A 69,675-nucleotide genomic window follows, 5' to 3' on the forward strand; every position below is an offset into this window, starting at 1 on the left:
GATTTATTTCCTGTGAGTTCACTTGGCATTCCTATCCTACCTCTCACGCTTAGATTTTTAATTTTAACTTAATTCTTTTCTGATATAAGAATCTAAGCATATAAATCCTTTCCTAAATACTGCTTCAGTGGTTCCCAGTGAGTTTGGATACGTAGCTTGTCCGGCATTCTCTCATCTCCATGATGACACCTTGTTTGACTCAAGAGCTAATTACAGGTACATTTTAAAGTCTCCACGTGCTGATAGCGCTATTAACTTAATTGCACTGTGGTCAGAGAATTGGTCTCCTTGGCACCTCTTCTCTGAAATGTGTTGAGGCCTGCTTTGTTTATGGCTGTTTTTAACGTTTTTCATAGTTGTTCCACGGGTGTTTGAAACGCGTGTGTCCTCCAGGGGTGGGGCACAGTTTCCTGTACGTGGTTATTAGATTCAGCTTATCAGCCGTGTTGTTAAGAACACCCTGCATGACATCCTTTCTTATCCGTGACTACAAGGCGTGTTGCGAGCGTCCCTCTGTGATGGGATCTGTCTTTGTATTCCTCCTCGCGTCCGACAAAGTTTGCTTTATATATCGGACCTTGGTCACTAGGCATCAACGGGTTTAGGCTTACAGTCAAACTGAACATCGTGGCTAGATTTGGCGATTCTCCCTACCGCTGGCGGTGTTTTCACAGTGAGTCAGTTTGACTGATATTATTACAGGGAGACCAGCTTTTGTGATGAAGAGTTTCTGGGGGCGTCTTCCAACACTCCCGTCAGCCCGTGTCCGTCCTTCTGCAGTGTGTCTGTCGAGGACAGCACAGAGCGTTCTTGTCCCACCTTGCGGTCACCGTGTATCCGCATCTGTACCTGGCCTACGTGCGCCAATGTCTGCCCGCCCAGTCCCCCTCCTCTCGCCTGGAGCTCCAGCGCCCGCCGGAGCCTCTCACCTTCTCCTCTCCTACTTCCTGATTTCTTCCTCCCATTTCCTCTGTCACCGTCTCCGTGAACTGTGCGCCGCGTGACGTCTCTGCATCCTTTTGTCTTTCACCAATTCCCTCCTTAGCTGTTGACACTGCCCGCTCAGTTTTCCCAACTCCAGGTCTCCCTTCTCCCATTTTCAGAATTCCATTCTGGTTCTTGCAAATCAGATTCATCAGCATGGATCATTTTCCCCTGGTCACACTTTCTACACCATTTTTCAGTTCTTTATGTAAAACAAATTTGTTCTCTGCCTGATGCCCCTGCAGTTACAGTCTTTGTGGATGATTCTGCAGATTTTTAAACGTGGCAGCTCGCCCTCGGGTGGTGTTAACATTTCCACTGTAATCTTATATTAATTGTAATTTACTATGCAGCACATTTCTGAGGCCTGGGTGTGCAGACTTGCTGTCCCCTCTGCCAGGTGGCGACTGTCCCCTTGTCCCACTTCACAAGTGCTGGCTCATGTAGGAGTGTCTGTCCCAACCCGTCACCCTGCATGGGCCCTGAGTTTGTTTCTTGTCCCCCAGTTACATGGGGCCCCTCAAAGCTCCTTTCCAGGATGCCCGAGATGGGCAGAGGTCTCCTGGGTGAAGCCCGCCTTCCGTGCTGACTCACCATTTCTCACCATTTCTGGCCATGCAGCCTTTCACTTTTTTCCTACTAGCTCAGAGAAGCATCTTAAAAGATGAAACATGTCAAAAATGTCTACAATACATATTTCCTTCATCCAGCATCTTTATTGTTCTGCACCGGAACGCTTTCTCCAGACATCCAGCTTGTTCCATTGCCAGAAGGGAGTCCTTTATTTTTAAACAAAGAAACATTCACTGATGCATTGAACAGAAAACATTCACTGAGCACATACTGTCTACTGGGCGCTGGGACTGATGCTGCACCTGGTCCTGTGAAGGGACCGGCAGAACCAGGACAAACTCCCATGAGCATCCGTGAGTCCCTGGGCCCCAGGTTTCTCTTCCATCCAGGGCTGTGGCAGCAGTGACAGGTGGGTTGTGGGCAAGCCCTCGTGAAGAAGACTCAGCCAGCTGGCTGCAGAAGGAGGAGGCCTCAGCCCAGAGGACTCTGGGACATGCCAACGGCATTTGCTGGTGCATCCTGGAAGGTATGGCCATTTCTCACCTGGAAGTCTCCCTGCAGGAAAGCCCCGTTCTGCTGTAGGAGCCAACGGGGGGGGGGGGGGGAAGGGGGGTAGGTCCACGGACATCTGAGCAGTTTCTTCTTCTAATCCACCCTCTGAGAACTGCAGGTGATTTGCAGACCCTGACTGAGCATGCCAATAACTGGGAGGGCCTGAAGTTCATGACCAACAGTTAAGAGGCTGCCATTGATCCCACGAAACAGCAAGTGGACCCTTACAGGGCTCTTGAGATGGGTCGTAGGGGGTCATCGCCCTCTGTCTCTGGGGACCCTGGGCCCCCCACCGACCAGCCGGCAACACCAGGCTCCTGGGGGCATGGCAGCCGGGTGGGCGGGTGGTGCCCAGGCTCCCAGGGGTGGGACTCGGGTGCAGACCCCCAGTGGCCCTGAGCCAGGCCCGGGGCCTCCAGGGTGGCCGGAAGACCCCAGGAGCGATGCAGGTGCCTGGAAAGGTGGAGGGCACTCGACAGGTCGTAGCTCCGGTTACAGTTCAACAGATAAGGGATGGGGGCGCCGGGTGCCTGTAGAACATGGCCTCAGGGCCAGCTCAGGCCACCGGCGTCCTGTCCCGGCACATCACCTCCCATTATTATTATTAACACGAACACAGCCTGCGGCCTGGATGAGGCGGAAATGAGCCGGAGGAAAGAGGGGCTGCCTCTCCTCGGCCTCGATAGCTGCGCTCGGCAGCCTGACGGGGGAGATAAAGCCCCGATGGCCTCGTGCTGGGCTCTGGGGCGGCTCCAGGCTTAGTTAACCTGTTTTTCTCTCCCATAAATCCTCGTAAGCTACTTTAAGGCTCGTCAGGCCTTCAATTGCCATTTAAGTGTTTTTTCTGCACTGACTGCTTCTTGTTAAATAGTTTGACATTTATGCGTCTAGACTTCAGTTTGGATATTGATTTGGTCCAGAATGATAATGGAGGAGAAGGGCAGCCTTTGGCAGCCGCCGTATATCTCCGTGAAACAGATTGCTTCTTTATTTCCCCGTGCTGGAACCCAAGCTGGAGCCCCTGCAGGGTTCAGAAGGGGTACAACCCCCCAAAGGGCCCCCCACCTCCAGGATGGGAGAGTCGGCTAAGCACCAGGGCTGCAGGGACAGCTCTTGGGGGGGGGATGCTTCCTGGCAGCGACTAAGCTGTTCTCTCTGGCGGCTGCAGGTGCCAGAGTCACAGGTGGGCTGGTGACGGGCACCTCAAGGGAGGGTGAAACAGCTTAGCTTGTTTGCAACCTCCTGAGCTTTCCAGGCCCCTTTCACACCCCTGCACCTGTGCCCATGCTGTACTCCCCGGCTAGAGTGCCTTTCTTTCTTCCGTCTTGTAAACTCCTACTCATCCCTCAAGACCCCAAGCAGACACTCCCTTCTCTGCTGGGCTTCCCAATGATGCTGGTGGGGCTGCCCTGGTATAGACACCCAGGGGCCTCAGAATTGTCCTTAGAGGTCAGCCAGACCCTGCTTGTCAGCATGTGGGTGAGAAGGGCCACTCGGTAATCCTGGGGTGCTGTTGGACCCGAGAGGAGGGTCTCCAGTTCCTAACCCAACCTCTCCTCCACCGTGTTCTCTGTACACCCCGCCGGGTCTCCCCAGGTGTGGCAGTCCTCAAGACCCAAGCTCCTGCTGCAGACACCCCCGGGGAGCTTGTGGCCAGAGAGTGAGTCTCTGATCAATACCCAGGAACCGCGCGGAGCCACCAGCCGGGCGGCCTGGGTGAGTCATGGCTCCAGGAGGATGAGGGAAGCCCCAGCGCTCTTCCCCTCTTCCCCACCTCTGCCCGTGTCCCTGATGTCCTCACTTCTGCTGTAACTCTTTGGAAAAAGTTTTTAAAACGCAAAAGGCACAGAGAGAAAAAAAAATTCCAGCCGTGTTCCCAACTCCCAGAATCCACAAATGTTCCTGTTTCATCATTTTTATTTAGATTGATTGAAATCGAGGGGATAAGAGCCACAAACAGAGCTTGCGTGTCTCCTTCCCGTTGTGCGTCCTACACCCCCAAGGGCACGTCTGTTCTCCAGGGCCCCTCTCCCCCAAGTTCACCTTCCTCTTCCACGTTACAGGCACTTGTAAGCAGTTTATCATGTTGCTTTGTGTGTTTAAAAACGCATGTAAAATGTTGAACATGTTTTTACCATTATAGCGCATTTCATCATATGAACGTGCCTCCATACGGTTGTTCCAAGCGAGGCCGGCACAAGGGGTGTGGATCCGAGCCTGTAGCCCCGGTGCGTGGGTCCCAGTCTCTCGGGGCGAGCCCCAAAAGTGAGGCTGGGTCCCCGCTCCTCCTCGCGTCCCCGGCGGAGATGATCTGACAGACGCCTGGACATCTGTCTGTCACGGAATACGTGGATTTCCTCTTGGCTGTCTATCTTCTGCCTATTTTCTTCTGGTCGTCGCCCTTCTCCTCCCTGAGTTAGGCAGTAATTTATCTGTCCTGCATGTTCGTCTTCCGTCTGATGGCTGCGCTACAGATGTCTTCTGTCTGCTGCCGATTTTTATCTTTGTTTCTGTGTCTTCGTCCGACAGTTAATTTAAATCTTGATGGAAGCCAACCGACCGCGTTGCCCTTACCAGTGATCCTACTCGCCTCTGACTCAGGATTTTCCTGCCCTGGGGTCCCGAGCCTCGTCCGCCTCCCTCGGTCACTGCGTTTCCCACGCTAAGACTTCTGATCCAGCTGGAAGTTCTGTGTCAGGCACGGCTCTGACTTTTGCAGAAACCACTTTGCATTTCAAGGACGAATCTCGCTGGGTTCCCTGTGCTAAGTCTCCATGTGCGGTTCTGGGCATGGATGTATAATTCTGGCCCGTTGTTATCTGTTTTTGTACAAACTGTTGGGGGGGTTGGCATCAGGGAGCATCAGCCTGCAAACGAGGCTGCGTTCCTCTCAACGTCTGCCCGAGGTAGACTTTCTGTTCCTTGAAGGTGTGTGAAAGGGAAGGGGGCTACTCAGCTTTTTCCCCACTGAAGGTTTTCTGTTTCCCCTAAAATAAAATTTGGCAGCGTGTTTTTCTGGAAAAAGCTATTCCTACATATTTTTCAAATATATTCGTATAAAGTTGTTTCTAAGATTTTTCTTAGGATTTCACAGTAGCTCTGGCACACGTGGTCATGTTTTCTCCTTTCCGCACGTTTATTTGTGCCCTCTCTACTTTTTCTTGTAAGCAGTCTAGGTAAAGATTGGTTTAAATTTTTGAAGAATCGTATTTTAGATTTTGCCGCTATTTGCATGACCTTTAACTTTTCATTGTTTTATTCTTGCTGTTGGCAGAGCAGTGTCATGGTCAGGGACCCGGGTTCTGGACTGGGGGTGGCTCTGCTGTGTGACCTGCGTCAGATTACTGTGCCTCTCTGTGCTTCATCCATAGAGTGAGGAAAACAGCGCCCACTTGACGGGTTGTTGTGAAAAAATAAATGAAGTGATATGCATAAAGAGCTGGAAGTATTCTTTCAACATTTAAAAACGTTCGCAAATTAAGACTAAGGGGTTTCCTTAACCAGCGTTGATTATCTGCCAAATCCATGCAAATAGCACACTTGAGGGTGAGCTGTTGTAAATGTCCTCATTAACATCAGGACCGAGGCAAGTGTGTTTACCCCAAGTCAGCACAACTGGGACATCCCTGTAGCTCAGGAAAGCAAGACAAAATATAGAGGATAACAACATTTTTGGGGGGGGGGATCCACGTTGTCACTATGGTCATCGGACATGACTCTTCTCCACAGAAAGCCCCAAATAATCTATGGATTCATTATTAGAATGAATAAGAGATTAACAAGGTTTCTGAATACCAGATTAATCTATTTTTAAATGCATTAATTAAAGGCAGGAGCTAATTTTTACAATAACAACAGCAAATACAGAACACCTAGCAATAATTCCTATAAAAGACAGGAAAGACCCCTGCAGAGAAAGTCATTAAGCATTATTGACAGAACTTGGGAAGACCTAGGTAAATGGAGAGGTGCACCATATTCATGGAGACAAAGACTCGTGATGTCAGTTCTCGAGATGTCAAAAACCTCAAGATGTTGGTTCTCCCTAAACTGATGGACAGATTGTGATTCCAACTACACTTCTTTGTGTCTGTGTGACTTAATAAACTGATTCCAAAGTGTTCGTGGAAAAGCAGCATCCGAGAACAGCGGGAAGAGAGACTTGCCCTGCCAGATATCAGAAAATGTTATAAAGCTACAGTAATTCAAACCCTGTCCCAGCAATTCCGCTCTGAGGCATGTGCCCTAAAGAACTGAAAACATACGTTGTGTGCAGGAAGTTGCATGTGAACAGTCATTGCAAGGTTCTGAATGTTGGCCACACATGCGTTGACAGGGGTGGGTGAACAGGACATGTCCACGTGATGAGTTTGTGGGATACAGGTGAGGTTCAGTGGGGTGGAGTCTGGAGCCGACGACCAAAAAGAGTTCTTGAGGCACCTTTGGTGCAAAATGATGGTTTATTAAAGCACGGGGATGGGACCCGTGGGTAGAAAGAGCTGCTGCCCCAGGGTTGTGAGGAATGGACTATTATATACCCTCAAGTTGGGAGGGGCTTAGGGATAGCGTAAGTCTCTAAGGAATTTTGGAAGCAAGTTTCCAGGACCTTGAGGGGGCTAGCTACTGTTGGGAAAAGGTCATTACCGTCTAATAAAACCTTAGTCATGAGACCCTTCAGATGTATATCACTAGGCCATATGCTTGGGGGATGATTGCCAACACGTATTTTGGGGGTGGTTAGAGATAAAGGAAGTTTCCAAAGGAATTTTTATATGTTAAAGTAGACTTACAGGATCTTGGTGGAGGGGAGGGTGTCAGGCTAGGACTGCCTCTGGCCCTCAGCAAAGTATTAACATCCAGGCCGCTGAGTTCCTAGAGGAATGTCACTGTGCCTGTTTCAAGGACTTGTCAATGGGCTGCAGGTAGTAAGGAAATTTCATTGTGTCTACATACATTCCCTTCTGGAAGCCAGGTTACTGATAGCTTTGTTCTTGTAAACTGCTAAGCATTTGTAAACTGAAGGAGACTCAAGTCTTGCAAGATGGTGGTATCTATAGGTTAACTGTTTCTTTGTGCTTTAGGGCAGCCAGGAGTGCCTGAGGAATGCTGCATACATCCCGGGGGAGGGGGTTGCAGGGTGTCAGCTTCTGCTTTGTCTTCAGCTTGCCCTCTGTTCCCTCATCACATGCACACGTGTCCACACTCACGACGGAATCTTACTCAGCCATAAAAAGGAAGGGAGCTCTGACACCTGCTACTGATATAGGAAAGATGACGTTAGCGTTTGAAGCCAACGGCCAAGAAGGAATTCTTGAGATGTCTTTGGTGCAAAAAGGTGATTTTATTAAAGCACAGGGACAGGACCCACAGGCAGGAAGAGCTGCACCAGGGTCGTGAGGAGTGGCCCATTATATACTTTCAAGTTGGGGGAGGTTAGAGAGAGCCTAAGCCTCTAAGGAATTTGGAAGCAAGGTTTCCAGGACCTTGAGCGGGCTAGCTGTTGCTGGGTCATTTACTACCGTCCAATAAAACCTTAGACCCTTCAGATGTGTATCAGTGGGTCATACACTTGGGGGATGATTCCCAACATGTATCTTGGGGAGATGGAGATAAAGGAAGTTTCCAAAGGAATTTTTATATGTTGAAGTGGACTCACAGGGTCCTGGCGGTCGGGCTAAGATTGCCTTTTGCCCTTAGCAGAGTGTTAACATCGAGGCAGCTGAGCAACTAGAGGGGGGTCACTCTGCCCGTTTCAAGGACTTGTCAGTGGGCTGCAGGTAGTGAGGACATTTAATAACTTTTCTTCTGCCTGTGTTTCCCACATCACTACCACTTGGATGAACCCTGCAAACGGGATGCTGAGTGAGGCAAGCCAGTCACGGAGGCCACCTGCTGCACAACCTTGTTGTGGGAAATGTCCACAAGAGACCACTGCACGGACGCAGAAAGTAGGTTCAGGCTGCCAGGGGTTGGGGTGGGGCAGGAATGGGGAGTGAGTGCTAATGGGTTTGGGGTTTCTTTTGGGGACGATGAAGATGTTCTACAATCGATCACAGTGATGGTCAGGTTACTCTGTCAGTGTACTAAAAGCCATTGAACTGCACATCTTAAATGGGTGAATTTTATGGTATGTGAGTTATATCTGCATTTTTTGGAAAAAGGCCCTCTTGGTACAGAATTAGGCAAACGGACCAGAGCAGGCTTCGGAGGGCAGGTCCTTGGAGGACTCACGCACCAGGCCTAGGTGTGAGCACACTTTCTGGCACAGGCAGACGTGCAACTGATGTTTGTTGAATGAATGCATGCACGTACGCCTGTGTGAATGAATGAATGAGCAAGGCCGGAGTTGTTTAGTGTCTGCCCTGGGGCAGCCAGCTGGTAGGTACATGGAGAAGCTGGAGTTTGAGTTCTGGTCGCTCTAGCCTCTCAGGCCCACCCCCTCCAGACACACTGAGGAGGGAGGAGAGCATAAGAGCTGGAGGAGGTGAGGGAGGGGGTGAGGGAGGAGGTGAAGGAGGAGGTGAGGGAGGCTGGTCCGGGAAGACGGGATAGTGGAAGCTCATGCACGATGATGTCGGAGGGGCTGGCCTCAAGACAGGAGGGCGAGGGGACCCAGAGTGGGAGGGTCGAGCCAACGCCAGTGGCCGTGCAGGTGACCCTTGGGAAGCAGCTGAGACATGATGGGAACAGTGGGACTACCTCCTGTCTGTGTGGTGACGGCCAAGGCTGGGACTTCTGGGGTTTACTGAACCTCCCCTCCACTTCCCCCCAAGCCACCCCCAGACAAAGAGGCCCCCAGAACACATGACGGCAGAGCTCAGGAAGCAGTAATTCTGACCTGATATGCAGTAAGGTGAGAGCCATGAGGCCCTTTTTATTGTAAACCTGTAATGAAACCCTTCTTCCCTCACCCCTCCCCGCCGGGGACCCTCTGGGCCAGGTCTCCTTCTTTATCAAACCACAAGGTAAAGATCGGTGGTGGCATCTGGCTTCCTCACGGCAGAGGGAGGGAGCAGCGCTCAGGAAGGCCCGGGGACGCGGTTGCATGAGTTAGGAGGGTGGAGCATTTATTCTTCTGCTGCAGTGAGAGCCCTCCCCACATGGCCTGAAAACAAGTTATTTTTGGCAGGTGCCAGGAAAAGCACGGGGGAGGCCCTACAGTGCAGCGGGCCTCAAGATCCCTCCGGGGCAGATGGACCCAGGCGCTACCTCTCACCCTCCAGAGACCTTGGCTGGGTCTCTTGACACCCATGCCTCAGTTTCCCTATCCTGGGCTCATGCAGCCCCAACTCCCGCCCAGGTCTCCCTCCGGTTGGCCAAGCCACCTCTGTGGTGTAAGCATGGGCCCCGTGGGATTTTTTCAGTGGATTTTTGCCTGGCAGCCCCATTTGCTGAGATCCTGCTGTGGGGTGTGTGGGGGGCCGTGGATGGATTTGACTCTGAGACATCTCCACTTGGAAGCTGGAGAGAGGCGGAATTACGTGGATGGCTGCACGCGCAGCGCCCGCCCTCTCCCCCACGCCCACACGGAGGCTCCCTGGTGGAGGAGGACCCACCGCCAGGGCAGGTGTCCCTTTGGGAAGGGACTTGTCACATAAGAATCTCAGCATCCTGGGACCTCTGGGACCCTCTGTATCAACATCGTCACGTAGAGAGAGGACCCTGCTCTGGTGTGCTTCACACCTGGGCCCTGCTGTTTGAACCAGCCTCTCCGGGCTGCCCCTCCCACTTCCCCACATGGGAGCCTTTGCCTCCCTGGCTCCTGCCCCAGCACCAGCACCCGCTGTGTCTCCCAGGACTGCGTCTCCAGGGTGGACTCGAGTCTGACCCAATCACGGCATCATCAATAAATCTTCTCGGACCCCCATGGATCCCTCCTCTGTGAACACCCCTTACCAAGAGCAGGCCCACTCGGGAGTCTGCCTGGAGGGGTGCATTCCTCTGAACGCTCACATCAGTAGGTTCATTCAACACCAACTAAGCAGGGGTCTGCCCGGGAAGAGAGAACACAGAGAGCACAGCGCCCCCTCCCTCCTACCGCTGTGCGTGAGTGTGCATGCGGAGGGCGCTACCCGCAGCGCCACAAGCACGCTGCACACGAGCCCGTGTGACGAGGAGCTAGCCTGCAAAGCCACAGAGAGCCTGGCTGGAGGTGGTCGTGTTTAGGTGGGGCCTTGACGGTTATGTAGGAGTTCGTTAGAAGCAAATTACCCAAAATCAAGAAACCACATGAGGAATGGCAGGAAAATACCCTGCATCCCGTATGAGCTCCTGGCAGCCACCGTAACAAATGCCAACAAACTTAGTGTCTTCAAACAACACAGGTTTATCTCACACTTCTGGAGGTTAGAAGCCTGAAACGGGTCTCACGGGGCTACAATCAAAGTTTCGGCGGGGCTGGTTCCTTCTAGAGGCTCCCGGGGGGAAATCCCTCCTCTCTTCACCTTCCCGAGGCCGCGTGCGTTCTCCAGCTCACAGTTGCATCCTCTCCCATTTCCGTGTCCAAGCTCCTTCTGCTTCCTCTTATAAGGACCCTGTGTTACATTTAGGGTTCACCTGGATAACACAGGACCATCTCCAAATCTCCAGGTCCTTAACCACGGCTGCACGGTCCCCTTTTCCATAGAAGGTAACCCAGGCTTTGGCCGAAAGCATGAGTGGACCCTGCACAGCCACATCTGGCCGTTACCTGCCATGCTGGTCCCTGGGAAGGGTGGGGGAGGTGTGGCGGGACACAGGGCTGGGGGTCGGTAGGTAGAGTCTGGTCGCCAGTTTGGAAAGTGTTCTTAATATGACGAGTGCCCACAGTTTCAGCATAAAGTGTCAAGGTCAGAGCACCTGTAGAAAGTGGCTCTGGAGGCACGCCAAGCTGCAAACTGCAGGTGAGCGGCACCCAAAGCAGAAGTCTGGAGCCCCAGAGAGCAGTCCCAGGTCACGATGCCAGTGCTGGTCCTGAGGGGTGACAGAGGCACCACAGAGAAGCACACAGGCTCAAGCACCACTCACCAGCTCTAAGCACTGGGCCTTTGCACATGCCGTTCTAGCAGGAACACCCTTTCCTAGCTCTGCCCGGCGTGGCTGACGGCCACCACCTGTTGCTACGGACAGGCACATCCCCTGCGAAGCAGTTCAGAGCTGGTTCGGCTTGCCTGGCGTCTGTCTTCCAAGGACAGGACCTGTGTCTGTCTCCAATCTGCAGCCTCAACACCAAAGCCCATCGTCATCAGTGCTCTGTGAGATGAAGAATGTCGGGGTTCCCATGTCAGCTGGCCAGCAACGGGGACCCCCCACCCTGGGTTGCTCTCTCTTTCCTGGGCACTCCAGCTACCTGCAAATGCTCACCCAGCCCCTGGCTCAGCCCACCCCAGTCTGGTGGCCATGTTTCCTTTCTACCCCACCAACCCCCCAGGCTCAGCCTCTTCACCCCAAACTCCACCAGCAGCAGGCAAGCACAGAGCTGTCAGATTTGGCCCAGCCCGGACCTGCCTCTTCCCAGCTGGGCGGGCGTCTCTGCCCCCCGGCCTCAGTCTCCCTTTCCTGCCAAGCCCTGCAGTCCAATCAAACCCCGCACACAATCTTATCCGGGAGCCCTGGCAGGACTGGGCACGAGCTCCTGCTCATGGGACGCTCCTCGTGCAGCCTGTCCCTCTCGGGGCGTAGGATTCCCGCTGGCCTTCTCTGAACCCGCACACGTGGGTGCCGGCCTCCAGAACCTGTGCGAGGGAAGGAAGGGGAGGGGAGAAGCGGGGAGGGGAGAAGCTGGGAGGGCACTGGGGCTGGCGCCCTGGGCATTGCGGAGGAGTACGTGCTGCCCCGTCCTTCCGTCTAGGACCAAGGCCCCCACTGAGCACGCCGCCCGGGAGTTCAGAGGTGAAGGAGGCCCGTCCCATGTCCCTGTTGCCTGCGGACCTTTGTGCTCCCTCACCCCAGACGCAGCAGCGGTGAGGGGCACCTCAAGGCCCCAGCACCCCAAAGTGCATGGGGGCCCTGCCCTCTGACGAACACTGTGGATAGGCCCTCCGTGGCTGTCTGCTGTGGCATTCTCAAGCTGATGCTCTCTGCAGGCCGGCGTGTGCTGCACTGGGGTCCTCTCTCCTGGAGCCTCAGGACGGCTCCCCCTGCCCAAGAGGGAGGTGGGGTGGGCATGTGGGGTGTGAGGGCACCAGAGGGTGGCGAGGGAGGCTCACGTCTGGTGTGGTCAGGCTGCTGGGCATGGCGCACCCACATTATGGGGTCACAGTGTCCTCCTTCCGTGCAGGTGAGGAACCCTTGCTTGCCATCCCCCCTCCCAGAGCTGACAGGAACATGCCCCCAGAACCCTCGTGGCTGTCCCCATTTGGAGGCTGGTCAGGGTCAGGGTCAGAGACTCTTGTTCGACCCTCTCGGTTGGCCATGGGTGAGGACGAAGCTGAGAGCCTTCACCACGGTTCCCTCCTGACACACTGGGTTCCCACCTTCTGCTCCCAAGGGGCTCATCCTGCAGAGGGGAGGGCTCGTCCCGCGGGGGGGGGGCTTGTCCCACAGAGAGGGAGGCTTGTCCCTCAGAGGAGGGCTCGTCCAGCAGAGAGGGGGCTCATCCTGCAGAGAGGGGGCTCGTCCCTCAGAGAAGGGGCTCGTCCCACAGAGAGGGGGCTCGTTCCACAGAGAGGGGGCTCGTCCCGCAGGGTGGGGCTCATCCCACAGAGAGGGCGCTCGTCCCGCAGAGGCCTCCTGCTCCACCACGGCCCAAAACCCAGCTCTGAGGGTAAAGTGTTAGCACCTCACTGCCACACGCCCTCAGTAACACTCTCCTCTGTCATTTGCCCCAAAGGGGGTCGACCTCTGACCGCTGGGCTGTTGGCTGTCAGGTGGGTGAGAACAAGGCCACCTTCCTAGTCCCAGCAGGAGCGAGCACCCCGATGCAGCTCGGCCTTATTACGTACGTACGTGTACTTTCCCTCGTTAACCCTCTCCGTGCAGGTAAGGAGCTGGAGGCACAGAGAGGTCAGCCGCGCTCCTAAGGTCACACAGAGCTAGGAAGTGGGCAGCTAAGGAGCCCACTCGTGGGTTGAAGGGTGGACCGGAGGACAATCCAGGCGCTGACTGATGCAATCAGAAGGGAGAAAGGGTGGCAGACCTAAGAAGCCACATGTGGGGTGAGACGTCCCCTCCCCTCCAGGGCCAGACCCTGCGGACTCTGCAGCCCACCCAGAGCCTCCGTCCCTGGCCGTCCAGGTGAGCTCTCTGCATGAGAGACCTGCCGAGGTCCTCGTGCTCTTCTCCGCCCAGACCTCGTGATCGGCATCACCCAATGTCCCACTGTACCCACCTTGCCCACCCTCCAGACGGTGGCTCGGCGTGTGCTCAGGGATGTGTGGGAGGGGTGGGCGACGGCCCTGGGCCGGCGCAGGCTGGGTCCCAGAGAAAGGCTGCATTCAGCCAGCGGCCAAGACACGGCACCTTCTGTCATCTTGATGAGAAAACAGCCTTTCCATGTTTACCGTCCCGGGCTGCTCCAGCTCGGCGGGTCCACGAGGCAGAGCCTCAGGCCCCAGGGGAGGGGCCCCAGCAGCGTGCACGCTGGGGAGGGGCACTGGCCGCTCTCGCCCCATAGAGCTCCCTGCCGCCCATGCTCTGTGCCCTGCAGACAGCCTGCGGCAGGGAAAGGGATTCTGGACCCCCAGGAGCGGCCGTTCTCGGGCGGGCCTGGGCGGGTGCCGTCCAGCAGCGGGGAGGGTGCCCCACCCCACAGTCTCCCCTGGGGTGGTCTACGGAGCGGCGGTCTGCCGGGATGGGAGATGTAGTTTGTGTATTTAGTTTCCCAAAACATCACCGCAGCATCCTCTCTGGAGCTCCGGGGCCGCCCGAGGGGCTGCCCAGGGACCCCAACTCCGGCCTCGATTTCCTTTCTCCAGCAGCAAGGACAAGCGCCCCAACGGAGGCTACTAGAGCCCTCCCACGACAGCAGCACCAGCGGCTCATTGTTCCAGCCCAGAAGTTTGGCTACTTAATGTACTGAAACAGCCGTGGACAAATTCTGCAGGTGCTCCACGTAGAGCTAGTTTGCTTTCCGGGGAGCCGGCGTCACTCCCACTTGCCCCTGGGGTCTTGCAAACACGTGGCCACACAGGCCAGCCACGCCACCACCACCAGGCGCCCTCCTGGGGTTCCCAGGCTTACGTCAGCTACATCAGCCTCTCTGACAGGTATGGGCGCCACCCAGCCCACTTTACAGGACAGGACACTGAGGTGCAGAGAGGCCCGGTGACCATGCAGCTGGCGGACGTGTGGAACGGGGGCCAAGAAAAGTGAGCAGAAAGTAAGCTGGCCTCCCTGACCTCGATTTCCCCATCTGTAAGGTGGGAGCGATATCGCCCACCACAGGTTAATGAGTGCCTGGCTCCCAGGAAAGGCTGCACTGCTCTGCAGGGCCCAGACCCCCAGCACCCAGCTCCGGGGAGGTCTTGGGGCCACACCCCTGCTTGCAGCGTCCCTCCCACGGGCCTCGGCCCCAGACCCGCATGCAGCCTGCTGGGGCCCTGGAAAGAATTAGGCACCCCTCCTGCCTCTATATTCTCAAGGAGACTGGGTTTTATTTAAGTCTTTGTTCCCGAGAGTTGCCCTTCCGGGTTTTAATCCAGTAGATCTGGGCGTGCAGAGGAAGTCTGCTTCGTAGTGTGGCAGCCGTGGTGCAGCCTGGAGGCCGGGGAGCGTTCTGGTCAGTGGTCAGGAGGCATTCCTGTTCGGCCGCTCGTGGCCGGCAGGCAGCCGGCTTTGAAGTGTGTGGGGAGGGCCAGGCCCTGCTGGGGTAAGCGCCAGGCATGATTTCCAGCCACCTCTCGCCCCAGGCTGCACCCTGTGCCTCTCCGAGACTGACGACACGTGCCGGCAACACACTCAGGTCTCAGCAAGTCCGGGTGCCCGCTCAGGCTCCTCACAGGGCTCCCAGTCCTCTCTCCAGCCCCCGGAGAGTCAGAGGAGCTCAGCCGGGTTGGCACAGCCGGTGAGCGTCCAAGCCGGTATGCAAACGCTCCACAAGTCCCTTGCGTTCTTGCAGCCCTGCTTCTGGGGGCAGTGATCTGCCGAATGCCCGTCTCCCAGGGTTCCCTCTGCGGTGTGCAAGAAGGCGTTCCATGGTCAGTGGGTGGAGATCACTGGGTTAGAGGGAGCTGGTTTCCTTACTGCAGGACTTCTCAGAGCCTTTAACAGAATAACATGCACCAGGAATCTCTGAGATAATCACCCAAACTTCCTTGACCAATGGCCCCTTTGTTCCACGGGGCGCCTCAGAGGCCAGCTCCTCCACAGCATGTGGCACATGCTTCAGGAATGAAAGGAGAAAGCCCAGCCCCGAAGGCTGAGCCAGGCAAGTCCATTTTCTTCTGGAAGATGCTGCCCCTTCGTCCCAGCCTGGGCCCCACAGAATGTATTTCATACCTCAGCAACTTCTCCCTAGTGCCCTGCCCCACTCGTCCCTGGGGAGCTCTGTGATCCCATCAATAACCACACTCTGTCTCCTCCTCTGGGAAGCCCTCCTTGAACCCTCCTACCCCAGTCCAGGCCGAGGGGCTCACTGCCTCTTTCGTACAGTGACTGCATCTCATACTGACATCTGTCACAGTGCCTTTCCCCCGTCCTTCCTGGTGGCCACGTTGTCCCCCATCTTCATGGTCACCTCAGCCTCCAGCATGACACCAGGAACCACAGGCTTGCAACGAGCTAGGAGAGGACAGCTAGAGGGATGTTTAGAGATGGCCTGAATAGGCTGAAGTCACCCAGGTGGGACACCCACCGCCAGGGTCCGGGAAGGAGCCCAGGGGACCATTCTCCAGCTCATGGGTTTTTCCCTGGCACCAGCCCTGGGGGTACGTTCCTCCGCAAAACACTGAAATGAATTCATCACTTGAAATATTTCCCCTGCTTTGTTCTCTTCCAGACGTGTGTCCACACGTCACACTGAGTGCACAGGCCGGCAGCTGGCTTCTGTGTCCCAAGTGTTTAAGGAGCCCGTGAGCAGAAGCAGCGTCAGCCACGAGTCCTGTAAACAGCAGTTACGATATGAACTGGCCCAAGGCTGAGGCGAAGACCACGTTTCTACACACGTTGAGAGTCAAGAGGAGAGGTCCCATGGGGCCCCTTCCCGCCCCCCACCAGGGAAGCCGGGCTACAGGCTCCTCATCGTGAACCAGGGAGCAGGACCCCCACGCAGGTGGCTTGACCAAGGCCCTCCGCTGTAAACCGGGATAGACACCACCAGCCCGGCCCTGTCCAGTCACAACAGAGGTCTGGGGCTCTGGCCACATGGGAGAAAGGGGCTTTCTCAAAGGGTAAAGTCCTGAAAGCCCAGGGGGCCATGGAGGGTCGGCATTCTCCAAACTGCCCTGTGAAGTAGTGAGCTGCCCGTCACAGGCTGTGGGCCACCTGTCAAGGACGGGGCACCACCCTGCCCCTCTACCCACTGGTGATCGGGCCTCCTTCTCCCCTGGAATCACGGAGGCGTTGGAGCCGGTGGGTCGGAAGCAGCGGGGCCCCAGGGCCCTGGGGGCCCAGGCTCGGGCTGATGCTGATGTGCTCGGGCAGCCGAGAGCAGCTGCAGACAACTTTCTCGGGCTTTCTGAGTAATGAGTCCACTCTGACCGCTCCACCTCCCCCAAACGCAGCCCCCGAGCCGCCCGCCTGGGGGTGGGGGGGCAGTGGCCGGCCCGTGGTCAGCCTGTCTGGCTGCACATATTTGACCCCGGTCCTCCCTAAACCTTTTCTCACACCTCCAGAGCAGACCTCTGACCTGGGCCTGGAGAATGTGATCAGTGCCTCCACGGGCTGTTTATCTTAGGTATTAATTCTGGCGACGTGGGCTTGGCCGGGAGACCGCCTGACCCCTGATTCTGGGGCGACAGAATTGAACAGATTCTCTGGGCAGACTTCTCTGCCTTCACTCACTGGGGACAGCTTGTCCACCAAGCCAGTCGGGCCGTAACCAGCAGTGCGTGCTTCCTGCCTGCCTTCTGTCCAGGGTGCCTGCTCGGGGCCGGGCTGTGGGCCAGGAGCCCAGCTGTAAGAAATTCTGTCCCTACGGGCTGGTGGACCAGAGGCTCTGAAACCCACCTGCTCCTCCTGCTACGTTGGGCCGGACCAAGGCGGAGTCTGACTCTGGGTCAGATCTGAGTGCCGTCCATCCCAAATGCCTCTTCCAAACTCTGGGCATTGTCAGATGCAGCTGGATCCGACGGGGCCGAGAGACAGGAAAAGCTTCACCGGGAGCCTCTCCCCTGAGTTATGGGGGCTGAGACGGAGCCTCGGTAGCGGGACGAAGCTGCTCCCAGCCCGCGCTCACTGCATGGCTTAGGGCAGGTCACACGTCACCTGTAAGGGGTGGTGTCTCTATGGTAGGACTGTTGTTAGGGTGGGAGCAGCCTCTGACGTGAGCCACGCCTGGATCACAAAGCCCTCCCCACCCACAGATCGAGCTCATCACCTTATCCCCAACACCTGGCACGTAGTAGGTCCTCAGTAAATGCTTGCTGAATGCTGGGCACCGTGAATCACACAACAGCCCTATTTTCATCTTTGGTTTGAAGTCCAGGCTGGAATTTCCAACATGCATCACACGCGTGTCCAGGGGCCCCGGGGGGCATTCTGTGCCTTATCCTTACCTCTGACTTCACGTCGTGTTTCTCTTCCATTTTCCCTTTGCCCAGATTCCCTCACTTCTAATTCTAGCCTGCTTTATGGCGGTGTCTCTCTAAGCTAATCTCGGACGTGCTGGGATATGGGATAGGATATTTTTTTCAATACCCCGTGAACAAATTCTCAAGGGCAACTGCATCTTAATTATAACCTCGTAATAAAGGAGAAATAAATGTAAGCAGGGGCTGTTGAGGTGTGCACGCCGTCCTCCCTCGGCCACGGAGGGCTGCGGCAGAACCTGCCCCACGAGGGACCTCACACCCCTGGGGCCCAGCACATTCCTAGCTCACGGCAGCTGCCGGCTTTGGAAGCCCTACTGTGTGCCAGAACCTCAGTGACCATTTGATTGGGTGGATACGATGCCGACTGGATGAAGGAAGAAGCCGATTCAGAGGCTCGAGCTGCTCCAGGTGACCCCACGGGGTGGAGGGGTTGGGAGGCAGCCCGGAATCTCTCCCAGGCCCGCGCCCTCGCTCCTGTACCACAGTCCCCGAGAACGCCGGGCATGCGTGTCCAGAGCCCAGAGTGGATCTTCTAAATCTCCGTCTGGGCTTCTCCTGGGACACGTCCCTGCTCTGCCACCTGCAGACAGGACCGGTGAAAGGGTGTCCCGCTGCACCATACCGCAGGGACAGACCCACTGTGTGGAGAGGAGGTGGCTCCGAGCCCTGCCAGCCCCAACAGCAGGCGGCTCCACACAGCCCCGCGTGTCTGAGGCTACAACAGCCCCCGGCCGCCTCGGGGCCTACCTGGGCACGCCCTGCCCCCACTCCCGCCCCCACCACCACCACCGGGCTGTGCCCCAGCAGCCCTGCCTGCACCCAGCAAATCCTGTCCCCTAACGAGACAGCTGCCCCCCAGTGACAGACCATTTCCATGTACAAATCAATTTGTCTCCACTGAGGGGAGAGAATTGCAAAGCAAACAAATTATGCACGCCCACCGCGCTCCGGGCATGCGGCTGGGGGCGGAGGTCGGAGGGATTTTCCTTCCTCCATTTCCCCCACAAAGTGCCCCCCATCCCCTGGCAGCAATGCTCCTTAGCTGCTGAGGGATAACCCCCGAATTCTGCGGCCGCGGCAGCGGGACTGAAGACCGGCCGACCGGCACTTGCTGAGGGTCTGGGCTGGTGTCCTGTGGTGACTGCAATTTACCACCATTGACTGAAATTCCCAGTCCTGGAGGCCAGGGGCCCAAAATCAAGGTGCAGACAGGGCCTCCTCACTCCCTCAACAGCTCCAGGGAGAAACCTTCCATGCATCCTGCACTTCTGGCCGGGCTGGCGATTGTCTCCTTCCTAACGGCCACATCCCTGGGCCCCTGCCTCCAGCGTCACGTGGCCTCCCTCCCCACCACGTATGCATGTCTTGTCCTCTTCCTAGAAGGACACCAGTCATTGGATTGGGGCCCACCCTACTCCAATGTGACCTCATCCTAACTTGACTACATCTGCAGACTAAGGCCACACGTGCAGGTCTCGGGGACTTCGGGGAGGGCACAATTCAGCCCACAATAGGGTCCAACTGCAGTCACCATCACCACAGACCCCCTGCATGGGGACTCAGTGGGCCCTGGCACCTGCCAGGGCTCCCAGGCACTGTCCCATCTGGGTCCCCAAGGAGGGAGAGCTGGCACACATAGGTGAGGGGAACATCCCCGGAGTGAGCCCAACCCCCCCTCTGTCCAGAATCGGATGTCTGTTGGCATGCCACAATGAGAACTCAGGCTGCACGGTGCTGTTCAGGCCCCAGGTCCTGGGGGAGAGGATGCCCTCCACACGCCCGTGCACGCAGAGGGCAGCCAGCCCCCAGCACACCCAGCTCACTGTCAAAGGCCACAGGGGCTGTCCATGCTTTCCCTCATATAACCCAGAGAAGGAGTATTTTCTCATCATCCCATTTTCCAGAAGAGTAACTGGAGGCTGGAGAGAGTTTAAGTAACTTGCCCCAGATGCTTGAGAAGGAGATGAGGAAGCTGGATTCCCACTCAGGCATCTGGGTCAGACGGGGGCACGTCCTGCATCCATCCCAGGGCCTCTCATTCGGCGGGACCCCGGGAGCGCACCAGCTCCCCCACCCTGACATTGCACAGCAGCTTTCGGCTACTTCGTTGGGTGTTTTTCTCCATGCAGTGTGCCGGCATCCTTGGAAACTGCGCAGGGAAGCCTCTGTCTCGGGGTTACAGCAGGCTGACAATGAGGCGCGGAAGTCCCGCACAGAGTAGGGGGAGAAGCCATGTCTGCTGTCATTCCAAGTTGGGATTGTTCCAGGAAGAACAAGGAGGAAAACCCAGGTGACACCCAGGGACCGAAGCAGAAGTGAGAGGTACCAATGAGGGGCCCGTTTCTAGTGGGGGCCACGCAGAGCAACCGCTCTGGGAGGGCAGCCAGATGATGGTGTGGGTTGAATTGTGTCCCCCTCAAAGTGCTGTAGTCCTAACCCCCAGGACTTATGCATGTGACCTTACTTGGGAGTAGGGTTGCTGCGGATGTAGTTAGGATGAGGTCGTACTGGAGCAGAGTGGGCCCAGAGTCCAATAGGACCAGCACCCTTCTAAGAAGAGACACACAGAGACAATACCGCGAGGGGCCACCAGGAACTGGAAGAGGCAGGGAGGATCCTTCCCTAGAGCCTCAGGGGGAATGTAGCCCTTCCCACCTTTGTCCCAGGCTTCCAGCCTCCAGACTGCGAGAGAAGAAGTCTGTGTTAAGCCCCCGGTTGGTGGAGCTTTGTTGCGACAGCCATGGGAAACTAATACAGACCCCACGACCTGGCAGGTCTCTTTGGCATTGTGTGATGCTTAACTTCCTGTTTTTCAGCATTCCAAATTTCCTGATTCTGAGATTGTCAGTGTTGAGGCTGGGTTGAAGCCTCACTTACCGACCCCCTGAACACCCCTGTTCACACCCTGTTCCCAGCCCTGCTGGGAGCCACAGAAACCCCAGCCTGAGGAAGGGGCCAAGCAGATCAGATTAGAGGAAGCTCCAGTGAATCAATGGGGGGCTATGCTCCCCTTCACAAGCTGGTCACAGGCCACATGGCATGGCGAGGGCCCAAGGTCAAGGGTCAGTGGCTACTTGGTCAGGCTGGGACTTCCCACGGCCGTCGCTCAAGGTCCTCTGGCACCTGCAAATGCACAACAAATGCCCGCACACCTGCCTGTCACTTAGGGGGCAAGTTGAACGCAGAGAACTGCAGCACCCAATAACCATGAGTCACAGCTTCGGCTTCACCTCCCCTTGCCACCACAAGAACCCTGGAAAGGCAAAGGTGGGGGTGTGATGTGGGGTCTGCTGCAGCCCACCACCAAGGACCCCACAGGGCAGGTCTTCCTCTGTCTCCAAGACGCCCCCAGATCTCCAGTCCCTATGGGGTCAGTGACCCAGTGGGATCCCTCATTTTTTCATCTGTAGACAGGTGTTTACCATCCCTCCTTTCTCTCCATAAGGTTAGGGGCGTGGGGAGGGAAATGTTTAGAAATGGTCTGTCCTGGAGGAGCTGCAAAGTTGGCTTCCTAGAGGTGAGTCTCCCAGGGCCTTGATGGAGAAGGACAGCCTGAGCCTCTGGACCCAGAACAAGGCCTAAAAACAGTGTCCACTGTTTCTCGAATGGTCTCCACTGACAATCAGATGCCCCCTCAGACTTTCTCGTATGTTCTCGTAGCGGCTTCTCATGACAACCAGTTGGGGTCAGAGCCCCAGAGATGATTCAATAATTCAACCTTCTACTAACCGGTAGACCTACCAAGTGCCCCACACGGAGCACTGAGGGTGCAAGGGTGCCACTGAGGCAGAGCTCCGAGCGTGTACATGCCCAGGTGCACACACTGGCGTGCAGTGTTCCCCTTGTTATTCCTGCAAGGATTTAAGACAGCGCCTGCCACAGGGGTTACCAGAGCAGGAAAGGAAAGCCCACAGCAAGGCAAGGTCAGCCCATGTGGGTCGGTAATACCCACAGCCCAGGAGGGAGGGGAAGAAGCCTTCAGGGCTGGGGGGGGCTCCTCCACGAGACACTTGTAGCCCTGGTGGTGAAGCTCCCTCCAGGGAGAGAGGAGGGAAGTGTGCTGGGTGAGAAGAAGCAAAGTCACAAGGGAGACAGAGAAGCAGCAGAGAGGTTGTTGGGAAGATGGTGCCCAGAGGCCCCTGGGGAGGCCGACCCAAGCAGGCCCTGCCATGCAAGACCAGGCAGGACCAGACTGGCCCATTTCCACCTGGCTGGCAACAAGCGGCTCTGTGACTCGATGAGCAGGAAAGCCCAGGTGGGGATGCCAGGTGCCAGGGGTGGGGGATGGGCAGCCCCGAGCAGCCCTGCCCTTCTGGCTGAGTCCTTGAGGACTGCAGCACGTGGGCCCCCGTACCCAGGCCACGTCTCAGCGTGTCTTTGCAGCCAGCAGCCTTGGAGGATGCGGTGACATGTCCCCCAGGGCATAGAGCGGTAGGTTCCCAGCCTGGCATTCCTGGTGGTGTCCACCTCCCAGTCACCCCAAGGACTCAGGGACAAGAGGACCACCGCCAGCGTCATGCTTAGTGCTTGCTGGGCCTGGAGTAGGAAACTTCCTTGTCTCTGGCCCAGGAGTCTCATGTCTTGTGCCAGCATCCATGAAACAGTAGTGAGCTAAGGTGTTACTTTGTAATAAGGCAAACTCCCAGAGCCTGACCCCTGGGAGGTAAGAAGGTGGCGCCGTGCCTGAGGACGCCTCCTGCCATGGGCACCATGCCTCCCAGCTCCCCTGTGACAGGAGCAGAGCACAGGAGCCAGGAGGCTGGTACGACCTCCCAAGCCACTCAAGACAATGGCTGTAGGTTTATTTTCCTCTTCTTCCTGCTCCTTTCTTTCTTGTCTCTTTTGTTGGTTAAAGGACAATCGGCTACATTCTATGGATCCGTGGGGAAGAAAGACTAGTTCTGACTGGGCTGCCAGTGAAGCCACGGGACAGGACAGAATGTGCACGGGGTCCTGAAGGACAGATCGAGGCTTCAAAGGACTCCTCTTCCTGCCAAATATTGTCCAGGAGCTCTGCCCTGGGGGCGCACACGGCCAGCCTGCAGACCGATCCCCTGCTCCCGTACCCTGGGTCTACCCTCCATCCTGCACCCCAGGACACAAGAGGCCCTTGTAAGCCCCAGAGCACCATGCGGCCGAGCGTGATCGGGTTCTCAGGGACCCGCTCTGCCGGTCGTGGAGAGAGGCACAGCCCGGGGGCACCCATGGCCCGGACTCCCCGCGCACAGCGAGGCCGTTGGTCCTCCCTGCCCTGCTGGGAGGCATCGGACACCCTGCAATCTTGGTTAAACGGTGCGGTTAGTCTCGGCTGAGAGAGACGCAGACCGGCTGAAACAGGCCCCAGTTCTCTTTATTGAATTGGGCAGGTAATATTGGATTTATGGGACTCAACCTTCTGATGACAAAAATGATCTGTGTGGCCAAATAAAGATGAACGAAGCTCAGGGCCAACTCAGAAGGCCATTTCGGCCGCTAATCCACCTCCCGGGCTGCTTATCGCGCCCTGGGATGGTGTCATCTTGGAGGGTTGGGATATAAAGTACCCTTTTGGAGTTTTCTTAAGCCAACATTAGAAAATTGTGTATAAATTTAATCTCAGCTAAAAGGTAAAGATAGTCCACAGCCAAGGGGCAAGGCCGCCATCATCCAGCAACCGCTGTGCTTTATGTCCAATCAGACGCAAAACACGGGGAGAAAATATGGTCCTCTCAACTAATCAATTACATTTGAGTAATTGATCGTATATTATTATTGATGAAAGCCCACAAGATGTGGATTAGCAGGGAGTAGGTTCTCAAAAGATTAGATTTGTATACGAAAATGGAAGGAAAAACATGACTCTCATAAAATCATTTGAGAGTGGTTTATGGTTTAATGCGTGATGGGACATGGAGGCCAGGCCCGAACGGCTTCTGTCGTCTGCCTGTGCGTGCGGCCCACGGGGGGAGGAAAGGCCGCAGACGCTCAGGGGAGAGGACAGTCGTGAGCCCACGGGAGCTGTCGGGGGTGGGGGAAGGGAGAGGTGTGGCGGCGTGGCCCCATAGGGCCACAGCCGCGGGACAGTTGAAGGAAGGAAAGTGTCCCGTTTAAGGAAGCGCTCTCTCACAAAGGGAAATATCCAGACAGTCGTGGCTTCTCGGCGGGTGGCCAGGGACACGCTCATCCCCTGCCACACCCGCCACTCCCCACGTCCGTCCTTGCCAAGCTTGTCATTTGCACACCACCCAAATCAGAGGCCCGCTTCACTCACCCCTACTCATCATTCACTCTGACTCGTTCACAGAGCATCAAGGATTTGCGAGGACCTGCATGCCGTGTGGCGGCCAGCTGGGTGGAAGCCGGCCCCGCGGGGCTCACGTGTCCACAGGGGCCACAGATGATGGGAGGTTGAGCCCAGCGTGGCAGCATCCCACCGCTGCGGATGGATGAGGGGCTCCGGGAGCTCACAACCCCACGCCTGTAGCCTATAAGTCCTCTCAGCGCCGAGGTCCCCTCAGACCCGCACCTGGGGTCACTCACACCTCAGCCGTGGACACTCCTGCCACCGAGCCTTCTCGGTAAAATTCACATAACATTAAATGCACCACTTTAAGCATCTTGAAGTACACAAATCATTGGGTTCTAGTAGACTCACAGAGCCGTGCGGCCACCACCACCATCTGATTCCAGAATATTCCCATCCCCCGGAAGGACCCCACCCGTCAGCAGTCACCCCTCGCCCTCCCTCTACTGGGCGACAGCGGCACATCGGTCATGGGGCACAAGATCTGTCCAAGTAAGCTGCTTCCTCCGCGTTTAACTTTCATCATTTACATTTACGTCTCTCTGTCTTATATATTGAATTTCTGTTTTTCTGGGAAACAACCTCTTTTCCTCTACGCTTTTAATTTTATGGCCACAGAATTCATCTAAAATTCTTTTTAAAATATTTTTAAATCTCTTCCAGTTTTTTAGTTGGGTCTCTTTTCTCATTTTTAGAGTATTTTGTGTGCTTTGTTTACTAATCGGGTTTATGAGAGATTTGTCTCTTGGTGACCCTTTAAAAGAACCAGTGCTGGGGGAGCGCATGGGGCTCAGTCAGTTACGCGTCTGCCTTCAGCTCAGGTCCTGATCCCAGTCCTGCTCATCGGGGAGTCTGCTTGTCCCTCTACCCGCCCCCTGCTCGTGCTCTCTCTCTTCATCTCTCACTCAAATAAATAAATAAAATCTGTTAAAAATAAAGAACCAGATTTAAGGCTTATTAATACTTTCACTGTTTTGGTTTGTTTGCTTTCTATTTATGGAATTTCATGTTTTGTCTCTAACATTCTCCTCTTCTTATCTTGTGGAATTCTTAAAAGGTGATGGGTCAGGGACGCCTGAGTGGCTCAGTCGGTTAAGCATCTACCTTCAGCTCAGGTCATGATCCCAGGGTCCTGGGATCGAGTCCTGCATCAGGTTCCTTGCTCAGCAGGGAGCCTGCTTCTCCCTCTGCCGTTCCCCCTGCTTGTGCACTTGCTCTCTCTCTCTCTCTCTCTCTCTCCCTGACAAATAAATAAGTAAAACATCTTTAGAAGATGATGAGTCAGGTCCCCGATTCTCTGCTCCCCCATCAGTGGCGGTGCACCTGCTCCTGGGCACCAGCCACCATGTGCCACGAAGGAGCTGTCCTCGTCTCCTCTCCCCGAGTAGATTCTCCCCGCAGTCCCTGTCCTTTCCACTCCAGCAATGTCACGCAGTCTCACTGTCTTCCAAAATCCATCCTCCCCTTGTGCTATGGTAACTTACGGACCCCCCATTTTATGGAGCACCCTCCCATCCAAGAAAAAACTACAACTCCCAGCATTCTTTGAGGCAGGCTTGCCCATGTGACTGAGTTCTGGCCAATGAGATGTGAGCAGAAGTGATGGGGGCATCGAGGGGGAGCCTCACCCCAGGATGGTGGAGCAGCAAGTGGATGGAGCCTGGGGTCTCATAAAACGCCCTGCTGTCTGGCCACCCCTAGCCCAGACTCCCGTCCTGGAAACTAACTTCCATCATGTCAATCCACCCTGTGTTGGTTCTCTGCCATGCAGCAAATCCAGATGGTAAAGGGGGTTTTTAGGGGAGGCAGGTGGGAGCTGTCCAATTTTCCTTATTTCTAATTTGTCTAGGCTGTGGCCAGAGACTATCCCCACCTTTTAAATTTTCCTTAAGGTGTTCTTTGAGGGGAAGCACATTATCAGTTTTTATCAATGCTCAGCGGGTCCTGGGAAGAAGGTGCACTGCCCATTGGAGTAAGCCATGCCTCGTACACGTTCCCGAAACGGAGTTTGCTGGTTCCGTGACTCTGTTTCTCTAAAGCCCGGCTGGCTGACGGAGCCCCTGGGCTGGTCTGATTCCGAAAGCGACACATCGCAGCTCCTACTGGAACTTGGCTTGTATTTTTAAATGACTTGGCTTTCCATCGTTAGCTGCTAAGCTGCTTAGCGCATAATGCAGATTTATATTTTACCTTAGTCATCAGTTGTTTGATCCTCCAACGTCTCTCTCTCCCATTTACTGTGTTTGATCCCCAGTCCCACCTCCTGTACTGCGATGAAGCCCCGTCGTCCCGGTGTCTGCATCTCTTGGCTTCTCTGCACGTCCCGTATCACGTGCTTTCAAGCATCATCCTTGAAGTTCACACCGTTTTTTTGTTTTTGTTTTTGTTTTTGTTTTTGTTTTTGTTTTTGTTTTGTTTTGTTTTGTAATTCAGATCAGTGATCTCTGCTTCCTTAGCGGAGGGTTCAGCTCATGCACCTCTCTGGTGGTCTGCATTTTATTTCTTCCGTGTTTTTTTGCATTCATTCTGTTTTCTTTACTGTGAGATTTTTTTTGCCTTTGCCTCACTTCTGCTGCGGCTTGCGTTGCTCTTCACCCTCCTGTTCCCCTTGGCGGCGTCTGAGAGCGATGCTGGGCCACCTTCCCTTTCCCTACCTCCAGATTCAACTGCCAGCTCTTTTGCAACGATGCCGGCCAGCAGCAACGCCCCGGAGCACACACGCTCCCGTTGGAAACCCCTCTCACCACCATGCAGAGAGCCGGCCCCTGGAGGAGAGCTAAACCGGCTCCCGAAGCCAGGGCTTCAGGCTGGCCCTGGGGGGCTCCTGCCCCTCACTGAATCCCGAGGTCCCCACTGCTCTGATATCCGCTTCCGTCTCACAGTGAGCACAGCGGGTGGACCCCTGCTTTTAGCCTCCTCCATGTGGGGGCTTTGTCTTAAGTTCTAGCAAAAGAAAAGATCATAGGAGCCACCAAAAGGGTCTACTGCCGGCCAGAAATAGGGAGCCCATCCTGTCCCCACCTGACCCTCCCACTGCCATGGTCCACCACCCACAGCCACGCCCATGCCTCTCATGCCATCTCTCCCCACGTCCTGGCATCCGCACCCCCACCCCCTCCCCGGGACCCAGGCTCAGCTCCTGGAATGTCCAGGAAGCCCCGCTGAGCTCTTGGCCCTCACGCCCCCTCCGACAGGCTCTTCTCCAGACAGCTGTGGATAGCAGGAGCCTCACACCAGTGTCCTGCTGGAGGGCCTGAGCTGCCGGCAACACGCTCCGAGGTCCCGGGGAAGCTCTCTGGGCCGCACCCACAGCAGTAAAGTGGGAAGAAGAGGCTGCTCCACACAGATGTCTGCACAGCGCCTGGTACATAGTGGAGCCAAATAAATGATGACCTTCAGAACCACTGGACAATGGTGAGGGTAGGGCAGAGAACCCGGAAGGATGTCTGACAAACACTCCAGATGGGGATGCTATGCACGTGCTGGTTCTGTGAGCCCCCGCATCCCGGACAGACTGAGGGCGTGAGGACACCCGCGCCCCGCTCCGGGGGAACCCCACCCCTGGTGCTGGGGCGCACCTGCTTCTCTTGGCTTGCCCCTGAAGCCCTCTGAGATGGCACGGGCCAGGGGCAGCCATCAAACCGTGCTGATGTGCCAGTGGGGGTCACGGGGCTGTTCAGCTGGGGTCAAGGCGGCACTGCTCACAGGGATCCCCCTCCAGGTGGGGGGCCCCATGGCACAGCCAGGAGCAGCCAGGAAGCTGCCACATTGCAGACGATCCTTCTATGGTTGGATTGCGTTCCCCCAGAAGGTATAGGTTGAATTCCTCGCCTCCGGTATCTGTGAACCTGACTGGATGTGGAAATAGGGGTCTTCCTAGAAGTGATCAAACTAAGATGAGGCGTTGGGGTAGCTCCAATCCAATATGCCTCATGCCCTTATAAGTGGGAAATCGGGATAGAAAGGCAGACAGGCATAAACAGAAGACGGCAGAGGACGCAGGGAGAAGCTGACTGTCTATGAGCCAAGGACACAGGCCTGGCACATATCCTTCCCTCGCGGCTCAGAGGGCACCACCCCGTCCACACCTTGACCTTGGGCATCCAGCCTCCAGGACTGTGAGACAACAAATTCCCGTGGCTCGAGCCCCCAGCCTGTGGCACTTTGTTACGCAGCCCTAGCTGACTAGCACACCCTCTTTGCCAGAGTTCTTAGGCCGCTTGCCTCCCTGCCGGAGAGATGCTGGGACCTACAGACCTGCCTGACTAGAGACAGGTGCAGCAGGAGGGGTGCTGTGGGGAGTTAGGGGCCTGGGGGTGGGTCTCTGGACCTGCTTTTGTGGCATCATAAGGATGAGAAAAGAGCCAAGGGAGATGCTTCCTGCTGGAGTCAGGGCCCCATCAAAGCCCGGGAGCCTGGAGGTGTGACCTGCGGGTGATGCTACGGTCTTGCAGCTCTCGCCAGCTCTCCTGCCCTTGAGGTCACCTGCTGCACCCCCCCATCCCCCCAGCCAGGCTCTCCTGACCTTTTTCCTTTGCATCCCAGAGTCTTTGCCCCTGGTAGGCCCTGCACCACCGTCCTCATGTGTCACCTCCCCATGGGCCTCAGTGTCCCCATCTATAAGGTAGCAGGCCCCTCGTGCTTCGAGGCCTCAGGGCCCAGCCCCACTCCTGGCCGCCCGTGGGACAGCAGGGGCACCTGCCCCCGGGGCCATCCGGGTGGGTGAGACCAGCGTGCCTCAGGCCCAGAAACTCTCACCACGGCCGACAGTGAATAAAATGACTTTAATAAAACAGAAACAGCTTTACAGGGGTCTTCAGAGACAAAACCAAGCGCCTGGAGCCTCGGGGCGGGGGGGGGCTAATACCTGAGCAGCCAGCGTGGCTTGTGATGGCTCAGGGACGTGAAGTAGGACCACCACCACGGCTTGCTCCCGCCCGCAGACGGCTGCCTCCGCCCCTCGAGGGGCTCCTGGCCCAGCTCCTCAGGCTCCCCATATGGGCTGGCGCCTCCTGGTGGGTCTTGGAGCCCAGACCCTCTTCTCCGGGGCCCAAGGAGGAACTTCTTGGGTCCGGCGCCCAGAGGCTGGAGAATGAAGTCCACTCGGCCGGCCCTCCTCATCCGAGCGGGGATGGTGACCTTCTTGATGACCTTGGAGTAGCCGGGGGCCTGAGCTATGACAATGTGGGACCCCGGAGGCAGCAGTCTCCAGTAGTCGCCATCCGGGGCTGCGAACAACCAGAGCACAAGCAATTCTCAGACCTGGGCTCACACCGCGCTCGCAGTGCGGAGACTTGGGGGTCCGAGGGGCATCATCCTGCAGGGCAAGCAGACCCCGGATATTCACCTGCTTCCGCACTGGCCTGGAGCACCCTTCCCACCCGCTTCCCCGGCCAAACTCCTATTCATCCCTCAAAGCCCATGCAGGATGAATGGAGTGGCCTCTCCAGGCGCCAGGCCGTGTGACCGCTTGCGGGACCAGCCACCGCGATGCAGGAACCAGGAAGGCGCTCACCTGTGGTGATGTCATGTCGGATGCCCTTGACCAAAATCCGGGCGTTCTTGACCGGCTTGCCAAATTTGTCCATCACCACACCTTTGATGCCGCGGTGCACCTGAGGAGACGGACAGTGAGGGCGAGGGTGTGGCGTCTCTAGAGGACCCGGTGCCCAGCCCAGCCAGCTCGCGCCCCTCTGTCCTCGGAGCCCCCCTCTGGGCTTGCGCATGACCCTGCAGTTCTACTCGAGGGTCCACCTGACCACCTCTCCTGGGCCGGGGGTGCTGAGCAGAAAGCCTGGAGCTCATCTCAGCTCCCCTTCATATGTAGAGCGGGTCGGTGCGGCCGCTTCTCCCTGCACGTGGGCCCCAGGAGGACACGGGCCCAGGGTCTGGACCCTCGTGTCAGTCCCAGCCGAGGCGCCAGCCACTCTCTGGTCTTGAACAAGCTATACTGCTTCTCGGCACCGTCTCCCATCTGTAAAATGGGCGCAGGTGTTGCTGGAGAGTGGGCATCAACACACACGAAGGCCCGTGGCAGAGCCGGGACACGGGACCTGCCCACCCTCAGTATGGACAGGTCTAGACGCGGCACGCTCCGAGCGGATGCCTTCAGACGAGGAAGCTGCACGTGCCGAGCAGAGCCCGGCGCAGAACTGCCTGGCCTTGTTCACACTCCTTCTCCTAAAAATGTCGGCAATAAACAAGCCAACCTGCCCTTGTCTATTGGACTGCAAACAACTTGGGGCCCGCAGGTCATGTCAAATGAGGCCAACGTGACTGGGTGGGAGGGGAGACAGTGCAGAGAGACTGTTCTCTCCCACGGGGCTGCCTCCCACACCTGCAGTGCCGCCCCAGGCCTCCGACCACCCCTCCTGCCCCTCCTCTGCTCAGAACCAGCCAATTCCTCTGCCCCACACTCCTCTTCCTCCAGGAAGCCCTCCTTGATGACCAGCCACATCGGGGGCCTCCTCCAGGGTCCCCAGTGCTGGGCTTCCACACTCCCAGCCCTGATCTCGCTGTAATGTCACCATCTGCCCTCTTCTCCCCAACCTAGGGGAGAGACCAGACACGTAGTAGGGTCTCATTTCATGTCAGCTTGCGCGGGCTAAACTTTGTTCTGCCCTTGCTTTTGGGCTGAGGAGTCACCTTCCTGCAGACCCAGGGACGTACGCTCTCTGGCAGGGAAGGAGACATGGTGCGCACGCCCCTCCCCTCCCAACCAGGGAGAGGCAGACACCCACCCAAGGCCTGGTCAGCATCACCGTGAAGAAGGCCTCCATGGGCCGTGACAGACTCGATCCTTATCAGAAGCCCCAGCGCGGCCTTCCCAGGGCATCATCCTCAGGGGCCAGCCACGCCTGGCTGCGCAACCCGCCTGCCACCCTTCCTCACTCACTATTAAATCTTTATACCCCAAGACCTCACATACAATATTCACAGAGCAATCCCAGCCCCATTTAAGGCTCCTTAAAACTAATTTTCACCAGACGGCCGTAAAATGAAATGAGCGAGGGGTCTGGCCCAGACCCATTACTGCATGATGACGGGCCCTGTGCAGCGAGAGGTCGCAGGTGCACCCAACAACTAGAAGCCCCAACAACACTGATAACGTCCAGCTTTTCTCCGGGCAGACGGCAGTGGCTGCTGATCCAGGAGGCCCTGCTTGGTTCTTGCCTGGAGAAAGGTTCCTGATCTTTCTGGAAAGGATTCATTGACAGAACTGCGGTTTGGGGCAGGCAGATCGGAGTGTGAGCTCCGGGCAGTCGCTGGGCAATGCTGGATAGGCCCTGTTGCTGTGTGACCCTCTGTCTCCTCCTCTGGTTTTCTCATGGTGGCCGAGAGCCAGGCCCGGGAGCCCACGCGTGACCCAGCAGCCCCAGGCCAGCACGGTCCTTCCCTGGTACCTGTCCCTCCACCCACAAAGTGGGGCAGCCCCTCCTAACGCCCAGGACTGGTGTCGGGATTCACCCCGTAGGTGGGGGTGCCGGCCGTAACGTGCTACGCACGTACAACCCCTCGTTGTCCCCTCCGGGCAATCCCGTGTCTCCCGCAGGCCCTGCTTCTCACGGGGACATGGAGCCAACGTGTGAGTCACCGGAGTCTTGAAAACACTCAGGAGGCATCTGCGAGCCATGCGAGGTTCCGCCTCACCGCCTGCGTGCCCGCCCCTTGGGGTTACCACCCTCAGACCCCCACCACGCCCCTCAGCTGTGAGTCACACTAGCAGGAACGACTGGCACGCGGTCACCACGCTGCTGGGGTCCACCCCCGGGGACCACGAGGACTGTTCTAGACCGTTCTCAGTGGCTTCTGCTCAGCAGCACCACCTATTTCTGGGTGACCGTGGCCCCAGGAACGCAGTTACCCTGTCTGGCTGCCCCACCCCTCCCCTGGCAGCCAGTGCCCTGACCTCTGAGCCCGAGGGGCAGACATGCTCCAGGCCCTGCCGCCCAGAGCATCATGCTGAGGCCTCCCCCCAGCCCAGTGCCCAGTCGATTGCCGTGTCCACACTCCTCACTGTGGCATGGGGAGCCTCCCATGCCCTCTGCCTGAGCTCTTCCATTGCCCGGTTTCCCTACTTCTTCCGATGTAGCCCTTGTGTCACCTCCCCCAGGAATCCCCCATGGCCTCCGAGGCGGGTCAGGTGCCATCCCTGGGCCGCCTTGGTCCCTGCATCCTCCTTGTTCGGTGGTACCCTTTAGGCCGTGAGAGCCTGGCTGTCCTGGGGACCCCAACGCATGCCCCCTGAGGTCCCAAGCGCCCCCAGGGCTGGCCGACAGCAGGTGGCCAGTGAACGGATGGACGGCTGGCGAATAAACAAGTGAGGGGCAGCTGCGCACCGGGTCCCCCCAGCGCCGGCCCGGCTGGCGGAGCAAAGCCGCGGGGGCTCACCATCTCCACGAAGTTCAGGAGCGGCTCCTTGTTGTGCTGCCAGAGCGTGTAGAGGGCCTCCTCCGGTGGGAACTTGACGCAGCCCAGCTCCACCGTGATCTCGAAGCAGTTGCTGTGCAGGTAGTTGAAGTCGGACATGCCTGCGGCACGGTGGGGGCGGCCTGAGCGCGCGCGCTCGACATCCGCGCGCTCGACATCCACGCCCCCCCCCCCCCCCCGCCGCGCTCGACATCCGCACGCTCGACATCCACGCCCCCCCACGCTAGACATCCGCGCGCTCGACATCCACGCCCCGCCCCGCCCGCGCTCGACATCCGCCTGGTCGACCGACATCCACGCGCTCCACACCCACGTGCCTGCGCTCGACATCCGCCCCCCAGCGGGGCAGCCGCGAGTGGCTGCTGCCCTTATCCCCACTTTACGGGTGAGCAGACCGAGGCGCGGGGCGCTGGCGGTTCTGACCCAGGTCCCACAGGGAAGGGGCGGAGCTGCACTTTGAACACAGGCGTCTGGCACCCAAGTGCTTCTGCTTACACTCTGTCCTGTGTGCCCCTCGGTGGGTAAGGAGTGAGCCAATTTCCATCAGAGACACATGCGCCCCTGGCGGCCAAGCCTCTGGCCGCCTCCTGGCCTGGACTCCAGTGACCACAGTGTCCATGTACCTAGCCAGTCCCAAGAACAGCCGGGGAGGAAGGTCCTCCAGCCCCTGCTTCCAGGGAAAACAGAGGCTTCGCAAGACCGGACAACCAGCCAATCAAGTGGCAGAGCGGGGCCTCCAGAAAATCGGGCTGATGGCCACCCATCCACTCCTGCCCTCTGCCCCATCTGCTTCCAGAGTTTCTTGTCCAGTAGAAGCTACACCCGGTCTCCAGGGCAGGCCTCCTGCCCAGACAGGGCAGCCCCTGCCCTTCGGAAGTCAGCAGCCACTGCTACCAACTTGACCTTCACAGCCCACAGGGCAGCCATGCTCCAATCCACACGGCCCCTCTGTCCTTGGACACTGGCCCCGTGCTTTCCCTGGCTCTGTGTCCCTGGGGCGACAAGCCCGGCTGCCTCTCCCGGGCTCAGACCCCCCCCAAGGGTCCCTTGCAGACCCTGGACATGGGTCATGCTCAAGACTTGAAATCAGGGAACCATGCACCCGGGCCCTGGGAGGGAGAGAAGCTGCCCTGTGCCCCCGGGAAAGGCCCCCCGTGGCCGTCTTGGGGCAGTAGGGGCGAGGTTGCAGAGCAGGGGTGTGAACTGGCTTCAGCACAGGAGCGGATCATCCTCCCGCCCACAGCTCTGCCACCTGCGGCATGGACGCCGATGGGCCTTTCTCTTGCCCGAGCCCAATTTCCTCATCTGCCAAATGTCCCCAATATGCAGTGTCGTGCCGGGGTGGAGGGGAGGCAGGCGGAGCGCAGGAGCACATGGGCCCTGCCCAGCCGGTGCCCTTCAGGGCGCACAGTGTCCCACGCACCCCACTTTGCTCTGTGTCATGTCCAACTGGACACAGGCTAACGTGGAACTTCAGAAAAACTATGAAGAAAGTTTAAGTGTAAGTATATCTCATGCAGTATTTGGGACACACTTATACATACTAAAAATGCTTCATTATTTTTCTGAAATTCAAGTTTCACTGGAGTCCTTTATTCCCTCCGGCACCCCTCCTGCCCCCAAGAGGCAAAGAGAATTGGTCACAGGTGGGGTCACGCACTATCAGCGCTCACGAAGTCCCCAGCAGAAGCAGCAGGGGGGCTGGAGTATAACTCTGCCACACCTGTGCCCTGGAACGTCCTCAAGACAGCAGCAGAACCGAAGCCAGACCACACCCACACGGCCTGGTGCACCTGTGCTGCTCCCCCACACTCCAGAAGTTCCAGAATCCAGGTCCCAGAAAGAGCTGCTGAGAGGAGATGCCAGCCGCCCCCCTTCCAGCCCCTCCCAACCTCCCCCTCCCCCCCACACCCTCCCTCCCTCAGCTCACCCCTCCCTCATCCTGCCCAACCCCTCCCCCCCACCTCCCCGCCCCCCCCCTCCACCCGCACCTCCGGTGAAGCTGTACCAGTCTGCCCCGTTGATGATGCTGCCCCTCTTCAGGAAGTTGCCGCCACACCTGTTCTCTGACCTGTCCATCATCATGGGGTGGACATCAGCGTAGGCCCTGGCCAGCAGCTTGAACATCTTTAAAGGAGACCAAGGGACAGGTTTCTCGTGAGGCCAAGGCCAGAAAGTGGGGCACCCTGCAGGACACTCTCAGCGCTGGGGGCAATGGGGTGAAGAGGGGTCTGCAGCACAGGTAGGAGGGGGGCTGGCGTCCACACAGATGGTACAGCACGTGCAAAGGCCCGGAGGTGGGAGAGCCGGAGCTCGGGGCACCTGCGGTGGGTACCTGGCGCGTTGTGGAGCCCCTGCACACCTCGCTAGGGAGGGTGGGCTTTCTCCCAAGAAGGGGGTGCACCACAGGGATGCTGGCAGGGCTCCCCGAGGTCAGCTTTGCAGTTTCCCAGGCACCTCCTACAGAGGGCAGGCCTCGGGAGGCGGGAGGCTGGGGTGGGCCTCATTTTCACTGACTTCACCGCTGACTTCACCACCGACTCCTCTGTGATAACCATTGCCCCACGTTCCCCGGGAACGACCTGTGCCTGAGGGTGCCCCCACCTGCCACCACACACGTGCAGTGTCCACTGTGCTGCGTGGAGGACACGGGACGCGGGGCCTGCCCTCCTGGGGGGAGCCTTAGGGGCGAGCTCGTCTGAGTGTGTCCACAGCCCCTGCCCCGGCACAGCACTCCCCCCCCCCATGCTGCCCCCACAGCAGGCAGGGCGCGTAGGTCCTCCCATGCCTGCATCCCAGCACAGGGACAACTTGGGGTGGCAACTCCCAAGCTGGGGTCACGTGGATAACGGGGCCCAGCGCACTATGCTTGTGACAGCCCCACGGCCCTGGGAGAAGTCTGTCCCGGCAAGGGGACCCTGCTGCAAGAAGGGGGAGGCTGGGCAGGTGGGGTCAGGCCAGAGCGAGGTCTCTCCGGTGGGGCACGGCGACTCCAGGACCCGGGGTTTGGGGAAGGATGGGTCCAGTGTCTCCAGGGTGGGGCCGTGCGGTTTCAGCTCCATCCCTCAGACACAAACCAAGAACCCAAAATACAAGGCCACGCACGTCCTGTAGTCACCGAGGTTGGCAGACGGGGTTGTCTTGAGAAACCTGCCTGGGTCCCCACCTCTCTGGCCCTCCCCTGGCTCCCTACCCACCCCGCCTGGCTCTCCTTCCTGTCACCCATCAGTCAGCCCCACACCGCCTGCCCTCGGGAGAGCAGGTAAAGTCATCAGTCCCCAGAGCCCAGGGACGCACAAGCGGCAGGCCCCGCTGGGAACAGGCCCGACCTGGGGGGCAGGTGCAGGGCAAGGCCGTCAGGAGGCCAGCCGGCTGTGAGTGAGCGAGGTGGTGGGTGCCACAGGGTGCTAGGAGGGGCAGGTGTGCACTGGCATGGGGGGGGTGCTGTGCAGGAGCTCAGGCGGGGGCCGCGGGGAGGAACAGCCTGCCTGGGACCCTGCAGACACTGTCGCTCCCTCTTGCGGTCTGCGGGCTGGGTTGGGGAGGGTTTGAGGGGCAGGACAGAGCTTGAGCCGGGCTTGGGAGTAAGATTCTGGCAGAAGGGACAGGTGTAGGGGGACAGACGGCCTGGAATGGCACCAAGAGGTGCTGTCTCTCATCCACGGGGCACCACGGCAGTTCGGGGGAGGCGACTTGGGACACCCTGGCCAGCCCCTCCTTGTGCTCCCCCCCAGCCCCCTCCTGGGACCCTGGTTTCCACAGAGACCACTGCTGGCTGTGGCCCTGAGCACGATCGATCCGTGATTGATGGCTGGTGGGGAAGACTCTTATTTTTCTGACTCTGGCGGGACTCGTTGAGGTGAACTTCCGCCCCAGGGACATCTTCATGTATCTGCCTCTGGATTCAGACGCTGGGCCTGGCACCAAGGGCTCCTGCCACCGAGGGTTCACGGGCCTTGCCCCACTGTCAGCCCCGCCCTATGATAGCACGGGGTCAGGGGCACACCCTAAGGGGACATCACCCATCCCAGGACACTTGCTGGGCTCCGAGCACGGAACCTGGCACCCCTGCACATCCTAGGCCTGTGCCAGCTGCAGGGGCGTGTGGGGGGGAGGGAGTGAACGGACGAAGCAGGGCAAGGAGGAAGGGGCGCAGGGACAAGCCGCCCAGGGGATGCAGGAGTTGGCTTCCCTAAGGTCCTAGAGGCCGGGCCCTCCATCTGCTGGCCCCGCTGGGTGCCTGTGGGAAACTGCCTCCTCCTTCAGGCTCTGCTGAGACAGCCGCCCCCTCAGGGAAGCCCTCCTGAAGGCCCAGGACAGGCCGGGGTCCACCCTCCAGAGCGGCATGCACACACAGACGTGCGCACTCCCCGCAGGCCCCCGGCCCCCGGCAGCCCTCCATCCTGGTCCTGCCCGCTTCTGGCTCCCCCTTCCAGATCAGATGCGGACCCTCAGTGCAAGGGCTGGTCCTGCCTGACGCAGACCCACAGACCCACAGCGCGTGGGGTCGGGAAGCTGGGGGAGGCTGAACTGACCTGCGTGGCTGACAGAGGGGAACGAGCAGGGACCCGGGCTCCAGGCACTTGTCCAAGCAGCCCCAGCTCCCGGTCCCTGCCCTGCCCTGAAGCACAGGGCAGGTCTGGCTCCCCACTGCGTCCAGTCCACCAGGAGGCCTGATGGGGGACTGAGCAGACAGCGCTGACCTTTCCAAGACCCCAGGCCAGCCAAGGCCAGAGCGTCCAGCTTTGTCGTGCCCAGAGGACATGGGAAGGAGCCCAGGGGCTGGCCTTGGCAGGAGAGGGTCACTGGGGCAGTGTGGGCAGCTCCCCCAGGACATCTGTCTGTGGGCCCTGAAGTACCACCCCCTTCACCTCCAAAAAATAGAAAGTGATCAACTGCCACCTCCCAGAAGACCAGCCTGCATGAGCTCCAGGAGCGGGCCAGGGAGGAGCCCCATCGGGCAGAGGGGGGTGGAGAGGGTCCTGGCCATCATTACATTGTCTCCTCCCCTGCTGGCCTGACCAGTGAGGGAAACTGAGGCCTGAACAGGGGAAAGGCCTCTTCGGACCCAAGGGAATCCAGGGCCAGAATTCCTCCTCTGATCCCGCTGTAGCCCTGCTCCTGGAGCCGACCCAGGGGACCCTCAGCAAAAGGGCAAGGCCCACCAGTGCGGGGGGGGGGGGGGGGGAGGGGGTGCGTGGCAGCCAAGAGACAGACCGGTGCCATGCACGCTGCAGCACTGCCCTCTGCCGGCACTGCCTGGAACCCCACCCTCTCCCTGCGGCCAGGTCGGGAGAGCGCTGGGCTACAGTTCGCACCCGAAGGGCTCTCCGCTGGAGACACTGACGGAAGGTGGGGTGTGACCAGAGGAAGGACAGGCAGCTTCCAGCTGGCTGGAAGGCTTCCTGGAGGAAGGGCCTTTAGAGCTAAGCCTGCAAAACTCCTACTGTTCCTGCGACTGTGTGGGTCTCAGTGAGCTCAGAACAGGGAAAAGGCCAGGCCAGCCCCGAGGGCACCTCACCGCAGCCTCCCCTGCACACACAGCAGACCCGGCCCCTCTCACCTTCTCATCAGGTGTGGGAGAAAACATCTTCTCTTCCTGGGGGTGCTTGGAGAAGTCAAAGGGGTAGGAGACCACCAGGTCTCCCCCATGGAGGCTGGCCGAGAGCACGAACGGGGCGGTCCGCATCCATTTCATTATCGCCTTGGTCTCCGGGGCCACCTGCCCAGCAAAGATGCAGCGGTCGTCAGAACCAGGCATGCCCCTACTGGCTACCCCAGCCATGCCCACAGGCTCCTCCAGCCTCTCCGAGGCCCCGCCGTCCCTGCCTGCCCCACCCCGCCCTGCCCAAAGGCCCTTGCCGGGCCCTCAGGATTCCCTTCAGGTGCCACCAGGCTCTCCCACCTGCCCACACCCATGCCTGAAACTCATTTTCCCACCTCCTGGGGCCGTCACTTCCTCCAGGCAGCCTGCCCAGAGAGCTGAGCACCTGCAGCCCCAGGGTGTTTTCCGCACGTGTTCCCTGAATGCCAGCAGCCCACTGAAGAATTACCCCCATGTCCCAGGCTGGAAGCAGAGACTCAAAGGCTCAGGCTACTAACCGCCAGGCTCTCCCGTGACCCCGTAATAACCAGAGACCCTTCGAACGCGTGCCCGTGTGCAGGGTGGGCGGGGGCAGCTCCTACCTTACCCCACCAGTAGTGCTGTGGGATGGGGATGTGGTCACTGCGCACACCGCGGGACTCGGCCAGGCGGTAGTACTCAGACGTCAGGTCAGGGAAGTTGCGGTTCAGATCCAAGTTCTGTGCGTTCTGCCTCCCGCTTGTCCACCCGTTGTAGCCGGCGCCCTGAAAACACAGGCCACCCCCGTCCAGGGGTCAGCACACCGCACCCTGACTCCTTCCACAAGGGAGGCCACGGGGCTGGGCTGGGCTGAGTCAGAGGCCAGGGCTGCCGTTTCTCTCCGGCTTTGATGAACTTGGGAGCACGTCCAGCCAAGCTGTCCTTGACCTCTCTCCCATCTGTCTGGCTCCTCCCGTCTGGCCTCCTTGCTGAGCCTCCAACCTCAGGGCCTTGCACTGGCTGTTCCCCTGCCTGAGTCCCCCCAGTAGTTATGTGCACTGATTGTTCCCCACCTCCACTGGGGCTCTGCTCAAAGTCACATCAGAGAGCTTCCAGCCCTCCAGCCACCATGAGATGTCCCCCTGCCCCGTCTTCCCATTGGAAGATTTCTCTATAGAGCACATCCTCGTTTTCACACACCACGGAATGATCAGTCTGCCCCCACCCCCAGTAGGACCTTGCTGACGGTGATGCCTGCTGAATGCCCATCACCCAGAACGGTGGGTGCACACAGACCCCCAGTCACTGCTAGTGAATGAACAGATGGGAGGGCGTCGAAGTTAGCAGCCCACGGGATCCGGGGTAGGGGGCACTCACCTCGGCAGCCGCCACCTCGTACCCGTCGGGGTTCATGGAGGGCAGCAGGTGAATGCGGGTAGTGTTGAGCAGACGCTGGATGCGGGGACTGCCCAACAGGTACTCGGAGCACAGGTACTGGGCCAGGTAGATGAGCATCTCCCGCCCTGCCACCTCATTGCCATGGATGTTGCCGATGAGCTTCACCTCAGGCTCCACTTGGGGGAGATACAGTGACCTGAGGGGTCGTCTCAAACCCTAGGGTCCCCAGAGACTTGAGGGCCCACATGGCAAGGCAGGCTGGATGCTTTGGGACCTGTTCATACTTGTTTTGGCCCAAGCATCTCTGTGACTAATGAGGTCTCATCAAAGTCATGACTTACTGAGCTGATTTCTTAAGTTTAGCCACAATTATTAGCAAAACACATCAAGGATATTAATTAATAACAATAAATGTCATCATTGCTCTGTGTGAATTTTATTCATGGCCACTTTCTACATTTGTGTAGTAAATTAAGGTGCACATTGGTGCTTAGGTGGGAAGGCCCTCAAATGGATGGATGGATGGTTGGAAGGAAGGCAGATGGAAGAATGGATGAATGCATGAAAGGATGGAAAGATGAATAGGTGGATAAGTAAATAAACATTTAGATATTTCAATAGAAGAATGGAAGGAAGGATGGATGGATGGATACATGGATGTTTGGATATTTGAATAGAAGGATGGATGGGTGAAAGATGGAAGGATGGATGGAGGGATAGAAGGATGGATAGAAAGATGGAAGGAAGGATAGATGGATGGATGGATGGATGGATGGATGGATGTTTGGATATTTGGATAGAAGGAGGATAGGTGAAAAGATGGAAGGATGGATGGAAGGATGGCTAGAAAGATGGAAGGAAGGAAGGAAGGAAGGAAGGAAGGAAGGAAGGAAGGAAGGAAGGAAGGATGTTTGGATATTTGGATAGAAGGATGGATAGAAAGATAGAAGTCTGGAAGGAAGCCTGGATGGATGGATGGATGGATGGATGGATGGATGCATGGATGGATGCATGGATGGATGGATGGATGGATAGATGGATGTTTGGATATTTGGATAGAAGGATGGATGGGTGAAAAGATGGAAGGATGGGTGAAAGCATAGAAGGATGGATGGAAGGATGGATAGAAAGATGGAAGGATGGATGGATGGATGTTTGGATATTTGGATAGGAAGATGGATGGGTGAAAAGATGGAAGGATGGATGGAAGCATAGAAGGATGGATAGAAAGATGGAAGGATGGATGGAGGGATAGAAGAATGGATGGATGGATAGGTAGGTGGATGCCCGGATATTTGGATAGAAGGATGGATGAGTGTAAAGATGAAAGAATGAATGGAGGGATAGAAGGATGAATAGATGGAGGGACAGAGATAAAGATGGATAGGTGATGGATGGATGGATGGATGGATGGATGGATGGATGAGTGGATTGCGGTTAAAAAATAAGAGTCGACCAGGAGCCTGGCAGCCTTACTAACTGTGTGACCTTGGGAAGTCAACTCTCTTCTTTGAGACTCACGTTGCTCATCTGGAAAATGGCATCTCTTTCCCTAGCTGTGCACAGCCCAAGGACTGCAGCTGTGAAAGCAAACACCCATGTCCCTCCTGTATTCTGAGGGTATAAATGACCCTGAAGCTTCCCACAATGGTCACTTTCCTTGGCCTTCTCCCAGGGGACACCCCTCACCACATTCCAAAGCTGCACATCAATCTGAAATAGGAAGAACCCTATCTTCATCCCAGAGTACCGCACAGGCTGGAGTGGTAGGAGGCAGGGTGGGCCAAGGAGGCTGGGGTGGGGCCAGGTGACCTCTGACCCTTAACAGGAGACAGGGCTTTGGGCTCATGACATCCCTGACACCTAAACCACTAGGATGAAAGTCGGGCTGAGTGTGGCCAACCCAACAAAGGTGCCAGAGCCCCTTAACCTCAGATGGTATATTTTTCAGTAATTAAACAACCAAGGGTCGAATGAGAATGACTTCTGGATTGACCCCGTGTGCCTCGCATGGTCACGGGGATAGACCAGCAGAGGGATGGGGCCAAGGAAGGGCTCCTGGCAGAGGCGAGAACTGGGGCCCGTGCCTGGATGCCCTCAGTGCCCTGGAGGGGTTCATGGTGGTCTTCAGCTCACTACACAGGACACAGGCCACCCAGCCAGGGGCTGAGTCTTCTCTAGAATCTCTTGCATTCTTAGCCAGCCCCCTGAGCTCCTGGCCACCCCCCAGCCCCTGAGATGCAGGTTCACGCTGAGTTCTGTTCAGCACCCTCACCGTGCAGGGCAGTGAACCGGGGCCTGCAGCGAAATCTGACCTCCGGCACCAGCACAGCTCTGGAGAGACAAGAAAGCCTGGCATTTTCCATGCAGCTCTGCCCCGTCTCACACCAGGCTTAATGGGCTTGGTTTTCGTAATGGAGGAAGTGCTTCCTTCAGATTGTCCTGTGAGATTACGTTCACCAAGCCGCTCGAGGAGCCAGCGTGAAGTGGCCAAGACCAAGCGAGCACATGCCTGCCCGGGTCTGAGCGTGCCAGGGAGAGGTTGCAGAAACGACAGAATGCGCAGAGCACGGTTGTGCTTCTCCATGGACGGACAGGGGCCCACATGCCTGCAGCCACGGGAGAGCCCCCGCTTCTCTTCCCCAGACTTGTGCGGTGACGCTCCCCAGGACGGGCCCCCAGCTCCCATCTCCCCGTTGAGCCCCAGCAGGCCCTGTGGGATGTGGCCACGTGCCCCAGGGCACCAAGCAGGACACAAACCCTGCCCGCTCCCTGTCTGCCCCCATGATGGGGACCCCGGCCCCGGGCTTGCACACCCAAGCCCAGCAGGCCCGGAGCCCATTCCTGGGAGCTGGCCCACACCCAGACCTCTCTCTGGGGCCCTGTCCGCGGCATCAGCTTACTCAGCTCGTGCTGCCCAGGGCGGGCCGAGAACTCGATGACCAGCAGCTCCTTGCCGTTGAAGCTCCGGCCGATGCTGTAGGTCTTGGCGACGTGGGGGCAGCGGGCCGCCGTCCGCTTCAGCACGCGCACCATCTGGGCGTAGGAGTGGTGCGCGAAGCGAATGAAGGTCGGCGGCAGGCCTGAGGGCGGCGCCTCCTCCACGTCCAGGCCTTCTGGGGAAGAATGGGGGTGTTGGGGGGGCCTCCAGCTGCCCCCGGTCGCACTCACCCACCAGCGTCGCTGCTCAATGGCCAGCCCCCGATGGCGGCTCGGTCTGCCCCCACCTGGTTCCCTTACAACCCCTGGGACCCTGGCCACCCCCAGCACCCTCACACCCCCTCCCCTGCCACCCTCGGAAACTTGGGGTCCCCCTGGAGTGGCTCCCCAGTCAACCTGCTTCTGTTTTTATTAAAACCCCCTTTACGCTACTTAATGCCCTCAGCTAGTAATGCACCCAGCAGGTGCACGCGGCTTCACGGTTGCCGAAGCCGCGACAACGAAGAGCGTTACACAGTGACGGGAAAACAGACAGCATGAAGGCGCAGACGTACCCACAGAACCCGCGACCCAGAGAAAACCGCTATTTGGGGGACAGCCTCCCGACTGTTTTCCACAGCCGCCTCGCTGTAATCATGGTGCTGACGCAGGTTCCTAACCTGCTCTGTCTACACTGCTTCGCAGTGGAGACGGCTTCAATGCCTCGTCAGTCCGGCACCCACTGCTCTGAAGGGCTCCTTGGAGTCCACCCTACCATGGCCACGATGATGACACACAGCGAGGGTACCGTGAAGGGGGAGGGAGAGTGGAGGGATAAGGAGGGCAAGGGAGGGGAGGGAGAGTAGAGGGAGGGGAGAGCAAGAGGGAGAGGAAAGAAGGAAGGAGGGGGAGAAGGAAAGAGAGGAAGGGAGAGGAGGTTAGTGGAAGAAGGGGAAAGGAGGAGGGAGGGGAGGAGAAGGGAGAGGAAGAAGGGGAGAGAGAGTGGGAGGTGGGGAAGAGAAGGGAAGGACAGCAGGAAGGGAGAGGAAGAGGGAGGGAGAGGAGGGGAGAGTAGAGGGAGGGGAAGGAGGAGGGAGGGGAGAGAGTGGAAGGTTGGGGAGGAGAAGGAAGGGGGAAAGGAAGGGAAGGGAGGGAAGGTGGAGGGAGAGGAGAGAAGAGGAGGAGGGAGGGGAAAGGAGGAGAGGGAGGGGAAGGAGGGGAGAGAGAGTGGAAGGTGGGGGGGGAGAAGGAAAGGGGTAGGGAAGGGAGGGGAGGGGAGGGAGGGGAGGGAGGGTAGAGGGAGAGGAGGGGAGAAGAAGGAGGGAAGCTTCCCCACGCCTACTCTAAAAGGTCTCCTTGGGAGAAGCCCCTGGTCTTCCAGGCCGGGCTCCATCCCTCCGACAGGACACAGGTGCCTGCCCCCCTCCCTGTCCGTCTCTGGACCGAAGACCAGCTCCTGCAGGCTGGTTAACAGTTAATTCTTTTCCCTCAGCCTCTCACTTGCCCTGTGGTTTTCTTTCTGCTCAAAACGGTTTTGAGGGAGGAAGAAAGCAGACAGAACCAGCAATTTGGTGGCAGAATTGCCCAAAATAATCTCTCTCCGGCCACCTCCATGGGCTTTCCCAGGGCAGGCGGGCTGGGCCCAAGGGACGTCTGGTTCTCTTCCTCTGCACCCCTGCCCTTTCCCGGTGCTGCCGCGGCCGGGTCTCCTGTGTCTGCACAGGCTCACAGCTCCTATCTGCTGGCAGAGCGCTGCCTGCGGCACAGAAGCCTGTGGGTGGCACAGTCCCCCGCCCAGAGCCAGCTTGGGGATCAGTCCGGCAGGCAGCCAAACAAGAAGCCTGAGCTCCGGGAGGCCGGCACAGACAGGGTCCCAGATCTCCATCTGTGTCCTCCCTGCCATCTCAGGGTCCCAGCATGGAGCCATGTACACGGCAGGCACCCAATGGCTGTATGCTGAATGCACAGACCCATCCGTGGTCTGACTCCGCCAGGCAGACGCTGCCCCCCCCCCCCCCGCTGCTGTTTGCCTTCCTAGAGCTCCCACTTTGTCCTCTATGAAGCTGGGGGGGTTGTCGTGGGTTGTGGTGAGTGGCAGTGTGGGTGGCACCCAGCGCCACATCACGTGAGCCTGGCCACGAGTGTCCTGACGCGAGTGCGGGCCACACTGGGGACGATGAGGTCCTGCCTGTCCAGGGCGGCCCACGCTGGCCACACGTGGTCCTTTACACTGAAGCTTCCAGCCATTAAAATCAAATAAAATCAAAATTGAGACCCTGGGTAGCAGGGAACACATCCCAAGCACTCAGCAGCCACATGTGACCGGTGGCTGCTGTCTGGGACAGCATGGGAGAGAATATTGCGCCACCACAGAAAATTCTTTCAGCCAGGGCTGCTCGGGACTGTGCTGTGTCCTGAAGGGCCGGCGCTCAGGACACCCGTCCTTCCTACCTGCTCTGGAACGCCCTGCCAGGCGGCCCCCAGGACCTCCTTGCACACCTGCTGAGACGAGTGGCTCAGCACCGCCCAGGGCTGCCCATTCCACCCCCAAGACACCAAAGCGGAGCCCCTCCCGCTGCCCGCTGCTTCCTTGAGCCCACGCTGGGGAGTCCGGCTTCTGCCAATACCCTACACGCCATCTCTCTGGCCGACCACAGGCAACCCTACAGGCCTCGTGGGGGAAGCAGCCTCCCCACAGACCCTGGGGCCCAGCCGGAGCACTGAGGTCCTCAGGAGGGGCCACAGCGAGGACTCAGGCCCCCCGGGGCCGGCCGTGCTCTTCCACATGCCCGGCTGGCCCAGGCACCAGCCCCGGAGGCCTCCTTGTGGGGGGATGTTTGCCCACGGTGACTCGGTGGTCCTCCCCCAACACCCGGGCACCAGTGCGGCCCCGGGCCCCACGCACCTCGCAGCTTCTCCAGCGGGTCATAGCAGCCCTGCTCCACGCTCGCAAAGTAGCGTCCGCAGTCGAGGAAGTAGGGCCAGGCCATGTCGATGGCGTCGAAGGCGGGCTGGCAGGCCTCCCGCAGCCCGTCGCACACGTGCCGGCAGGGCCTGCACACCCGGCCGCCCTCGCAGCGGGGGGCCAGCACGGCGCAGCCCAGCAGCCGCAGGTCGGGGTTGCACTGGCCTTCCAGGAGGTGGTGCAGGACACTCAGCAGGATGTACTCGGAGCTGGACTCCACCGCCTCCCGGGACCGGTGCTCCAGCAGGGTGGGGAAGGTGGTCTGGTTGTAGGCCACATCACTGCAGGTCTGGAGCTGCATGTCCACACACGTGGCTGGGGGCAGGGGGACCACCGGGTCACTCCTTGCCTCCGTGACCCCCATAGTCACCCGTCAGGCACTCTCTAAGGGCCCGCCCTGCCGCCCCAGAGCCCCCCGGGGCCAGAGCCTACAGGGATGGGCCGCCACCGTCTGGCAGGGGAGGACCAGACAAGGCCCCTGAGACTAACGAGCTCCACTCCTCCCTGGTGAGGGAGCCAGGGCGGCCACTCTGGGCCTCGACTGCCACTGCTGCAGAATGGGTGTGGGAAAGCCAGCCTCGCCGAGGGGCTGCCCCGTTAGGGGACAGGAAGGAAGCCAGCAGACTCTGGGTTTTGCAGAAGCAGGTGCAGACCCTCCCAGACTCACAGCCCCAAAGCAAACGAGTCCCCAAAGATGCACCAACTTGGACTGCCTCGGATCTCCAGGAAAGTGGAGATCACAGAGTGGTTAGCTCGGGCTCAGGGCGTTGAAGACAGGGCCAGTGAAGACGGCCACGGCTCAGCCCAGCCTGACCCAGCTCTGCCTCTCACGCCGGTGGGTGTCCCAGGTACAGGGACTTTGCTGTCACTGGGCGTTTTCTGATGTGATCATAACCCCTTTCTCTCCAGCCCAGTGTGGCTGGAGACCCTTGCCAGCCCCGCAGCCCTCTCCAGCACGGAGTTGAGTGTGCGGTCATCCCCACGCTGCCCCTCCCTGTGACCTCAGGTGCACCTGCCACATGTGGCAGCTCATGGGACAAGTCACAAGATTTTGCCACTTTTCAAAGTTTAAAAGGATGGGGTGATTTCTGCTCAGCGTTTCTCTGCTGTAAACATTTTAGATATGTCATTGACTTTTGCATTGAGAATATTCCCTATTTTTCAAAAAAGTCCAGTCCCTTCCCTTGGAACACACCAGACGCCCAAATCTGGCAGGAGCGGACTTGAGAAGCAGTAGCTGCCTGCCTGATCTTCAAGCCCGCACCCCGAGGTCAGCTTTCCCTTCCTCATGTTCCCCGGGGGAAGGTCGGGGTCCACACAGGGAAAGGGGTTTGCCTGGCAGCTGCCCCACGGACCCGACACTCAGGGAGCTCACAAGATAAAAAGCGGACACGCTGTGTACGGCCACGTCGGACCCCAACCAGCCGGGGGGGCGAGGGGAGCAGGGGTGATTGCAAGGAGCACTTCTGGGACAGAGCCAGGGGTGGGAAGCCTGGCTGCACGGAGAGAGGGTCCTTCCTCTTTTGTTTTGTCTAATTTCCAGCTGTTTAAGAAGGGGCTTGGATTTGAGTATTGGCCCTTGTTACTAGTCAGCCCCTGGGGAACTGTGGGTTTAGCTCTCTAAAGGCCTCGACAGCGTGGAGGGGCTGCACCGCTCCTACAAAGCGAAAATGAGAGAAGTCCATGCATCGTACCACTGTCTGCAGCCCACGGCCCATGGCATTCACCTAGAAGAGAAAGGACAGCGCTGTTAGGGGTGTGGGCCCCGGTGATCCTGTCATCGCAAGAACACACATGGACGACACTGCTTCTGAGGGCAGCCGGCCACGCGCCCGGCCCTGTGCTAACACCCCGCGAGCTCCATCTCATGGGGCTGCACCCCAGCCCTCCGGTGATGATGGAGCCCTTCTCCCCACTCCGCAGGGGAGGAGCCGCTGTCCCAGAGAGGAGCCGTGGTCCCGGAGAGGTGCCGTGACTTGCCTAAGGAAAGACAGCCAGAGCGTCGATGTGGGTGTTACGCGTCCCTCCAGGGCCGCCCGGGCTCCTTTGCCAATCACCATGGGTAAACACCCCACAGGGGCCCGTTCCAAGATTCCAGCAGTTGAACAACCAGTTCCGGCAAAATTCCCGAATATCTAAGAGCCATTCTCGCCCCACCCCACCAGTAACTCTGACCCCACGTTATTCCAAGTCCCCCAGAGTCAGATGGGCGCCGGCTTTCCCCAACACCCCAGAACACTCTGCAAGAGCTTCGTTCCACTGTCTCCTGAACTGGGGAGAGGAGGACCCACATGCAAAACTATCCTTTCAACCATGGGCTCCCAGGGCCCGCCTCGAGGCCCAGGCAGGTAGACCCGACAGTGAGAGCCCTGGGAAAGCCAGTAAAACCAGCCTTAATCATAACCCCACCCTACGAGCTCCCGAGCTCCCGCTCAGACGGCCCCGAGTGCTCTGGGAGCTCCAAGAGGGAGGAGCTGCCTCTGAGGGAGGGAAATCAGCATGAGATTTAGAGCCTGGGCCCGGGCAGGAGTCCCGGGACGATAGGGCAGGCTGGGTGGCAGAAAGAGTGGGAAACAGGGGGGAAGGGGGTGGGGGGCCGAAGAAGGCTGAAACAGAGGGCAAAGCCCGTGTTCTAATCCTGTCACCTCACACAAAACCCGGGGCGGACCCGCGAGTCTGGGAAGGGTGGGAGCCCCTCTAGCAATGCACCATAAGATCTGGGCGCTATGAGAACTTTCCTGAGTGAACAAACACGAGCCCCCAGGGCGGGAGCAGCTGGAAGGTGGGCTCTGGTCCTGCGGGGCTGGCCCGGCAGCTCCCCCTTTCAGGACCCTCTGCACAGGGTTTGCCCTCTGTGGACCAGGCAATCACAGTCCCCGACCCCGCTGCAGGCCAGCTCCCAGCGCCCTCACGGGGTGGGACTACAGGCACCCCCTCGCCGCCTGGTTTCCACTCTCAAAACTGGCGAATGAGGGATCCAGGCAAACGCTTGTCTGTGTGCAGACGCTCTGCGGGAACACGCCTGCCGCCTGGGGACTCGCTCTCTCTCCTCGTCCGAATAATACGGTGAGGGAGCCCAGTGCGAGCCAGGGGGCAGCGGCAGGCAGGGAGGATGCCCAGCACTGGACCTAGACAGCCCGTGGTCACGGCAGGGAGACCCTGGAGTTGCTCTTTTGTGCCTCTGTTTCCCCATTGTACGTGGGGTTTTCCATAATCACGTGGTGGGAATAACACGAAGGTTCTACAGGACGACCCACATTCAGTGCCCGGCACAGGACGTGGTCCAGGATAGAAGGTCCATAAATAATAGCTCCGTTGCTGTTACTGTTTTATAACACCCCTGCGACAACGGGCCACAGGTTCTGGGCTGTCCTAGGTGGCTGGCACCACTTGGGAAAAGCAACAGACAAGAGAATAATTATCCTAAATAATTTTCCTAAATTTTGCCGGTTCTAACGCAGCAGAGGGCTGCAGCGTGCCCACCTGTGCCCACCTGTGCCCACCTCAGGTGGCTGGTGATGCGCACTGGGATGAGCTCACTGGCGGTGAGAGGGCTCGAGGACCCCAGGCAGGGAAAGCCACCTCTTCCCCTCAGACACAGGGGAGGGCATTTCTGGGCACTCTGCCCGACACTCCAAAGTTTTTATGGTCTAACATGTTCCCTAACCCCTTGCCCACTGTCCCCTGCAGGATGAGAGACATGACAGGCTGAAACAATACTTGGGAAAAAGAGGGGCGCCTGGGTGGCACAGCGGTTAAGCGTCTGCCTTTGGCTCAGGGCGTGATCCCGGCATTGTGGGATCGAGCCCCACATCAGGCTCCTCCGCTCTGAGCCTGCTTCTTCCTCTCCCACTCCCCCTGCTTGTGTTCTCTCTCTCGCTGGCTGTCTCTATCTCTGTCAAATAAATAAATAAAATCTTAAAAAAAAAATACTTGGGAAAAAGAATAGGAAACTGACCCAGGACCCAGCCTGGAACACTGCTGTTATCTGGCTGTCTTTGCAGCTAAAGGCACCGAGTTCACGCCAGGAGAACGGGTAAAAGCATCAGATCCATGCAGGGCCCTGTGCACGAGCACCTGTGCCCTATACGGACTGCTCGACCCCCGGATGCACGCTCGGTCGACTCCCTGCCACAGCCCGTGCGAGCTCGCACAGGGGCCGATGCCGTGACTCGGAGGTCTGTTCAGGAGCCCAAGCCTCATCGACGGCCGGGCCCAGGGCCCCTGGCTTCTCTGCCTATACCGGCGTCCGTGTGCCCGGAGCGCACCTGCCGTGTGTCTGCGCCGAGCTGCAGACTTGTTCAGACTTTGGCACGTCCACAGAGCAGAAGGACTCTCCGTGGCCCGGGACCCCTGCGGCCTCAGGAAAACACACAGCGAGGAAACCAGGAGTGGACCAGTGACCCCCACGTCTGCCCCCACAAAGCTAGCAGATGCCACACAGGGGCTGGATTTGAGTGGATGTGAAGGGATCCCTCCTGGTTTTGAGTGGGTTTGATCTGCAGATGAAGAAACTGAAGTTGGGGGCTCAGTTTCCTCTTCTGCGCAAGGGGGTGACAATAGCGCCCATTGTTGTGGGGGAGGGGGGCCGATAAGGTAACACCTGGGCCCAGTAAGGGCTCCACAGACAGTAGCTCGGGTCACATGGGCAGAAGGAGGGGCTGCCCATCATGACCTCCATGCTTGTGGGATGGACGAGGGGACGGCACCTGCTGACGTGGCCGCCAGGAGCCAGCCAGACGGCTGGGTGGACGTGCTTCCTGGGGCTCTGCTCTCACAACGCACCACGGGCTGGTAAGCAGACACGGCACGTCCAGCGCGGCTGGGGGCCGGCAGCCGGAAATCAGGGGCTGGCAGGCCCGGCCCTCCCGCAGGATCTGAGGGAGGGTCCTCCCCGCCTCTCCCAGTCTCTGGGCTCCCGACAACCCCAGGCTTGTGGCTGCACCCCATCGTCACGTGTCCTCCCTGGTGGGTCTGTGTCCCAATTTGTTCCTCTCCTAAGGACACCTGTCATCGGATATAGGGCCCACCCAGAGCCGCTGTGACTTCCTCTTGCTTCGACTGTATCTACAAACCCCCGCTTCCCAGGAAAGTCACAGCCACAGGTACGGGGCATTAGGACTCCAACATTTCTTGGTGGGGGGACGCAACTCCACCCAGGACAAGAGGCAAGCCCCAGTGTGCGCCTTCGGGGAGCTCAGGGCTGGGGTGGGGTCGAGAGAGGAGTTGGCTGCTCAGGCTGCACCGGGCAGTGTGACCCCCCCTCCCCCAGCACTCGGGGCAGTGAGCCCACGCCGCCACCTGCTGTACGTGGGAAGTCCTCACCTAATCTCAGACCCAGGACTAGAGAAAGAATGTAAAAGACCTGATTCACAGTTTGTATATTGACGACACGCTGAAACAATATATTGGCTTAAGTAAAACTGGTTCTTCAGGTGAATTTCACCTGTGTCTCATTAGCACTTTCGTGTGACCACTAGAAAATGTAAACTTAGCATGGGGCCAGCATCCTTGGGTTTAGAGGGCACCCATCCAAGGGCTGCTGCTCCTTGGCAGCCCGCACGTGCCCCTTACACTATGTGACCACAAGGTGTCAGCACGTCTTCAACGAGGGACCCAGGCTGAAGGGGCTGGCTGGCTGGCTCCCTCCCTCTTCAGCAGAGGAGAGGTTGTTGGTTCCTGGCCAAGGACTCCTCTAACAGATGAGAAACCTGAATGAGGCCAGAGAGGTTGGGACATCTGCCCAAGGCTACACAGTGGAGAAGAGCACGCAGGATCTGAACCCAGACTGGCCTGGCCCCTAGAACCATGAACACTGCCTCAGCCCACAACCTCCCCGTGGAGGCCTGGAATAAGGCAAGGACAAGGGCAGAGGGGAGGGGAGGGAGGGCTCTAGGCTTGCTCTGAGGCTCCAGGACAGGTACAGGAGGGACACAGATACAGTCCTCAAATAGAGCAGCCTGAATGCAAACTGCCCTGTCCACAGCCCGTGCCAGCCTACTGTCTGGAAAAGTCATTCTGCTTCCTCAGACTGGGACCGCACATGGTCCACTGTCAGGAGTGAAGATCAGACTAGAGGAAGGATTTCTTCTAGAAACGGTCACCAGTGCCACCACGGGGCCTCAGCCAGAGCTCCCCCCGCCCCCATTCCTCAAGGTGAGGAAGGAGTGGTCTGTGCAGCCACCCAGGGGAGGGGGCTGCACTTCTCCCTGGGAAAAGGACAGGTCAGGGAGGATTTCCTGGAGGAGGGGGCCATGGTCCCCAGCAAGCCTATGATTCTAGACATTTCCTGGGGTCTCACAGCTCCAGGGGAAGGTCCATCCACGACACAGTGCAAGTTCTATCTACATCCTGCCTGCACACCTGTGCACACGCGTGCACACGCACACACACATGCACACACTCTGCTTGGGCCTTTCTGCAGCAAGGGGGAGGAGGAAAGAGGTGAGGGCGGGGGCCGGAGTTGAGGCGGGGGTGAAAACCCAGGCAGAGAGGGAGGGAGAAGGAAACATTGGCATCGGCACATTTGAGAGGGGCATTCTGCTCCGGGTACACGCACTTGGCTGGGCCGGCACATTCTCAGGTATCTACAAACCCCGGCCCTTGAGAGATGCCCAGAACCCTGTGCCCAAGGGGCCCCCACCCTCTGGGGACAGAGATGTCTGGTGCTGCTAAGGACCCCGAGGACAGAGGACTAGATGAACCTCCCACTCTGAATATAAGGGGAAACTGAGGCCCGCTCCAGGAGGGGCCAGAGCCCAGGACTCTGGGCTCCTGCCTCCACCCCTCACCCCACACTCTCAGGTGAGACCACACAGGCAGGAGCACCCCGGTCTCCCTGTCCCAGAGCACTCCAGGCACATGCACTCCCTCCCCAGGCCACCACGCCCCCTCCCAGGGGACCGCGCCCCCTCCCAGGCCCTCCGAGCCCATTTCCGGAGATATTGTTGTCCACATCGAGGCTGGAGGTGGCAGGGAGGGGTCAAGAGTTTGCTGCCGCCCACAGGCTGCCCCCTTCCTGGAAGGAACAGACACCTTGGATGGCCTGTCCAAGGCAAAGTCTTGGCACCTGCTCCCTGGGACCCCAGCCGCAGGGCGCCCCACCCGCTGTGCCCTGACCAGAGGAGGACTCCTCAGGGCAGGCACGGTGCCCCTCTGCTGCCCCAGCTGCCTGCGGCACTCCACCCTGGGGTCCCAGCCTCCCTGTACCCCGAGAACCCAGTGCCCCCTCCCAGCAGACCATGAGGTCCAAGGTCACGGGCGCGCGCGCGCTGGGGGACGGTCGTGCTCGGGGCCAGGGGTCGCTGGCGGGGTGGTGGGAAAGTTCCCGGGGTGGGGTGGTGGGTCTTACCGGCGGGCCCCCGCGCGAGCGGGCACCCGGGCCGGGAAGCGGCGGCGGCCAGCGCGGCGAGCAGCATCAGCGGCGGCGGGGGCAGCATGGTGGGCGGCGGGAGGCGGGCGGGCGGCGGCGCAGTGATGTGGCACTCGGGCCGCGGGGCGAAGGCCGCTGGGCTCCCGCCCCCCAGGAGCGCGAGCGCGGAGTCGGGTTACAGCGCAGCGCAGACTCTGCGCGGAGGGATGCCGGCGGGAGGGACAGAGTCGAGCAGCCCGCTTCCGGCCCAGGGCCCGCCCCCAGGGCCGGGCGCACCCCCCCCCCAGGGGTCGGTTACCCTTCTCCCACCTGAGGGCCTGGGAGCTGACCTCTAAGCCCCCTGCTGATCCTGCCTAAAAACCGCTTTTTCTGGACTGGGCGGGTCTGGGGGCCAGGACCCACCTGGCCCTCGTGCAGACTCCAGCTGGCCGTGAACCAGGCCATGTCACTCCTCTGTCCCACGAGGGGCGGAAGGATGACCCTCCCACGGACCCAGGGTGTAGGAGAGTCCGTGGGATATCATTAGGTACCAGGAAGGGCAGGCGGCTTCTGGATGTCCTTGGGCAGCTCCTCACCTCTGAGCAGGGTCTCTGTCTGCACCCTGGGGAGTAGCCCCTCCTGGAGGCTCCAGCGGAGCCGTGCAGGGAGCCTGGCGCCAGGGTCCACAGTGAAATGTGGCAGGGTGTCACTCAGCTCATCAAAGGGCGCAACAGGCCAACCCAGTGGTGGCATAAAGTCTCATAGGGGTGAACCCCTCCCCTCTGGATGAGGGGGCAAAGGCAATGGGGGGTCAGGGGGCTAGACAGTCTAGTGCAGAGAGCCCGGCCTCCATGACCTGACGTCTGGGAGCTGTGGGAGGACACCTGCCCACTCTCCCCAGCCCGTGGCTGCATCGCACACAGCCATCTGGGCAGGAATTCGAGGGGCCTGGGAGGAGGGAAGCCCGGCACCGTGGCTCCAAGGTGAGGGCACTGTGGTCCCGGAGCCCCCAGCTCACTGTCTGCAGAGAGCCTCTCTGTCTTCCCGGGACCAGGACTGTTTTGGGACTCAGCCAACGCTTTTGAAGCACCCCCTTCATGGAGCTCGGCAGGTGCCGACTCTGCTGTCCAGATGTGCACACATCTGCCTGCCAGCCCCTTGTCACAGCCCACAGCTGCAGTCCAGCCCCTGCTGTGCTCCAGCCCTGGGCCCTGGGTCCGCATCCCAGCAGAGTCATCGGGGCCAGTCCCTCCCCTGCTAGGCCATCGGCCCAGACGATCTTCAGCACCCATGTGCCTTTATGGGACTCCTGTACCAACTGTCCTGGGCAGCGGGGAGGCCCGACCCTATAGCCAGATGCCACTCCGCCCTAAGACTTTGGACAAGCCCCTTAACCTGGAGTCAGGATAGTCATGACAGCGCGGGCTATGGGGTAAAGGCTGGACAAGGGCGTCAATCCATCCCTGGTCGCGAGAACGAGACGCTTACTCCAGCTCATTGACTCTAGTTGCTCTTTCCGGCATTCGATGCCCCAGGCCGCCCTCTGTCCTCCCAGATCGCAGCTAGTCCTTCCAGAAGTCTCTGGGCTTGCTCCAGCCCAGGCACGCTCCTTTGACTTTTCCATCTGGGGTCTCTGCTCTAAGCTGGGAGGGCGAATTCAGACCCCACCCTTCCTGAGTGCCAGCTGGTGGGTGCACATTCTCGGGGAGGTTTTCGCCCTCCTCTCCGTGGGCCAGGGGAGGCACATGAGTCTCCTTGCTGTCCCCTCTCGCAGGCAGGTTAGGTTCTCACGGACACCGGGCCTCCAGCCCGTACGTGGCCAGATTTGTGTGGGCTTCTCCTATTACAGCCCTCATTGTGGGTTTGCTTTTCTGTCTGAATGGTGTAGAAACTAATGATACTGTTTCAAACCAGTGGTATCTGAGATTTGGGAAAGAGAAAGGGTCATGTTAGCTATTGCTATTTTTAAGGACCCAGTGGATAGAATTTAGTAATCCCCCTGGGACCTACCTCTTTCCTCCCCAATTAAGTTGGATGGAACTGTGTCTCACCCAAGTCTTCTTGTCCAAGAGAGGAGGACACCCTGCCAAGTGGTTTGGCAGGGGCGAGGCCCAGGCAGGTTAACCCTTTCCCAGGGCCAAGAGTGGTGCAAGTCCTCCCCAGCCCCCAATCCCTGCTCTGCCCAGCCGCCCAAGGGATAATTGGCCAAGAGGGGCAGGGCAGCACGTGGCCAGACCTGCACCATCAGGGTGGGGCACAGTGAACCAGAAGATAGCCCCAGAGCCTGAGTGGCAAGAGCTCGGTTGCTCGGCCAGCGGTGGAACCCACATGGCCACTTGCAGGAAAGGCCACTGGCGGAGAAGCCTCACAGTGTCACGGAGAGAACACAGACTCTGCCAGCCCATACAGGTCACTTCACCCAGTGGCTCACCCTGAACAGTGGTTACTTCAGTGAGCCTGGAGCCCCCCACTGAGAAGGTCCCCTTGCCCATCTCAGGGCTCACGAGGGGGGGTCCACCCTGCAGCCGGGAGATAGTTCCCTTTGGTGCAGCGCCCAGACCCCACCCCTCCCTAAGCTTCCTCTGGGACAGCACTGGCCTCCCTGAAGTTAGTGGGTCTAACTTATCCAGAGAGCTCTCTGGAACCGGCTCAGCGCTGCCCCTGCTGGGCCCTGGGGAGACATTCTCATGCAGCGCAGCCTGGCCTGGAGTTGCCAACCCTGTGCGGTGGGGAGTCGTTTCTGGCCTGTGGGGTCTCAGGCCCTCTGGGAATCAGATGGGAGCTAGGGATCTCCCCATCCCTCAGAAGAGTGAGTGCTGTGCTGCGTGCCACTGGCTCGTGCCCTGGGAAAGCACAACGTTTGCAGGAGGACTGAACCCCCATGGGGCAAGTCTAGTCCTACTCTTCTCGGAAGCCCAGCAGGGACCCGCTTTCCTGGTGGTTAGACAGCTGGCTTCGGGCTGCTGCAAAGGCAGCACTTTCCCCTTTGCAGAGAAATGAGAGACCTTTGAATAAAATGTTTATTCAATCACACAGTGCTTGGGACATGACACCATTTTGCAACACATTGAAGTGTGCATGAAAAGGATCTTTCAAATTAAAAAAAGGCCACAAACCCAAGACGAAAGATAACATAGTGAGTGAGAATGTTCTAGAATGCCCAGCATGGACACAACTAGTGGACCTCACCTGGGAGGAAGGTGACCTGTGCCTGAGTGGTCTTCCAGAAAACTCCCTGGTAGCTTCAGGGAAGGCAGAACGGGAGAGGAGCAGTCACCACCTGCGATGAGCATAGTCTCTTCCTAGCCGTGGCGTTTTCCAGGGGACAGGATATACATACTTCCTCGCATGGATTTAAGGCTTCCTGGCAAGGCTGTGGCAGTGCAGGGTCCAGCCCAGCTCGCTGGTGTGCTTCTCCCCCGAGAGAAGTTCCCAGAAGGGGAGAGGGTTCGACCTGCGGGTTGACAGCCTGCTCTGAGTTACATGCAAGACAACAGAGACGAAGCTCTCCTTTGCAAGCACAGGGGGTGCCCGGGGGACCCCAGGCTCTAGGTCCGTGTGCTTCCTGTGAACCAGGTGAATGAACTCCCTCACACCGCAATGGCCAGCCCAAGGCTGGAATGTGGCTTTCCTCCAACTGCCTGGGTGTCTTTTTTAACTGCTTCCTGACCACATATCTAGTTATTATTATTCCTAAAAATAATTTGTTTTCTTTGAACTGCACTTTGTAATTCAAAAGCACTAAATACATCCTGCTTCGGGGAGGCATTGGAGAGTCGGCCCAAAGCAGCCAAACGACACCCGGGGGGCTGGGAAGAACCTGGCGAGCTGTCCCCAGCAGGCCGTACGCTGTCCCTAGTGCCCCGATGGGCCCCAGGAGCATGTGTGTCTGCCAGGGAGGGACCCAGGACCTCGGTGGGGGGCCAGCGCTGCGGGCTCTGCAGCATCCCACAGGCCAGGCCCTCCCCGAGAGTCCATCCTGCCACACGCTGGGCCCCCATCCTGCAGGCGACAGCGGGCCCGGAGAGGTGAGCAAACAGTAATGAAGGGGAGTGGAGAGGGAACCGTGGCCATTCACCTCTTACAGAGGACCTATGACACGCTGCGCGCCATTCTAGTTTCAAACCGTGAACTAGAACAGAGGTGCATGCAGGTGCCAGACGCTGTCCCATGGCCTGTTCAGTGACAGTGACTGGGAGTGCTCCCCCTCCCCCACCAGCCTGAGGGAAGCCCCAGCCTCTCTCGGCTCCCCCCAGTGCTGAGCAGAGTGGCTGCCAAGGGAGCGACCCCCACTCTCAGCAGCCGGTTGGGATGCAAGCCAGGACCTGGGGGAACCGCTGGCGGAGCTGGGGTCCACCCAGGGGGTGGCGGCAGCCCGGCCACAGCTCAGGCCCTGGCCCCAGGGAGGCCCCAGGGAGAGCTAACAGTGACAGAGGGCGCGAGCCCCACTAGGCTGTCCGGGAGCTGACAGGTGGTTCGGCAACAGTGACCACACCCACATACACACCCATGCTCTAGGCTTGGAAGGTTCTAGAGGTTTGGAAGTTTCTAGAACCACAGAGAGTACGGATGACAGCCCATTACTAGCTGAACGGCTCTGTGCACGCTCTCTCAGCCCTAGGCACGTGTCTCCAGTGACGGGCATCAGGGGACGGAGCTCGGGAGCAGCACAGCCGGGTTAGTGCGTGAAAAGAGTTGCCTGGCCGGGGCGCCTCCCGCACCAGAAGCAGGAGCCAAAGCGGAGCCTCCTAGCCACGCGCGGGGATGAGATTCTAGTGTGGCCGGTGGTTTAACCCGTAAGCATTCATATACGGAGGGCTGTGCAGTTCCTCCCGGAGGAGTCGCGCTCCCTCGGCAGGGAGTGCTCGTGCTTCGCTCATTTTGTGATTGCTGCAGCTATGTTAACGCTCTTCTCCGGGGAATTGTTTTCAGAACGGTGATGCATTCTTGGATTCTTCTGTGGACACCTTGAAGGTGGATTTAAGCTGGTTAGAAATATCACAGTCCCCTTGAGCCCGGTGGTGGTGGTGTGGATGGAGAAGGTAAATGCGCCGGGGACACAGTGATTTTCCCTTTCTGTTTCTTGGTTATCGCCCTTGGGTTGTATTGATTCACATGACAGAGTGGGTTAAGGTCCCAGGTATGCAGCACCCTCACCTCCAGGAGTCTGCAGTCTGGGGCGGGGCTGGGGTGCAGACAACACAGAGCCAGGGAGCTGCCCCCACACTCAACCCCTCAATACCCCTCCCTCCCTGGAGACACCGGCCTGTCCCCGTTGACCTGCGTCTCCTGCCAGCAGAAGAGCCCGGAGAGGCAGGACTCACCTGGAACCTGGCACAGAGCCAGCACGCAGGAGGTGCTCAGCAAACAGTGAGTGAGTGAGTGAGCCGCGCCACATCAGGAGGGCTCGTGGCAATCACGAGAGGCTCTATTTTATCTTATCCACGGTTCCCACTAGGGTTTGGGGACGTGCGTCACGGAGAAGAGAGCGTGAGCGGCCTACATCCCCGAGTGCGCACAGTGGGAACGGGGCTGCCAATGTGTGCACTGAGGCCCTGTGGCTCTTCCGGCCGCTCACGTGTGTGCGTGCATATGCACACGCACACTCACATATACACACGTGGGTCCTTACACACCTATATGACATAAAAGTAAAAAGCTAGCAACAATCAGCATACTGTGGCTGAGTAATCCAGGCTCCCTCATTATCCATTTACAATTTCAAAAGCAAATACTGAACCTGGGTCACGTGGAGGAGCTCTTGAAACTCCAGCACCCGCCCCCCGCACATGCACACGCGCACGCACACTCATGTGTGTACACGCGTGTGCACACACAGACACCGTACCAGATCAAATTGCCGGTTCACAGGAGAATGCCACAGCTGGCTCTGTCCACGAAAACCACATGCACACATGCAGTTTCTAAGAACAGGAGACACTGGCCAGGTTTCGTGCGAGGAAGCACGACGTTGCCTGTGATCTGTGAGAACTCCGCCCCGTCCTGGGGCCAGATGGGCAGGTGGCCAAGAGCACTGACTCTGAAGAGCTCCAGCGGGAGCTTCACAGGGAGGACAGAGCCCACTTCACTTGGCACAAACGCTCCAGAAGCCTCCCCCAACCCGTGGGAACCCTGGGTGCCCTCCCAACCACGCCTAACAAACCAAATGACCCGAGGAGACAGACAGCCTGAACAGACAAGTCGAACTCCCAGGGCATCCTAGAGCCTCTAGGAGAAGTCTGTTGCGACAAACCCAGGAGCCCGGCACCGTGCCCAGTGCAACCCCCGCCCCTTGGGTAGGCAGCCTGGGCCAGAGGCTGAGGACCATCAGCTCCTCCCAGGAGCCACTTCCTTCAGGGTGTCCTTCTGCCTCGGCCTAAGATGGGGTGTGGGGACCGCACAGGGAAGCTGACCACAGTAGGGGCCTGGCCACGGAATGAGAACCCCAGGAACCCCAGAGACAGGAACACAGACCCAGGTGCCCTCATCACAGGACTGCAGCCGTGACACCCACCGGGCCCCTTACATGCAGTCTCCCCCAGTCTCCTACCAGCTCCAGGCCAGGGCCTCCAGGGGAAGGGATGGGAAGAAGAGCAAAGAGAACACTCACCCAGTGTGACAGTGGCCTTGGCCTGGCCCTCCCCCTGGGATCCCGGGATCCACGCCCACGGGTGCTGAGTCAGGCCTGGGTTGATCCCAGACCACCTAACTGGCTTTAAAACTTCTTAAGATCAGTAAGAGTCAGGTGTTAGACCAGACAGACCCCACACCTGCGTGGCCCACCTGAGTCTCCCCAAATAGGGGCAGCTTTCTCATTTACTGCAAGGGTGTGGGGCTGGTGCTGTCTCTGTCCCAGGGCCCCAGACAAGAGCTGAGGTGAGGCCCCGCTGCCTAGGGTGTGGAGGAAGGGCCCCGTGGATGTCAGCTTCCCTCCAGGGCCCCAGCGGGGAGACCTCAGAGGCCGGCCTGCCTACCTGGCTGAGCCCACTTCCCAGCAGCTCCCAGGACAGGGGTCTGAGGGCCAGGACCCACCTGGTCACAACATATGGGGCAAAGCAGATGACGAAGGACCGATGAAGATGCCGATCTGTCTGGCAACTGTCGGCCATGATGCTTCTGTCACCGGGGCAGCACTGGGGGGACAGAACAGAGGACAGAGGTCAGGGCACCCGGGGCGGGGGGCAGAGCTGAGTGCAGAGCCGGAGTGGGCAGGTTCCAGGGTGATGTCCAGGCCAGAGAGCCCGAGGAGGAGAGAGAGGAAAGATGATGGAAAGAGGTGAGTTTGGTTTGTAAAAGTGACATAACGGAAGGCCGGAGAGCTGGAAGGAGGGGATGTTTCCTGCCTCCCCCTCCAAGCCGCTGCCCTCCCCTCCCCACTAGCTCTTCCTTCCCCCTGGGACAGAGGGACCTAAGTCAGTCCCGCAGACAGAGGAGCACAGCTGGATCCTCATGGAGGGTGAGGGCAGAGGGAGAGGGCCTGTGTCCTGAGGCAGTAGAATGGTAGGGAGCTGGGGGGAGGGGCAAGTATGGGGGGAGGGAAGGTGGAAGGAGGGGTAACCACCAGCAGTGACACCAGCTGGAGATTCCATGGGTAAATGCATGCCAAGTCGGGAGCAGACAGAAGCAGGCAAACCCTCTCCAAGACCCGAGACCCCAGATTAGGCAAGAGCACTGTCTCAGCAGGGCAGAAACTGGAAGGAGGGTTCAGATCCACACCCACCTGCCCCAGAAGAGGAGTGACTGGCTCCTCCCACGGTGGGGGAGCAACCCTTCTCCCATGGCTCAGACCTCACGGTTTCTGCAAACACTCACTGTGGGCACATACTCCACAAGCAAATGCAGACCCTAAGAAGCGCCTGGCCCTTCCAGTGTGTGGACCCACTGAGAGTACAAACAAGCAGATGTGGAAACCCTGGGAGCAGCCTGCAGGGGAAGCCACACAAGGAGGGAACCCCTTGGGCAGGTGTTGCTGCCTGCAGGCTCCGGGAGCCAGCCCCCAGCGGGAGCACAGGAGCCGGGTGCAGCCCTCTAGGCTGGGTGGGGACTCGCAGGCCGACCCGCCGGGGCGCAGGTCCAGGAGCAGCACAAGACCTGCATGGTGACGATGTCAGAGCCCCGGCAGTGGCCCTGCACCTCCCGCAGCATCTGGAACCAGGTGAGGCCACGCACGGGGATCAGCAGTGCAAAGCCAACAGCATGGAGTTTGGCGGGCCGCCGGCAGGGGAAGCAAGCAGGACCCAAGGCACCGCTGCAGAGCAGACATGAGCAGGAAAGCACCTGGAACGTGCAGGCCAATGACTGTCCCCACGCCTAGACCAGCCTGGTGAATGTAGCAGAGCGTGGAAACCCACCCACCGCCAGCCACTGGTCTGCACTCAGCGCCGCGGTGCTTAGTACTGAGTTGGACTCCAGGAAGGTGTCCAGGAAGCCCACGGCCTGGTAGGCGCTGCGCCCAGATGGCGGCCACCAGGGCAGCATGAAGGGCATGTCTAGTGCCGCCAGCAGCAGGTGGCCCAGGGACAGGTTCACCAGGAAGGCGCCCCAGGCATGCGCAAAGCTCGGCTCTGTAGGCGCAGCAGAGCAGCACCAGCGCGCTGGACAGCAGCGGCACGGCCAGCAGCGCCTCTCCTGGGCCCATGGCGCTAGCGTCTGGCCGGGCGCCCCACGGAACAGTGGCGGCAGGGGCCTGCGCTCATGGTTCTGCTCCAGGCGCAGGCGGGGAAAGTGGGACGGCGGACGAGCGCGCTCTTGGAGTCCCAGAGATCCAGAGTCGACCGTCAGGGTTCGGAGAGGCGCGCGAAAAGCAGTGGCAAACACGGGGTCCCCAGTGCCTGGCCAAGCGCCCTGCGCTGCGGAGCTGGGAGCGGCCGGGGGCGGGCGGAGCGCTTTGCCGCGGCACCGGTCACCTCCTGCGGCGCTGTCCAGGGTGCTGAACGCACTCGCGGGCCCTGCGCTCTGCGCCAAGCTGCCTGCGGCACCGTCCCGGGGCTGAATCTAGGCGGGAGGGTGAGGGGTGCTGGGGTCACGGAGGTCTCTGCAGTAGCCTTGTGTTTTCTTCCCACCACATGCAGTGGCTGGAGAGAGCTCCATGCCCTTCTGCCACAGACCAGGGCAGTCCTTACAATGGTTGTACCTTCCACTCCTGAGCCTCCTGGCAGTGACTCACACGCAGCTGGGATGCTAAAAAGCTGTCTGCTTCTGCCCGGTTGTGTCGCCCCTTTCGGCGCACCTCCTCTTCCCCTGCACTGGCACCAAACTGGAATCCCAGCGGTTTGGGGGTGAGGGGAAGCAGGGAAGTGGGAGACTGAGGGGCAGGGAGCTGTGCTGGATGGGCGGAGGCAGCTAGAGGAAGAAAGCACGGGGGGCTCCTGGGTGGCAATCCCCTTTCCCAGCCCCAGCTCAGGGCTAGGGAGTTGATCTATGTTTGTTGAACCAACGAGGGCAGCAAGAAGTGGAAACTGTGTGTGAAGAGAAATGAGGGAAGGACAGAGACGAAGAAGGAAAAGTAAAGAGGAAAAGAAGGAAGGGAATGAAGGGTAAGGGAGAGAATAGCAAAGAGGATGAAAGAAGGAAAGAGGAAGAGCCTGGGAAGCGTGGTTCCCTGCTTGGTGCAGTAAGGAACCTCCTTTGGAGCTGAGCTCTGCCTTTCCAGGTGGCTCTTGGAGCCCCTGAGAGAGGGGGTGTGTCTCTCTCTCCCCTCCTGCTGGCCCCTCTGGGCTTCTGAACCTGTAGGAATCTTCCAATCCCTTCAATGGCCGTCTGGCAGGACAAGAATGGAGAGAAGGCACTTGGAAGCTGCCAGGTTCCAGGAAGCTTTTTTGCACCTTCTCTTTTTGGCAGCCCCAACATGAAAGGAACCAGAGGCAGCCTCTCAGCCCACCTTCCCTGGCCCCACTCACTCATTCTCACCCAAAGAGAGTGCAAGCCTAGCACACTCCCAGGGACAGCGTGTGGCTATTGGGGAGGGAGCTCACCCTCATGGGGGTCTCCCTGGTGCCAGTGCTCTAAGGACTGGAGAGAATGCTGGTGGCTGGGGGAATAGGGTGGACAACCTTCACTGGTCCCATCACCCCTGCCACATAACCTTGGGCAAGTCACCTCTTGGGTTTCCTTTTCTATTATGTGTAACAGGGATATTAATAACTACCAGTCACACCAGCCTAATGTGTTTGCAATTAGGGTTAAACTAATAAATATACATAGAGGGCTTCAACCTGTGCCCAGCACGCAGTGAGTAGTCCGAGAAATGTCAGCCTTTATTGATTATGACTCCATTTTATAGTTGGGGACAGGCAACTCAGATAAGCCAAGTGTCTCTTCCAAGGTCACATAACTAGAAACCAGGGGCTCTGGGAATCAAACTCGGTCCTTCTGGCTCCAACCCAATGTCCTGTCACCCCTCCACACAGCCTCCTACAGAGAGGCCATCACACGAGCTCCAAGCCCAGTCTCCATCCTCCAAATGCGGTGGCTTCCTCTCTCGCTCTCCCTCCCACTAAATGCTTTCAAATCCAAGAGAAATTCTCATCAGATCAGAACTTGTCTGAAACCAGAACTGTAATGTCAAAGCATCCCACCTGACTTTCCTGGGAAGAGCAGCCAGCTCTACAGCCCCAGGTGTCAGAAGGGCATGGGGAATAGCTGGGACAATGAAGGTGGCCATGACAGCATGGCCCCAGGGGCTCCCCCGTCCCTCCAAGGCTCTTGAGGACCCATCTGTGGATTGCCGGATCAGCGGAGGCATCAGATGCTTCACGGGGAGACTCCAATACAGCCAGTGACAGCAGCTCCTGTCCCCTCTGAACGTCTCCAAGGAGAGACAGATTCCAGACAGGTCGCTTGGGGGGACGAGAGCATCATTCCGAGACGTGCGCAGGAAAGCTTTGCCCGCCAGTGTAATGAAAAGGCAAGCCATCTGTTCACCCACAAGGATTTCTGGGTGCCTGGATTGCATAAGGGACCATGCCAGACAGGACACAGACTGTGCAGACTAACAAGCTTTGGTCCTCACACTTTGATGAGCAGAGAGAAGACTGGACAACATAAGATCTGAAACACAAGTGCACTGACCTCCTCTGGGAAATAATGACCTTATTTTTTAAAAGATTTTACTGATTTATTTGAGAGAGAGAGTGAGTGGGTGCAAAGGGGGAGGGAGACAAGCAGATCCCCACTGAGCAGAGAGCCTGACTCAGGGCTCGATCCCACAACCTGGAGATCATGGCCTGAGCTGAAGTCAAGAGTCGAATGCTCAACCCACTGACTGAGCCAGCCAGGTGACCCAATGATCTGATTTTTCAAGACAAATGAATTGACCGATCGTAATGAAATACTGTCAGTTGTGAACCAATTCATATGCACAAACGTGCACTAGAAGTTCGTTATGTGCAATCGGGAGGGGGGGGAATAGGTGCGAGGAGAGAAAAGAACACGTGTTAACTGAGTGCATAGAATTTTCCTTAATAAGAAGCACATTTCATTATTGAGCTTATCTCACGTAACCATATTTGGTCCCCGCCACAGCCCCCGGGGTGGGTACTCCTTCCTAATTTCTCAGACGAGGAGGCAGGACAGAGCACTTGGCTCTGGCTCTGCCTCAGGAGCAGAAGCAGCCTTGCTCGAGCCAGAACAGCAGTCTCTGTAAGTGTGTGAATCCAGAGAGCCCGAGGGGGCCGTGCTGACCAGGTCTTCCAGGCGCGTGGCTGTGGGCATCCGTGGTCGCAGCGGCAGAAGGAGCCAGCACGAGCGGCTGGGGCAGGATTCGGAGGGGCTTTGGGCAGGCTCCCAGCAGCCACTGAGGAATCTGGGGCAATGTGGCCGCATCCAAACATTACTGAGTGGAGCTGGACCTTCAGGACCTAATGCGGAGCTTTGTCATGGAAATGCGGTCAAAAGAGAGAGAGAGAGAGAGAGAGAGAGAGAGTGTAGGAGGGCCTAGTGAGGGCCACGCCCCTAGTTTTTGAGTACTTTTTAACGTGCGGAAAATATTTAACATTTTAATATTTTTTCTCCTAAGATAGGAAGATAAATGGATTAGACCCTACGTGCCATCCTACCAAGGGTTTGAACTTTTCATCAGGAATGAGATTTGAAGGTAAGGATAGTAACTGGTATTCTATTGATAAGGCCACAGGGCTCAAACCCCTGGTGGGGGGGGGGGCGCCCAGCCAGCAAGATCTGAGACCTGAGGCTTGCAGAGGGGTGACAGGTGCTAAGGAGGTGACCTTACAGGCATGTCTCTGATGCCACGCTCATCGTCGTCAACAAACTAGTTAGTTCCTTAGTGAAGCATAGAGAGTCTCAAAGCACCAGGGAGCTGGCATCCGAGCATGCAGGACAGAGATGGGAGCAGGCCAGAAACTGGACATGACCCCAGTGGGACGGAGGCTGCCGCAGAGGGAGGCCCAGGGCTCTGGGGGCCCCCAGGCGGCTCCTGATGCAGCCTAGGTCTCCCCAGAGTCAGGACGACGAGAGTCAGGCCAAGAAGGGGCAAGTACGAGATACTTGGATAATGCAGACAGGCTGGCGGGAAGCTCTCAGGAGTGGACTGTGACAGAGACAGGCGTGAGAAAAGCTCAAAGGCAGACTGTGTGAGCCAGGTTTGTCCCGAAGGCTGTGGGATGGCAGCCAAGGGCTGTGGCCGGCCCGCCAGGGGCTGTTTGGGTCCTTCGGTCTGGCAGCCCTGGAGGCCTTTGGGGTCTTGGCCTGTGCAGCCTGGGCTCCCACTGCCAAGAGCTCTCGGTGGGTGAGAGCCCTACCCTGAGTGAAGAACCCCTTGAGAGGGAGGAAGGGGGAGTCTCGGAGAGGTCCTGGAGGCGCCTGGGGCCCTGCCTACCTGGGCCGCCTCCATTCGTCCAGAGACCCCACAGCCATCAGACCACACCACACCCGTCACCTGGTTTTTCCCACTGAAGCACTTGAAACTCAGGGCCACCTGCTTGGGGTGCCCCTGGCTCCCCACCCCATCCCACCTCCAGCAAGAGCAAAAGGAGACCCCAGAGCCTCCTCCTTCCTCAAACACAGGAACAGAAAAATTTCCCGTGGGGCCGACACCCCAACTCAGTGTCGGCTGGTGCAAGTCTGGCTCCAGATGGCGGGGGAAAGGGTTCTGGTTTGGAGCCACTTGAACCCGGGCTCAGATCCCGGCTCCCGGTCCCTTCTGAGCAGTGTGGACTTAGACTCTCCGAGCCTCAGTCTCCTCGTCTGTGAAACAGGAACATGACTGCAACTGTCTGAATGTTCATGTCCCCAAAATTCAGTGTGGAAACCCTACCACCCGGCGTGATGGCCTCAGGAGGCGGGGCCTCTGGGTGGAGCTCAGGGCATGAGGGCGGAGTCTCTACCGTGTTGTGCAGTCTCTGTTGCAGGAGCACTAATCGCACTCACGGGTCCCGTCTCCCAAAGGCCCCCGTCCTGAGGCCATCACACCGGGTGGTAGGTTTCCACACTGAATCTTGGGGACACAAACATTCAGAACTGTGCCCCCAGTTAATAGATGAGGGGACCAAGGCTCAGAAAGGCGCAGGCCACACTGCTCAGAAGGGACCGAGCCAGGATCTGAGCGCAGGTGACACCCCGCCCCAGGCACGAGCGGTGCCCACCTTCAGCGCACACCCTGCCGGCATCACAGGTAGCCCCCAGCCCGGCCCCCAGCCCTCTTCTGATGGCAGCGGGTGCTCACGGGCAGCTCCTTACATGCTCCTCCTGTGATCCAGGGAGGGGAGGGTCCCATGCCCACGCTCCCTCTGCCCACACCTGTTCCCGAAGGGCCTGCACATGGTGAGCTGGTGAAGATGCCAGAAATCACTTTAAAAATCACTAATGCAGGTTGCAGACAACAGAGGGCTTTACTTTCCTTATTTTGGCCCTGGAGAAATCGAGTGCCAGACAGGCCGGGGCACGGGCCTCGGGCCGCACAGCTGAGAAGGGCCCGAGCGCTGGGTCCTGTGGTCACGAGGGGGCGTGGAGGGCCCCGCCACAGCTCCGCGCCTGGGGGTCGGACTTGGGGGGTTTCTACTTGCTGCAGCGTCCAAAGCTTCGCCCCCAGAAGAGAACTCAACCCCCTGTCACTTCGTACGTCACGGACCCACCTGTTCCCACCTGTTCCTTCTGTCGTGAGCCCTGCTGAGCATCACCTGAGGTCCTGAACCCCTTCGCCCGGCAGACACAGGGCGCCGCTCCAGGCAGCAGCTCCGTGTCACGGAGACGGGCACAGGTCACGAACCCCCGGAGCGTGACCTGCGGAGGCGTCAGCATCCAGGGCTGCAGCCTCGAGTCTGCCTGTGGGGAACAAGCATCTGGCAGAGCAGGTGAGCCCGGCTCAGAAGCTCTGTCCCCGAAGGAACAATGGGGTAAGAGTAAGAGAAGCGCGGGACAGGTGCTTCCCAACTGTCGGTGCCCGTTCCCTCCCCAAGCCCTGAGGGCAAGAGCAGGGAGGGGTCACCAGCACCTCCCGGGGTGGCTGGCACTGCTGCTGAGGTGGCAGGGAGGGCAGGCTCCCCACGCGGAGGGAGTCATCAGTGGCCTGCGGACCACTGGAAACAGAAGGACCGGCTCCTGCCCCCTGTCCCACTACTCCGTCACTGCCCTGTCCATGAGGCCCAGCTACCGGCGTCCAGGAGGGGCAGCCAACAGACCCCCGTGTGCAGTGAGGCCAGGGTTGGAAAGGAGGAAATAGGGGTCCCCCAAGCTCTTAGAGGGAGTGACATCTAAGCCAAGAGCTGTGTGCAGGTGGCTAGCCAGGAGAAGACTAGAGTGTTCTCAGCAAAAGGGACAGTGCAGGAAACTGAGAGGCGCTAAACCTGGTAAGGAACTGGGCTTGATTCCCAAAGTGGGGGTGTGGTGGGTACTGTGGTGGGCTCCTTCTGGTGCTACATGATCCTGTGCTGCTGGGGTGCAGGGGAGCCCCCGAACTACCCCACTTGGCCCAGTGAGAAGACAGCAGGGCCCCAGCCTGGGACCCAGCAGGGAAGGAAGGTCATGAGTCCCATTTCACAGATAGAAAGACTGAGGCCAGCAGTGATTTCCTCCTTCCCAGCGTGGCTTCCTTTGGATTGTATTGACTTTGGGGCAAGTCATTTCTCTGTTTTCAAACCAAAAAGATCGCACTTTAGACTAAAATTCTTTCTAGGAACCCCTCGTTCTGTTTCCTGAAGGAACCCCAGCTGGCTGCCCCCATACAGAGAAGGGACCCCAAGGGGCTTGACCCCACCTATGAGTGCTCTGTATCGCTGCCCCCTGGCCCCCTGCACCACACGCTCAACCCAGCCCTCGCTTCGGCCCTTTCGACCAGCCTGGCAGGGAGGAACTCTCACAGGTGCTCTGAAGGAGAGAAAAGTGCGGGGCAGGGAGCAGGAATTCATGAGAGGGGAAGCAGAGTACACGGAGACCAGCAAACAGACAATGTAACATGTTGTTCCAGCCTCCCAGGGATCAAAATTACACAGGAAAGGAGAGACACTGAGTTCTGCACCCTTAGCTGGGACCTGGGAACGCTGCTTCCCGGAGAGGGGGGAAGGTGGGCGCGGTGAGCCCTGCACCCGTCTGGCTGTGGGCACTAAAAAAGGCTGATCCTTTAGCATAGAAATGTACAAGTCCACCCTATGAAAGGCCTACGGCACCTGACGACTGTTTATCTGGCATTTAGCACCAAGGAGGCAATCACGTGCAAGCCGAGGTGTGGGCACACAGAGGTCCACTTGCTTTCACTCGTCACAAAACCTGGGGACAGTCGGTCCCTGCTATGCACAAGGAAATTCTGGGGGCCGGGGGACCCAGGGGGGAGGTCTGGATCTACGTGCATGGGAACCTGGCCAGCCTTCTTACTGAGCTAACAGAAAGGAGGAGATGCCTGAGATGGCCCATGTTACATAGGGTCTTACCTCGAACCTGTGTGTGTGGGCTCATGTGTGCCTGCGTGTGCTGGTAGGTGTGGGTGTCTGTGCAGGGGCTGGGGAGGTGAGCATGTGTGCAGGTGGGTGCAGGGGTGAGTGTGTGTGCAGGGGGGTGTGGAGATGAGTGTGTGTGCAGGGGGGTGTGGAGGTGAGTGTGTGTGCAGGGGGGTGTGGAGGTGAGCATGCGTGTGTGGGGGCGGGATTTGCGTGTACCCAGAGAAAACCCTGACATGAAGTTCACCAAAGGTTCAAAATCGATTTCTCTTGGAACAGGATTTCGTCTGATTTTAACATTCTTTGTGATCTCCTGCATATTTCTTTTTACTTTTATGACATGCATATCCCATTTAAGAAAACAAAAAATGTTATTTTCCAGAGAATCTTCCCTAGAGTTACCCTCAGAGGAGCCACGGAAACACACATCAGCTGTTTTAGGTGTTGTCCGTCCGGAAGAGCAGCCGAGGTCACGTCCTCCACAGTCCGAGTCCGGGGGTGGGGCTGGAGCGCCCTCTCCCTGCAGCCTTTCTCCTGGGGGCAGCCGCCCCGGGGGTCCCAGCGACTCCGCGTGCAGAGGCAATTCCAAGGACCACGCTGACTATTCATAATTGAGCCCACACTGCGGGAGACCCTCGGGCGGGGAGCGGGGTGGCCTCTCTGAGGTGGGGCCAGAGGGACTTCATGGGGTGCAGACGGGGAGCAGGGCACGCTCTGTAGGACAGCAAGTGACATGGATGGGCAAGGGGCCCCGGGGGCTCGCGGAGGACCCGCAAGCCCAGACGGTGACCCTACTCATGCGTTCCTGTCTGTGCTGCGTAACAGATTGCCCTGGCACAACACCATTTACCGTCTGTGTCTCTGTGGGTCGAAAGTCCGGGCAGGGCTCACAGTCTGACGCGGCGGGGCTGCGACCCACCTGGAGCCTGGTCCCCTCAGCATCCAGGGTCACTCTCAGGCCCTCCCATGGGACCCTCCACCTCCAGAGCCAGGAACATGGCACGTTCCCACAAATAAGCCCTCGGGAGGGGAGATGTTCCTGATCAGGTCAGGCCCCCCAGGATGCCCCCTTCCTTAAAGTCAGGTTCCCGGTCTCACCCCC

The 69,675-nt window shown here is 58.6% G+C and overlaps 1 protein-coding gene across 2 annotated transcripts; it reads right to left on the reverse strand.

The window, feature by feature from the left end:
- Positions 1-28,831: 28,831 nt before the first annotated feature.
- CPZ (carboxypeptidase Z) lies at positions 28,832-52,886 on the reverse strand. Of its 2 annotated transcripts, none has more exons than XM_026485842.4 (11): positions 52,687-52,886; positions 47,030-47,062; positions 45,276-45,650; positions 42,355-42,564; positions 39,431-39,627; positions 38,677-38,838; positions 38,054-38,212; positions 34,482-34,617; positions 32,452-32,591; positions 29,576-29,675; positions 28,832-29,288 (listed from the first exon to the last, which is right to left on the reverse strand). In XM_026485842.4, the coding sequence occupies exons 1-11, from the start codon at positions 52,772-52,774 to the stop codon at positions 28,921-28,923; spliced, it is 1,968 nt and encodes a 655-aa protein (XP_026341627.2). In that variant the 5' UTR covers positions 52,775-52,886; the 3' UTR covers positions 28,832-28,920. The 2 variants fall into 2 exon arrangements, with proteins under 2 accessions (XP_026341627.2, XP_026341626.2); XM_026485841.4 differs by having other exon boundaries at positions 42,355-42,567; positions 52,687-52,885.
- Positions 52,887-69,675: the final 16,789 nt, after the last annotated feature.

Source organism: Ursus arctos, unplaced genomic scaffold, assembly GCF_023065955.2.
Source record: "Ursus arctos isolate Adak ecotype North America unplaced genomic scaffold, UrsArc2.0 scaffold_9, whole genome shotgun sequence".
Lineage (NCBI taxonomy): Eukaryota > Metazoa > Chordata > Mammalia > Carnivora > Ursidae > Ursus > Ursus arctos.

Excerpts from the sequence above, each read along its gene's own strand:
- CPZ (XM_026485841.4), bottom strand. The coding sequence starts at position 52,774 with ATGCTGCCCCCGCCGCCGCTGATGCTGCTCGCCGCGCTGGCCGCCGCC. Across the intron at positions 38,213-38,676 it reads AGCACTACTGGTGGGGTAAG|GTGGCCCCGGAGACCAAGGC; the intron begins GTAGGAGCTGCC and ends TTTGCTGGGCAG. Across the intron at positions 34,618-38,053 it reads CTCCCACACCTGATGAGAAG|ATGTTCAAGCTGCTGGCCAG; the intron begins GTGAGAGGGGCC and ends TCTCCTTTAAAG.